The 71,078-nt window shown below is 45.3% G+C and overlaps 2 protein-coding genes and 1 long non-coding RNA gene across 3 annotated transcripts in view; 2 read left to right on the top strand and 1 right to left on the bottom strand.

Annotated features, from left to right (window-relative positions):
• Nucleotides 1-22,769, top strand: part of LOC117721636 (cytochrome P450 4F3) — a 26,244-nt gene extending 3,475 nt beyond the window's left edge. The window contains exons 3-13 of the mRNA XM_034520443.2: nt 1,262-1,406; nt 2,639-2,692; nt 2,779-2,906; nt 5,799-5,920; nt 7,911-8,181; nt 17,047-17,113; nt 17,318-17,447; nt 21,034-21,167; nt 21,501-21,565; nt 22,112-22,194; nt 22,514-22,769. Of these exons, the coding sequence (XP_034376334.1) occupies nt 1,262-1,406; nt 2,639-2,692; nt 2,779-2,906; nt 5,799-5,920; nt 7,911-8,181; nt 17,047-17,113; nt 17,318-17,447; nt 21,034-21,167; nt 21,501-21,565; nt 22,112-22,194; nt 22,514-22,691 (1,377 nt within the window). The 3' untranslated portion in view covers nt 22,692-22,769. The remainder of the gene's footprint in view (nt 1-1,261; nt 1,407-2,638; nt 2,693-2,778; nt 2,907-5,798; nt 5,921-7,910; nt 8,182-17,046; nt 17,114-17,317; nt 17,448-21,033; nt 21,168-21,500; nt 21,566-22,111; nt 22,195-22,513) is intronic.
• Nucleotides 22,770-33,655: 10,886 nt separating this feature from the next.
• Nucleotides 33,656-49,227, bottom strand: LOC117721616 (uncharacterized). The gene is made up of 4 exons (XM_034520412.2): nt 49,124-49,227; nt 37,987-38,113; nt 37,738-37,798; nt 33,656-35,942 (listed from the first exon to the last, which is right to left on the bottom strand). The coding sequence occupies exons 1-4, from the start codon at nt 49,184-49,186 to the stop codon at nt 34,862-34,864; spliced, it is 1,332 nt and encodes a 443-aa protein (XP_034376303.2). The 5' UTR covers nt 49,187-49,227; the 3' UTR covers nt 33,656-34,861.
• A 116-nt stretch (nt 49,228-49,343) lies between these two features.
• Nucleotides 49,344-64,398, top strand: LOC143434725 (uncharacterized). Its single transcript, XR_013104453.1, has 2 exons — nt 49,344-49,430; nt 57,530-64,398. It is a non-coding gene; the product is annotated as an uncharacterized LOC143434725 (long non-coding RNA).
• The last annotated feature ends 6,680 nt before the right edge of the window (nt 64,399-71,078 follow it).

The raw sequence follows: 71,078 nt of genomic DNA, 5'->3' as shown, positions 1-71,078 counted from the left end.
AAACTAGAACAAGGGAGGAAGATTCAGGTAGATCTCTATGAGTTTGAGGCCAGCCTGGTCTACAAATGTAGTCCAAGACAGCCAGAGATACACAGAGACATCTTGTCTCAAGAAACCAAAAGGAGGAGGAAGAAGAGGAAGAGGAAGAAGAAAAAAAGAAAGAAAGAAAGAAAGAAAGAAAGAAAGAAAGAAAGAAAGAAAGAAGGAAAGAAAACATAGAACAAGGGTCAGTATGAAATGGTGCTGCCCCAAAAGTCTGAGTCTTTATACTTCAGTTAACAACAACCAAAACGTTCCCCTCAGGCATGCCCACAATAATGAGTCTGAGAGTCAGTTCCATGAGAGAGCTCACTGTCCTCTGGCGGTCCTGTAAGTGACTTCCACAAGGCATGCATTAAGTATGACTCTGGGGATGCACAATCCTAGGCTCAGGCCCCAGACATGCCACTTGCTATGTGGGAAACCAGGTCCATCATGGGCAACTGTTTCTATATGGAAAGCGGGATGAAGGAGAACAGGTTAATACGATATTCAGCAGGCTGGGGAAGTGCTTGGTCCACAAGCGTGATTCCAGCACTGGGGAGGTTCAGACTAGCTGCGGTCCCAGGAGCTCGCCGGCTCACCAGTCTAGTTTAATCACTGATCCAGCCTAGTGAAAGAGACTCCACAAATACCAAGTTGGAGCTGGTGAGATGGTTCATCTCACCAGTAAAGTAAAGGTGCATTCCCTTAAGCCTGGTGATCTGAGTTCAGTTCCTGGGACTCACATAGTGGAAGGAGAGAGCCAATTCCTTCCTGCAAGTTGTCCTCTGACCTCCACAATGTATACCATAGAACATCACCTGCCACAAAATAAGTAAAATGTAATAAAAATATTTTTAGAAAACAAATTGAACGGCATCTGAGGTTACCTGGAGTTGGACTCTGTTCATGTACTCACACACATGATCATGTGCACATGTGCACACACATAAATATGCACACACAGCAAAACAAGAGACTACAATGAAATAAAATATAGTGTTTAGGAGCTGGAATGAGGATGTGTCTTCTGTCTCAGGACTGAGATGTGTGTGTGTGTGTGTGTGTGTGTGTGTGTGTGCGCGCGCGCGCGCGCGCGCGCGGTTGGGGGTGTGGGGACAGGCAGGGCTCAGCACTGTGGATGAAGTCCTGAATGGAATTCCTGGAACTCCCTGTGGCTTTCTACCTGATTGTTCTCTCTGCCAGCCCAGAGAGGCAAACACTGGGTCCTCTTCTACAGATCCAGAGCTCAGAGGAAGGGCTCCTGTACATCCAGAGTCTGGCGCGAACCTTCAGGGATGTGTGCTGCTGGTGGGTGGGGCCGTGGCACCCTGTCATCCGCATATTCCACCCGGCCTTCATCAAGCCTGTGGTCTTGGCTCCAGGTAGACACCATGTTGGTTCCAGCTTGCACAACCTTGACCCTCAAGTGCACTCTACTCCAGAAGAACTGTGGTAGAAATATCCCCACTGTGCCTCATCTAGAATCACCTGACTCATCCGTGGCTATGGGCTCCTGTTTGGAGCATGCCATGTGATGTTTTCTGGGTGGCCTCCATCTTTCTGGTGTGTGCTGTTATCTGGCTGGGCCAGGTTCCCACCTGGGCTCATATACCAGTGGTTCTCTGTGGCGCCATATAAACAATTGGGACATGCTGGGTTCTGACTGACTCCTATATGAGGTATTTTTAGAAATAGTCTTTTCCTCCTGGTTATGTCTAGATTCTGTTTGGAGTGTCTGAAGTCTGGGACAAAGGACTTTCTAAGATATGACTGAGGCCTTATTTGAGAAAAATCTGAGTAGCGTTAAAATCTATGTAGGTTACACCAGGGAAGTTAATTTTAATAGTTTTATTATTTTTACTTTTATTTAGCGTGTGTATGTGTGTGTGCTATAGAACAAGGTAGAGGCCAGAGGACAACTTGCAAGAGCTAGTTCCACTGTGTAGGTCCCAGGAATCAAACTCAGGTTACGAGGCTTGGTGGCAAGTACCTTTACCTACTGAGCCATCTTGCTGTCCCCCTCTAAAACTCTATTTTCCTAAACACTATGTTTTATCTTCACAGTGTAGCTCTGACTAGCCTAAAGTGAACAGAAACCCACCTGCCTTTCTCTCCAGAGTGCTTGGATTAGAGGCATTCTCCATGCCTGGCCCAGAAATGAACTTTCAAATCACATCTGACACGTGTCAGTTGGGTGTGCTGAGGTGTGTTTAGCCATCTGTGTCACAGTTAGGTCAGGTCATGTGTGTTTCAGTCTTGTTAGCCTATGCATGTCCATGTCATGTGACTGTGTCAGGAGATGTCAACACATGCTGGGGTGGACAGGAACACTGGGTCTCTGAAAAGGTCTGCAGAGTGTGATGCTGTGCAGAGTAAACAGGTTAGACCATGCAGTAGCCATGTGAAGGTGTGCTGCAGGGTGTGTCATGTTAGGCTACGCCTTCTCTCTATCTAGTGCTGTCTGGTCTGACCCCCCTTGTCTCCCTCTATCCCTGCCCCCAAACCTACCATATGGACTTGGAGGGAGGGGAGTGTGCAGATACCAGGCTGAGGGCCCCATCTCTCCCATGCTCTCCCTCCTGCCATGGCTCCCGATGGTCTTTGTTCACATCAGCTTCAGTTGCCCCGAAGGACACAGTCTTCTACCGTTTCCTGAAGCCGTGGCTGGGTGAGTACCTACAGGTGAGGGGCTGGAAATGCCCCTGGGGTGCTGGGAAGATGCTGTCCTTACCTACTGCCATGCTGTTCCATCAGGGGATGGCCTTTTGGTGAGTACTGGTGAGAAGTGGAGCCGCCACCGTCGCATGCTGACACCTGCCTTCCACTTCAACATCCTGAAGCCCTATGTGAAGATTTTTAATGACAGCACCAACATCATGCATGTGAGTCCCTGGGACCCAAGTCCCTAGCTGGAGTCTGGGGGATGAAGGGGCTGTAACAGATCTGGTCTCCAGCCCTTGCTCAGATGGAGGCTGTGATAAAATACCCCGAGAGAAGCAACTTCAGGGAGGGAAGGTTTAGTTCCTCACAGTTTAAGGTCACAATACATCTGTTTGGGGAGTCAGAGAGGCAGAAGTGGGAGGCAGCTGCTCCCGCTGCCTCAGGAAGCAAAGAGGGACAGATGCTGGCGCTTGGCTCACTTTCTCTTCCTTCAACTCAGGATCCCAGCCCAGGGAAGAGGCATCCTGTTAAGATGGATCATTGCAATTTGTCAACCCAACTAAGTTTAGTCCTGGTTTCATGTTTGTTGCTGTGACAAAAAGCAGCTTAGGGGAGGATGGGTTTGCTTGGCTCAAGTCTCATTTCAAGGAAGTAGAAGTGGGACTGAATGTGTCAAGAGCCGAATGAGCAAACACGTGGATCTGTGCCCACTCTGCCTAGGGGATGGTGCTACTCACAGTAGGATGGGCTTTCCTGCACCAATTAACAGTTAAGACAATTCCACATCTTCATGCCCACAGGCCACCCTGGTCTAGAAAACTCATGGAGAGACTCTCTTCCCAGGTGATTCTAACTTGGGACAAGTTTGTAGTCAAAACTAGCCATCACTTTAACCAATGTGAGAATTAGTGGAGCCATTAAGATTTCTAAATTCAGATGATTTGAGAGTGAGTACTTAACTCCAAGATGGAGGTTGTAAATAGTTTCTGAAGTATTTATGGAAGCTGCCTTTTGTATGTGCGCCTATTTTTCATTTTTAAGTGAAAATCAAGTGGAAGTCAATAAAATAGACAGTGATATCTACTTCAAAAACAAAAACAAAAAACTAGTCATCACATTTAGATGATCCTTCAGGCATGCCCAGAGGGTAACCTAGTACAGAGAATCCCTCACAAGCATGCCTGGAAGCTTGTCTCCTAGGTAATTCCATATTCTGTGAGGTTGGTAGTCAACATTAATCATCATGGAACATTTGTGTGAGTCATTGCCAATTCTCTCCAACCCTCAGTTTCCACAACTGCAAAATGAGGTTAAAATCTCTCCTTTGTGCCTGTGATGATATCATGGACTCAGGTCCCCAAACACAGTGGGCACTTAGGAGTTAGTTTCCCACGTGGTCACTCTGAAAACTGAACAGTCATGGTGAAGGCTGTATAGAAAATACAGATGAGGAGCAAATCATTCTAAACTCCTTGGTTGGAAGCAATAAAGGCTGAGGATGCTGACAGTGATGTAGGCCAGGGGGTTGGTTTTCATGTTAATCATGGCATATGGCTGTCAGATGGGCAGGAGGAATGAATGCCCCTTGATTCTGGCTCAGATCTTTCGTGTTGAGGACTTGTTCAACTCCAGGCTGATTTAGATAGAGTAGCCTCAAGACTGGAGTTGCCTTCTTATCCTATCAGGTGGTTTACAACCAGCTCAGCTCTAAGATATCTGATGCCCTCTTCTGGCCCTCATAAGCACTGCATCCATGTGTACATGCACATGCATAGACACAGATGTTCACACACAAATAAAAAATTCTTTACAAGGTTTTGGAGTGGCTCCAGAAGGGACTCTTGAAATTTTGTCCCTGTGGTTCTTTCCCTCCAGAAGGCATCTGAGGATGTTCCCATGACACAGGGTTCCATTTGAATGAAAGAAGACAGAAGTCACTAAGGGCTTACATCTTTTCCTTCTCTTCACATGTATGAGTGGAATATGTGCATGTGTGTATATATGTTCACAAGTATGTGTAGGGAGGCCCAGATTTGATGTTGGGAATCTTCCATCTCTCTCTCATCTCTTTCAGCCTTACTCACTGAGGCAGGGTTTCTTAACCAAACCCTGAGTTCACCGATAGTTAGTTTCCATAGCCACCTTGCATTGGGGATCCTGTCTCTTCATCTTGCATGCTGGGATTAAAGGCATGAGTGGTCATGCCAGGCTGGGATCTTCTGTGATAGGAAACTTAAGGAAGCCTGGGATTTTTCTAAGGAAGTAACTGCTGTTCTCTGAGTTGTCCCCTGCAAACACATCTGAGAAGTTACCCCAGTACGGAACAATAGGATAGTAAAGTACTGGAATTCCTAGAAAGAATTCTCGTGACCAGGAGCAACCACCTCTCACAACAAGTGTGTGTGTGTGTGTGTGTGTGTGTGTGTGTGTGTGTGTGTGCATGCGTGTGCACACATGTGGAGACCAGGGGTTAACTTTGGGTGTCCTCCTCAGTCACAATCCACTGTGCTTTTTTAACACAGGGTCTTTCATTGCCTGAAGCTTATCAATTAAGTTAGGCTAGCTAGCCCCAGGGACCCTCCTCCTGTCCCCACCTCTCTGGGGCTAGGATTACAAATCCTTGTCATCATACTACTTATAAACAAAAAAACAACAGAAACACCCCTCCCCCAAGGGTTCTAGGAATTGAACTCAGATCCTCATGATTGGATGGTCAATACTTTCCTGCCTGAGCTGTCTCACCAGTAATCAGGGATATTTTTTGAAATAAATTTATAACAGGGATGATAACACTGACTGAACATCTTGTGTGTCAAGCATGGTCTCATATGCTGATTCTGTAATAGCCACTGTCTGCTTTCACTTTCACGAGCTTGTGAAGTAGAGGGCGTTTCTGCCCAGCAAGAGTGAATCTAAAGGTTTGACATATCTGGGAGCTTGTTCAAGTCCACCCAGCTAAAGAAGCAATCTGAGGATGGTGGAGCACTGGCTCTATGTTGGTTTGGCACACATCAAATCAGAGGCTGCTTCAGGGCTTCTTTCTGGTTACTGGAGTTGGGAAGAGGCTCTGAGTGCCAAGACCAAGCCTTGTTCCTGTCCCCTTCTCTGGCCAGGCCAAGTGGCAGCGCCTGACCTCCAAGGGCAGTGCCTGTTTGGACATGTTTGAACACATCAGCCTGATGACCCTGGACAGTCTGCAGAAGTGTGTTTTCAGCTTTGACAGCAATTGCCAGGAGTAAGTACCTGTCCTAGCCTGGGAACCTGGCCCATAGACACAAGCGAGGGAGGAGGATAGAGAAAGGAGAAGAGTTTTCCTGGAGGAGGAGGAGGCTCAGAACTAGTATTAAAGAACCCTGGAGGGAAGAGGGTGAGTGGTCCCTCCAGGAGGTGCAATTGTTCATATGACAGCACGGAGACGCTATCTGCGTTAAACAGTGAAGTGCTATGCCTTGCAGATGAGGGTATGGAGGAGACTGGGATGGTGGCTCAATATTAAGGATCCTGAAAAGCTAGGCCAAGGGATATGAACTTCATTACAAGATTTAAAGGAAAACACTGAAGGTATGTTTGTTTGGGTTTACAATAGTCAGATTTCTCTTACCGTAACAACATATCTGAGACAGTCAACATCAAGAGAAGAAAGGTTTGTTGGAGCACAAGGTCTCAGAGGCTTCAGCCAATCATCTGTCTCCTGTGATGAGGTAGCACCTCAAAGTTGAAGCATGGAAAAGAGGGGTCTTAAAAGTAGAGATGTGGGGGAGGAGGTCATTAGTCCCCACCTGGGACTATAGTACCTGGGGCTCTGTAGGCAGGCTCTGTGACATTATTCCTGGAAATATATATATAAAACACTGCCAAGGCCCAACTCAGCAAACTTATCAGTTTTATTGGGTTTCACCCATTTCTAAGGAGCAGAAATGACAGCTGTATCACCAAAATTCACCCCAGCATGGGCGACAGCTCACAAAGCTGAAACTCCATAACTGTAGCTCTACAGGTCAGAGAATCTCCTCTCCCAGCAGTCCTTACCACTTATGCAACTCTGGGGAAGGAGGGACCTTGTGATTCTGGTGAGTTTCAGGGATTTCCCGAGACTTGAAAGTTGTTTACTTCCTGAGTCTTAATGAATCTTGTTCCAGGATGGAATGCTTCAGTTCAAAGGAAATTCCTATATGATAAGGCAGTTAATAGTTGCTGGTGACAGAAACATTTTCTTTAGTGGTGTATCCACTGGTAAGGTGTCCATATTTCCTGTAAATAAACCCTCGCTAAACTCATTGAGTCTCCAGTAATAATAATTAATAGTCATAAACATGGAAATGGAAAGAAGAGAAGTTGGGAAGAACTCAATTAGCAGGAGTGTGAGGGGAAAAAGAGAGTGTACTGGGGTGGAGATGGTTAAAGTAGATAATATACAGGAGTGAGCGAAAGTGTGATAATGAAACCAGTCATTGTGTGCAACAGATGCCAAGAAAAAGATTTTTAAAAAGAGAGAGAAGAAACAGCCAGAATCCCAATGTCCTCTTCAATGACCTAACTTCCTCCCACAAGGCTCCCAAGGCTGACTACCACATACAGAACAGAGCTATGGGGACAGAAGATGGGCAGGGTCTGAGCTGAGCTCTGTTCTAAAGGCACAAATGATTTTCCACTGAATGTGAGGACACTGGGGATAGAACTGAGCTCCAGGACTGTTGGAAGATAATTGTGCACTATGGGCACAGAGTTTGAGGAAGGAGGTGGGACAGTTTGGATGCTGGGTGGAGCAGGAAGGGGAGGAGCCTGGTGTTCACACTGTATCCTGAGCCGCAAAAGAGGCAGCTCACAGAAATGCAATGAACAACTGAAGACCAGAGAGCACTTCCCTGTGGCTGACAAACTAGCTTTTTTCCCTGGGAGATTCAACCAAATACTTATTCCCTAAAGATGGGCACTCAGGACAGAACAAAGTGTGAACCCATCGAAGTTCACCTCTGTGAGACCAATGAGGCAAAATGATCATGGCCTGGTTCAGGTTTCCCCAAACTCTATGTTTCAGCATGAAACAATTTGATGAAGTTCTTATAATAACAGAACAAAAAAAGTAATAACTTGTGGGTGATGGAGAGACTGCTCAGTGGTTAAGAGCATTTGCTGGTTTTGTGCAGGACCCAGGTTCAGTTCCCAGCACCCCTACGGTAGCTCACAACATATGTTAAAGTATCACTTCTGCTCACACCCTCCAGGAAACCTAGTGAATACATCGCTGCCATCTTAGAACTTAGTGCCTTAGTGGCCAGAAGGCACCAGAATCTGCTTCTGCATGTGGACCTGTTTTATCACCTCACCTGTGATGGGAGGCGCTTCCGGAAGGCCTGCCGCCTAGTACATGACTTCACTGATGCTGTCATCCGGGAGCGGCGCAGCACCCTCCCCGATGAGGGTGGTGATGATGTCCTCAAGGCCAAGGCCAGGGCCAAGACTTTGGACTTCATTGATGTGCTCCTGCTGAGCAAGGTGGGCTCCTAAAGGAGAACAGCCTGGGGTTGGGGCATCCTGGGGCTGGGATGACAACGGGACACGACAAAGCCAAGCTTTGCCCTTTCTATGTCCTATACTCTATGTAGGCTCCTCTCATTGGAACCAGGCCCCAAGTCCTTTATCGCCTGGCAAGCTAAGGTGTCTGGAACTCTGCATTGGTATCTATACTGCTTGAGCCAACTCAGACTAGTGAGGGTCTCTAAGCCAGGGGTGCTGTTCTTTTTTTTTTTCTTTTTCTTTCTTTTATTTTTTTAAATTATTTTTATCCAATGTTTTATTTATTTACATTTCAGATGCCATCCCCCTTCCCCATTCCCCCCACCCATTAATCCCCTATCCAATCTCTCCTCCTCCTTTTTTGCCTTTATACTGTTTAAATTACATGCAACTATTAAGGTCAGTTCTAGGTTGAGGAACTAGCAATACAATAGATGCAAATAGTCCAGGAACAAGGAAGACAATAAACCCAGATAATCAAAGAACATGCACGACAATAAACAGAGTGCTGTGATCACTCCTGTGATCACTATTTCTAAGGGCTCATCAGGATGACCAAAATATTTGAGCCTACTTCCCTGTCCTAGCCCAAAGTCATCTTCATGCTAGAAGCCTACTTCTTTGTTCTAGCTTAAGATTTAGATTTCTGCCTATAATTATTTCTCTGTTCTAGCCTAATGTCAGATTTCTGCCTGCAGTCCATTTCCTTGTCCTTGGCCAATGACAGATGCCTGCCAGGCAGCCCCAAAAGCTCTCCACATCTCCCTCTTTTTATTGCATAAACCAGACTGAGTCTGTCTTAGGTTGTTCTGACAAGAAAGCTTTCCTTACCCATTGTGGAATATACATTATCATAAGCAATGCACTTATGTTTTAGGTTGGTAAGGCTCTGTGCAGAATCTCACCCATTCTTGGCTTGCCAGCTTGTTAAATTAATAACTCTGTCTGGGGGTCCATTTTCAGTTTCAAGTCATATACTTTGGCTGCCAGCCTGTTGATGTAGTTAGAGACAAGCTTTAACACAATGGGCAGGAATAAAAGTATTCCCAGGACAAGAAGGGCTAGCGTGATCAAGCTATATATGCCATTTCTGAGGTTTGACCAAAATGGAAATACTGACCTCAGGCCATGGATAATTTTATCAGCATTATCTGCAGCATCAAAGCTCAACAGAGCAGCATTCTTTAAATTCATAATCTCACTATGCAAAGTTAACACACCCAGAGAGGTGTTAGGATTGTGCCAAATACCCTACAGGTGTCTTTAAACTTTTTTCTAATTATAATGACGATCATTGTAAATTTTAGAAGTAACACTACTCCAATGATATTTGTCATGACACTTTGGATGGCTCTTAACTCTTGAACCCTGAACCTCCTTCAAATAATTTGAATAGGTTATAGAGCATCATCCATTGTTCCAGGTACCTATATAGATTCTTTTGTATACTCAATACACTAGTAACATTTTTTTGCTAGATGGTTAACAAAAACAGTTGTCTTAACTCCTTGTGTCAATGCTATTTCAGAAGCAGTGGTGCTAGCAATTAATGAAATTAATGCCGTTATACTAGCAGTAATCAAGCCCGTCACCCTTCTTACTTACTTCTTACCCTTCTTACTTCTGCTTAAAGCCTAACTTACTTCTTCCAGCACTTCAAGCTTTTTTCAGAGAATCAAGGTTTTCTAATACTCAGGGCAGTAAGACAGAAGCTGGTTGATAGACCCCTGTAATAGACATGCCAGGTTCCAACAAACTAACACAATTAGAAAGTGTACAATCAATGCAACTTACATTAAATACTGTAAAAGAGACAAAACTAATTTTAGCTTGACAATTAAAACAGCTTTAAAACATGCACTAACCCTTGTTTGAAATCCAGATCCTGTCTCAACTTTATCTCTTGCTGTCATAACATCATAGTGAACTACAGCTAACTTCCAAATGTGTCTATGAAAATGTCCAGATCCAGCCTTCCAAATGTAGACTGTTATTTCCCATATTGGTTTGATTTCTAGACCAGTACATGATTGAGTCCTAATAGCTGGTCATCTTTAAGAAAAATACAAGAGACATTATAATTTCTCTTTTTGATTCTCTGTCCCACAAGGTCTAAAAACTTGATGCAAGGCAGCTTGTCCCATCTGGGATATAGTCAAGCAAAGGTGGGTCAGGAACACATGTCCAATACAGCTCCCCAGTCACCCTTGTCAGGGCACTCAGCAAGCTCTTAGGTCGGCATCATTTTTTGTCTCAGCAATAGTATGTCTCACCAATCTTTTTAAAGTTCCATGGGCCTCTTCCACAATACCTTGTCCTTGAGGATTATACAGAATCCCTATAATAGACTATTGATAAAAAGTCTCAATTGCTCGACTACAATTGCCAAATCCATTATCTGTTTTTTATTGGATATTTTATGTATGTACCTTTCAATGTTATCCCCTCTCCCATTCCCCCCAAAACCCCTTACCCCATCCCCCTCCTCCTACTTCTATGAGAATGCATCCCCACCCATCCACCCATTCCCATCTCCCTGCTCTCAAATTCCCCAACATTAGGGTATCCAAACTTTCAGGGACCAAGGCCCTCCTCTTCCACTGATGCCCGACAAGGCCATCCTCAACTACCTATACAGTTGGAGCCATGAGTCCCTTCCTTTGTGTTCCCAGGCTGGAGGTTTAGACCCTGGGAGCTCTGGTCGAGTATTTTGATACTCTTTTTAAGAAGGACCAAAGCACCCATGCTTTGGTCTTCCTTCTTCTTGAGCTTTATGTGGTCTATGCATTGTATTTTAGGTATTGTGAGCTTTTGGGCTAATATCCACTTATCAGTGAGTGCATACCATGTGTGTTCTTTTGTGATTGGTTTACCTCACTCAGGATGATATTTTCCAGTTCCATCCATTTGCTTAAGAATTTCATGAACTCATTGTTTTTAATAGCTGAGACATACTCTGTTGTGTCAATGTACCACATTTTCTGTATCCATTCCTCTGTTGAAGGACATAAGGCTGCTATGAACATAATGGGGAATGTGTCCCTGTTGTATGTTGGGGCATCTTTTGGGTATATGCCCAGGAGTGGTATAGCTGGGTCCTCAGGTAATACTATGTTCAATTTTCTGAGGACTCGCCAGACTGCTTTCCATAGTGGTTGTACCAGTTTACAATCCCACCAACAATGGAGGAGTGTTCCTCTTTCTCCACATCCTCACCAGCATCTGCTGTCACCTGAGTTTTTGATCTTGGCCATTCTGATTGGTGAGAGGTAGAATCTCAGGGTTGTTTTGATTTGCATTTCCCTGATGACTAAGGATGTTGAACACTTCTTTAGGTGCTTCTCAGCCATTCGAGTTTCCTCACTTGAGAATTCTTTGTTTAGTTCTGTACCCCATTTTAAAAATCAGGTTATTTGTCTAGAGTCTACTTTCTTCAGTTCTTTGTATACCTTGGATATCAGCCCTCCATGTGATGTAGGATTGGTAAAGATCTTTTCCCAATCTGTTGGTTGCCGCTTTGTCCTATTGACGGTGTCCTTTGCTTTTCAGAAGCTTTGCAGTTTTATGAGGTCTCATTTGTCAATTCTTGATCTTAGAGCCTACACCATTGGTAGACTGTTCAGGAACTTTTCCCCTGTGCCAGTGTGTTTGAGACTTTTCACCATTTTTCTCTTCTATTAGTTTCAGTGTATGTGGTTTTATGTGGAGGTCCTTTATCCACTTGGACTTGAGTTTGTACAAGGAGATAAGAATGGATCAATTTGCATTCTTCTACATGCTGACCACCAGTTGAACCAGCACCATTTGTTGAAAATGCTGTCTTTTTTTCCCACTGGATGGTTTTAGCTTCTTTGTCAAAGATCAAGTGACCATAGGTATGGGGGTTTATTTCTAGGTCTTCAATTCTATTCCACTGATCTTCCTGCCTGTCTCTGTACCAATACCATGCAGTTTTTAATTACTATTGCTCTGTAGTACAGTTTGAAGTCAAGGATGGTGATTCCCCCAGAAGTTCTTTTATTGTTGAGAATAATTTTCCCTATCCTGGTTTTTTTGTTATTCCAAATGAATTTGTAAATTGCTCTTTCTATCTCTGTGAAGAATTGAGTTCGAATTTTGATGGGGATTGCATTAAATCTGTAGATTGCTCTCGGCAAGATGGCCATTTTTACTATATTAATCCTGCCTATCCATGAGCATGGAGGATCTTTCCATCTTCTGAGATCTTCTTCAATTTCTTTCTTTGGGGCCTTGAAGTTCTTGTCATACAGATCTTTCACTTGCTTGGTTAGATTCACACCAAGGTATTTTATATTATTTGTGACTATTGTGAAGGGTGTCATTTCTATAATTTCTTTCTCAGCCTGTTTATCTTTTGAGTGAAGGAAGGCTATTGATTTGTTTGAATTAATTTTATATCCAGTCACTTTGCTAAAGTTGTTTATCAGGTTTAGGAGTTCTCTGGTGGAAGTTTTAGGGTCACTTAAGTATATTATCATATCATCTGCAAATAGTGATATTTTTTACTTCTTCCTTTCCTATTTGTATCCCTTTGATCTCCTTTTGTTGCCTAATTGCTCTGGCTAGGACTTCCAGTACTATAGTGATAGTACTATAGTGATAGTACTGGAAGTCCTAGCCAGAGAGTAGGTAGGGAGAGAGTTGGCAGCCTTGTCTATTCCCTGATCTTAGTGGGATTGCTTCAAGTTTCTCTCCATTTAGATTGATGTTGGCTACTGGTTTGCTGTATATTGCTTTTACTATGGGCCTTGGATTCCTGATCTTTATAAGACTTTTATCATGAAGGGATGTTGAATTTTGTCAAAGGCTTTTCAGCATCTAAGAAGATGATCATGTGGTTTTTTTTTCTTTGAGTCTGTTTATACAGTAGATTACATTGATGGATTTCCATATATTGAACCATTCCTGCATTCCTGGGATAAAGCCTACTTGATCATGATGGATAATTGTCTTGATGTATCCATTCTTATCTTTCTTAATAACTTCTGGTTGAAAGTAGATTTTATTCTATATTAGAATGACTACTCTAGCTTGTTTCTTGGAACCATTTGCTTGTAAAATTGTTTTCCAGCCTTTTACTCTGAGGTAGTGTCTCTCTTTGTCACTGAGATGGGTTTCCTCAAAATGCTGGGTCCTGTTTACATATTCAGTCCATTAGTCTATGTCTTTTTACAGGGAAATTGAGTCCATTGATGTTAAGAGATATTAAGGAAAGGAGATTGTTGTTTCCTGTTATTTTTGTTATTAGTGGTGGCATTGTTTGTGTGGCTATCTTCTTTTGAATTTGTTGGAAGAAGATTACTCTCTTGCTCTTTCTAGGGTATAATTTCCCTCCTTGTATTGGAGTTTTCCCTCTATTAACCCTTGTAGTGCTGGGTTTGTGGAAAAATATAGTGTAAATTTGGTTTTGTCATGGAATATCTTGGAGTATCCATCTATGGTAATTGAGGCTTTTGCTGGGTACAGTAGCCTGGGCAGGTATTTGTGTTCTTTTAGGGTCTGTATGACATCTGTAAAGGATATTCTGGCTATTATAGTATCTGGTGAGAAGTCTGGTGTAATTCTGGTAGGTCTGCCTTTATGTGTTTCTTGGCCTTTTTCCCTTACTGCTTTTAATATTCTTTTTTTTTTGTTTGTTTTGTGCATTTGGTGTTTTAATTATTATGTGACGGGAGGTATTTCTTTCCTGGTCTAGTCTATTTGGCATTCTGTAGGCTTCTAGTATGTTTATGGACATCTTGTTCTTTATGTTAGGGAAGTTTTCTTCTATAATGCTGTTGAAGATATTTACTGGCCTCTATACCTATTATCCTTAGGTTTGGTCTTTTCATTGTGTCCTGGATTTCCTGGATGTTTTGGGTTAGGAGCTTTTTGCATTTTGCATTTTCTTTGACAGTTGTGTCAATGTTTTCCGTGGTATATTCTGCATCTGAGATTCTCTCTTCCATCTCTTGTATTCTGTTGGTGATGCTTGCATCTATGACTCTTGATTTCTTTCCTAGATTTTCTATCTCCAGGGTAGTCTCCCTTTGGGATTTCTTTATTGTTTCTACCTCCATTTTAAAGTCCTGGATGGTTTTGTTCAATTCCTTCACTTGTTTCATTGTGTTTCCTTGTAAGTCTTTAAGGGATTTTTGTGTTTCTTCTTCAAGGGCTTCTACCTGTTTACATGTGTTCTCAATTTCTTTGAGACTGTTATGTCTTTCTTAAAGTCCTGTATCACCATCATTAGAAGTGATTTTAAATTTGAATCTTGCTTTCCTGGTCAGATGGGGAATTCAGAACTTTCTATTGTGGGAGAACTAGGTTCTGATGATGCCAAGTATCCTGGGTTGCTGATGCTTATGTTCTTGCACTTGCCTTTCGCCATCTGGATCTTAGTGTTACTTGTGTTATCTGTGACTGGAACCTGTCTTTCCTATTATCTTGGTTGTGTCAGAACTGTTTGGGGTGCATGTTGCTGTTGGGGTTAGAGCTGCCACCCAGGATCTGTTCAGTGCTCAGGCACAGACCTGAAGGAACCAGTGCTCCTGGCCAGGAGTGAATTCCTGTGTCTCAGTGGGTCCCAGTTACTCCTTGTTTGGGGCGAGTGTTGCTGTCTCCTTACCTAAGATTTTGCTGAGGTTAGAGCTCCTGGGAGCCCTGCCTCCTCTGGGTTTTGTGGTATTAGATGCAGAGCTTAAGCCCAAGATCTGCTCAGTGCTCAGGCACAGACCAGAAGGCAGGGATGCTATCTATTCGTACAATTTCAACTATAAGTCTAAACCTTTGCACATACCCTGCACAAAGAGCAGGATGGAGACCCTGAATACCAACCATGCCATCCCCATTTGTCAGGCCCAGACCCTAGCAACCACCCCAGGTCCCTGGACTCAGTTGGGCCTAGCTGAGAAGGGAATAAAGTCTGTGGTGACCTGCCTTTCATGTTGTTAGTTTAAAAAGGAGAAAGGGTCACACATCTCCAGGGGAGATGCATCATGGTGGGTGAGTATCATTTCCCACCAGCCAGGGACAGAGTCTTGCACATACCAGGGGACAGTGAGAGTGGATTCCTTACTCCTCTGGGGTTGAGAATAGGATTCAGATAATATAGTGCTCACTTAGCATGCACAAGGCCTTGGCTTCCATCCCAGCACTTTATAAACAGGGCCTGGTGGCCCCTGCTTGTCATCCCAGTATTCATGTATTGGTGGCAGGGGATCAGAAGGTCATGGCTATCCTTGGCTACAGAATGAGTTTGATATCAGTCTGGGTTACATGAGACTCTTTCTAAAAAAAAAAAAAAAAGAGTTGAGGGAAAGAAAAGAGGTAGATCTTGGGCTGTGGGAAGCCTCGGAAGGTATTTGAGGACAGGGGCTCTGGGGACAGCATGCATCCCTGGCTTTAGCAATGATAAAATAGGAACCTCATGGCTGAAGCTCTGGAGAACATTGGGTTTTAGAAATTAGTGTCATTGTGCAGTATGTACCTCTTCTTATGGCACTGTGGCAGTAGCCTCAGTGCCCAGGGGCATAATAGCTCTGTCTGCAGTAACAGCAGTCAGGATGATAGCAAAGTTCCCATTCCAGGGTTCTCTTACTGGGCATACAATACTTTCAGCTGTGCATGTAGCATTTTAAAAAGCGTGAATGTATTTGCATGTATGTGCTGGAGGGTCTGTGATCATATGTGCCTGTTCATACAGAGAACAGAGGCTGGCCCTGCCCATGTGTGCATGTTCACACAGAGAACAGAGGTTGGTCCTGGGTGTCTTCCTTCATTATTCTCCATCTTGCTTTAAAAAATGGTTTTAGATTTATTCATTTATGTTATGAATGTTTTGTCTGCATGTATGTAAGTCAGAAAATGGCTTCAGATCTCCTGTTACTGGAATTTGAGCCAGTAACTGGGTGCTGGGAATTGAACCCTGGTCTTCTGCAAGAATAGCAAGTGAACCATGGCACCATCTTTCCTGCCCTTCTGCCTTGCCTTTTGATTACATTTTATTTGATTGATGGATTGGTTGGTTGGTAGAGTGTGCACGTGCACACACTTGTGTGCAAGTGTATGTGTGTGCTCACGGGTCAGAGACCACTTGAAGGAATTGGTTTTCTCCTTCCATTATGTGAGTCCCTGGTATCTAACTAAGGTCTTTTGGCTCGGTGGTGCCTGCTGAGCTCTCACCAGTTTTTTTGAGGCACAGTCTGTCACTGAACCTGGAGCTCACAGACCATCTACACTGGATAGCTAATGAGCTCCAGGAACCCACTTATGTCCACCTGTTCAGTGCCAGGTTCACAGGCAGTGGCTGCCATGTCTGGCTTTTATGTGGGTGCTGGGTATCTGAACTCAGGTTCTCTGGCTTGAGTGGCAAATGCATTACCAACTGAATCACTTTCCTGGCCCTGGATAACAGCGACTATTTCAAGCAGCAAGGCTCAGATGCTAAGATACATAAGCTTGGGGCTTAGGTACAATAGTTGTCACATCTGTTTCTTCTTCCCTGTAAAGAGGGAAGGAGTGGGGGATGGTTGCAGGATTAAGGAAGAAGGAAGGGAGAGAGGAAACTACACTATGAAGTAAGGTTAGGTGTCCTTAGTGCCACGCATTGGCATGCAAGCTAAAGGGCTCCCAGGAGAGAAGACTCTTGGTTTCAATTTTATTAGCATTTAAAAATCACACCAATTAATTAATTATTGACTGATTAATTAATTATGGTGTCTATTTGTGTGGGTGCCTGTGCCATAGTGCACATAGCAGGGTCAGAGGACATTGTGAGGGAATAGACTTTCTCCTTCTATGTAGATCCCAGGGGTTAAACTCAAGTTCTTGCCTTGTCTTCAGGATGAAGATGGAAAGGCTCTGTCTGATGAGGACATCCGAGCAGAGGCTAACACCTTCATGTTTGGAGGTGAATGAGTGTCCCTGTGAACTGTTACAGAGAGGGCTGAGGAATAGGCATCCTGGCCACAGGTTGTAGGCCCTGGATCCTTCTACTTTTTCCCCTTCTATGTCCTTACTGGTGGGGTGTGGGGTGGGGCGAGCCACCTTAGTGCTGTCCACTTGGTGGTGCTGAAGCAGCCCAGAGACCCCAGGCAACTTGTCTGCCTTTCAGGCCATGACACCACAGCCAGTGGGCTCTCCTGGATCCTGTATAACCTGGCAAGGCACCCGGAATACCAGGAGCACTGCCGGCAGGAGGTTCGGGAGCTCCTGAGGGACCGTGAGCCTGAGGAGATTGAGTGGTAAGTCAGGTGCCGGAGTGCTTCTGAGCTCCTTTCCTGGCTCTTTTCTCTAGAGAAGAGAAGAGATGGCAGAGGAAGGAAGAGAAGAGCAGGTCTGCATTTGCACAGGGTACAAAGACTTTGAGAGATGGAGGTGAAGAGGGAGGAGTGGAAATGAAGGCGTGGGAGACAAGAAAAAAGGTGTGCATGTGCACATGTGTGTGTATGTACTTGTACATGTGTGTGTGCATACATGTGTTTGCACACGCTTGTGTGCCTGTGTGTGTGCCTGCATGTGCATCTCTCTGTGTGTGCATGCAGGTGTGTGTATTCGAGTTCCTGTGGTGGAGCTGTGATGAATCAAGATGGCAGCAACTGAGGCCAGTGTCAATCGACTGGAAAAGCGATGTTAGTGACTTTGATTTTAACCCAGGGCTAATCGGGAGTCAGGGGAAGTGTTTGAGCAAAGGAGAGGCAGGCCAGCTGTGTGTATCTTAAAGGTCCTTGTAGGATTCTTCAAGGTTCTCCTTAATCTTTCATTTTCAGATTGACCTAACTGTACAAGTCTTTAGTCCTCCAGAAAATCTTTAACTTAGTTTATTGGAGTTTCTTAGAAACATCAGGTGAACTGTGTGTCTTGGGGAGCACCTTTAGTCCCTTTAGTCTAGAAGTTGAGGCAAAAGGATCCCTTGAAGCAAGAGTTGAAGATATAAAAAAATTAATATATATTATATTAATTATATATTAATATATAACATATAACATATAATATATTATAATAATATATAATATATTAATAATAATATATATATATGAGATATATGAGTTGAAGATAAGTTTGGGTAGGATAGCAAGACCCCGTTCATCTCAAAACACAAAAAAACAAAAATGGAGAAATGGCTCTGTGCCTAAGAATGTACAGTGTTCTTGCAGAGGACCCTAGTTTAGTTCCCAGAACCCATATTGGGTTGCTCACAATTGCCTATAACTCTAGCTCCAGATGATTCAATGCTACCTGCTTCCTTGGGCACCTGCATAAAAATGTGTGTACACATGTATACACTCACACACAGCCACAATACACAATTTAAAACTTGTAAAAAATCAAAACAAAGAGGCATCCTTAGAGGGTGTCTCAAAGGACTTTACTTCTATGAACAGATATGACCAAGGCAACTCTTATAACATTAAAACAACATTTAATTGGGGCTGGCTTACATGTTCAGAGGTTCAGTTCATTATCACCAAGGTAGGCATGGTGTAAGAGGGGCTGAGACTTCTACATCTTCATCTGAAGGCTGCTAGCAGAATACTAACTTCCAGGCAGCTAAAATGAGGGTCTTAAAGCCCACACCTACAGTGACACACCTCCAATAGGGACACACCTTCTAATAGTGCCACTCCCTGGATCGAGCATATACAAACCATCACAGAGGGATACATAAACAAAGAAAAAGCTAGCTGATGTGTTTATAAAAAGATAAAGAGATATGGAATATGTTCTGTGGGTGGGTGTGGTGAGGTGTGGGTAAAGAGGATGTCTCAGTGGGCTCATGCTGAGGCATCCCTTCCCCCTGAGGGACCAGCTACACGATGGTATAGTGTAGAATAATTTATTCAGGGCATGGGGAGGGGAGATAAGACAGTGGTAGAGGCAGAGAAAGGAAGAGAGAGGGGGGAGGGAGAGAAAAAGAGAGGGAGAGGGAGAGGGAGAGGGAGAGGGAGAGAGAGAGAGAGAGAGAGAGAGAGAGAGAGAGAGAGAGAGAGAGAGAGAGAAGAGTAGAGGCCAGACATGACCACGTGGAGGGGGGGAAGGGAATGAAGAAGGGGAGAGGGGAAGGGAGGAGCAAGAGGCAAGAGAGCAGGAGATCAAGGGGGTGGGGCAAGTTGGGCCAGGCCTACCTGGCTGTTGCCAGGTAACTGTGGGGTGGAGTTAGACAGAATGCTAACACTAGCAACCAGGCAGCCTTTAGGACGATGTGGTGCTGGGCCACAGGAGTGAGTGGTGTGCTCTGGAGTTCATATTTTCAGGTGCAGATTTAGCAGCATCAGGTCCTAAAATTTTAAATAATCACAACATACCAAAAGAAGACAGATTCAAGATTTCAGCTATATCACTGGCTCATTAGTTGTTGATGTTTTCCCATGGATTCTGCCTGGGGCTGTGGCTGCGGCTTGGTGGTAGAGCACTCACCTAGAATGTGCAAGCCCACAGGCTAGATCCTTAGCACCACAAAACCAAAACTAAACAAACTGTGGTGGTTTGAATATGCTTCGCCTAGGGAGTGGCACTCTTAGGAGGCGTGGCCTTGTTGGAGGAAGTATGTCACCATGGGCATGGGCTTTAAGACCCTTGTCTCAGCTTCCTGGAAGCCAGTCTCCTACCAGCTGCCTTCAGAATGAGAGGTAGAACTCTCAGCAACTTCAGTGCCATCGTGTCTGGATGCTGCTATGCTTTCTGCCATAATGATAACAGACTGAACCTATGAAGCTATAAGCATGCCCCAGTGAATTGTTGTCATTATAAGAGTTGCCTTGGTCATGGTGTCTCTTCATAGTAGTAAAACCCTAACTAAGGCACAAACCAAACCCAAAACAACCACCTGCAATGTCTCTCTCTGCTGAAAGGACACAGTCACCCTTACACGACAAGCTGCATCCCTTCCTTCCTTTTCCCCACCTTGGCTAGCTGCATTTCTGGTGTCTCTAGTGCAACGATGACAAAAGCAAAGCTTTAGACCCATTTGTCTTCTTTCTACTGTTTTGTATTTTGACTTTTCTCTCTTTTTTTTCCAGAACGAATAATTTTTATGCAACTTGTTAAATTAAAATTATTTTTATTTTAAAATTATATACGTGTATGTATGTGCGTATTTGCATGTGAGTGCAGTGTCTGCAGAGGTCGGAAGCGTGCGACAGAGCCTCTGGAGTTGGAGTGTATGGGGCAGTCGTGAGCTGCCTGTAGTGCTGAGACTTGAACTCAGGTCCTTGTAAACACTAAGCCAGCTGTCCTGTCCATTTGTAAACCTTTATACCCTTGGCATTACACTTTTGTTCTCTCAGAAAAAGATTGTAAAGCCACCTGGCTAACCTTTCTTTGGTACTCTTAATTATCTGATTTAAAATGCTTTTGATTAATTAATAAGTTAATCACTAAGAATGACACAATTAAACTAAGTAGTCAGAAAGCTAACCAACTGTTAATTAATAAGGAATGTTTTTTTGGGACAGAGTGCCATTGTGTGCCAAAGGCTGGACTGGAACTCTCAATCCTCCTGTCTCAGCCTTTCTATTGTTGGGATTCTGTTTTTATTTTTTGTTTTTTTTTTTTTTTGTTTTTGCATTAGTTAATTAGTTAATTAAGTAATGTCTCTCTTGGAGATTGAAGTCGTCTTCAGACTTCCTGGCAGCTGCTTTTCTTCTCTGAGCCATGCAGTTAGCCTGTGTTTTCCCAATTCTCAAGCACTCCATCCATCTTAGCACTCAAAACAGGGGAAAGGTTTCACTGAGTCACAGAGGGGTTGAAGTTCTCTGAGGTTCTCTCATTTTTGGTCTGGTTAGCTCTATTATTTGTTTTGTTTTGTTTTTGTTTTTGTTTTTTCCTCAGGGACGACCTGGCCCAGCTGCCATTTCTCACCAAGTGCATTAAGGAGAGCCTCCGGCTGCATCCTCCTGTCACTGCAGTCTCCCGCTGCTGCACTCAGGACATTATGCTCCCAGATGGCCGGATCATCCCTAAAGGTGCCTGCAGCACCAGGGATCTGGGCAGACAGTGGATCCAGGCAGCACCAGGGAGGAGGGGTCTGGGCAGACAGTGGATCCAGGCAGCACCAGGGAGGAGGGGTCTGGGCAGACAGTGGATCCAGGCAGCACCAGGGAGGAGGGGTCTGGGCAGACAGTGGATCCAGGCAGCACCAGGGAGGAGGGGTCTGGGCAGACAGTGGATCCAGGCAGCACCAGGGAGGAGGGGTCTGGGCAGACAGTGGATCCAGGCAGCACCAGGGAGGAGGGGTCTGGGCAGACAGTGGATCCAGGCTGCAGCCGTTTGTCTTCATTGCTTCATTTCCCCCACAGGTGTCATCTGCCGAATAAGTATTTTTGGGACACATCACAATCCAGCTGTGTGGCCAGACCCAGAGGTGCTGTCCCTCTTAATTCTATATTATGGGCTGGGGTTCTCAAGAGGACAGTCTCTTTGTTTGTTTGTTGGATAAGGTCTCATGTAGCTCAGGCTGGCTTCAACTTAACCCGTAGCCCAGGATAACCATAAACTTCTGATCCTCCAGCTTCCACCCGCTCAGTGTTAGGATGACAGGTATGCAGAACCACGCCTGGTTTATGTGGCGCTTGGGATGGGATCCAGGGCTTTGTGCCTGCTAGGTTTGCTTTTTCAACTCAGCTACCTCCCTAGCCCCAGTCATGGGTTTTATAAAGCAGGGTGTCAGGAAGTCCTTATACAGGATTTGACCCTGAACCCTTGATCCTCCTGCCTCCTGATGGGATGACAGGTTTGCAGCCATCAGTTTTATGCTTGTGCTGGGATGGAATCCAGGGTTCCCAACTATTCCTCGCTGCATCCCAGGAGGTAGATAAATCAACTCCGACCTTCTACTGCACACTGAGGACTTTGATCCTGGCTACACTGGCAATGGCCCTCACCCTCCGTGGCTCCATGTCTCCTGCAGGTCTACGACCCCTTCCGCTTTGATGCAGACAAAGTCAAGGGCAGGTCATCCCTGGCTTTTATTCCCTTCTCGGCTGGGCCCAGGTGAGGCCAGGACTGAGGGAGAGGGGCCTAGGGCTGAGGACAGAGGGAGTTGGGGTATTTGGAGGTTAAAGTCTCCTTTCTGCCTCCCTGCACAGAATTGTGCAAAGGTTTGGGGAACCAGGGAGGAGAAAGTGAAGAGTCCTTTTCTGTGCTCAGAATCCCGCACTGGCCTGTTCTGTTATTGATCTGGCCTAGGCTCTGAGGATGTCTACGCCCATGTAGGTCCCAGATGCCTCAGCCTCGGACCAGGTTCTAGTGCTGTGTTGGTCCCGGGTAGAGTCTAGGGCACAGTCAGAGTCCCCACCCCGCCTTCCTGCAGGAACTGCATAGGACAGGCTTTCGCCATGAGCGAGATTAAAGTGGCCTTGGCGCTGACTCTGCTGCGCTTCCGCGTTCTGCCGGATGACAAGGAGCCCCGCAGGAAGCCAGAGCTGATCCTGCGCGCAGAGGGCGGGCTGTGGCTGCAGGTGGAGCCGCTCAGCGCAGGCGCGCAGTGACCCTACAGCTGGCCTGGGACCACCCCATCCACCCACCCGCCTGCGCATTTCCAGGAATAAAAATCTCTTGTCACCTTGTCTGAGCCTCACCAAACATCCGGGGTACACGCCTCATGTGAGCCACAGGGAGCCATAGAAGGTGTTTGAACGGTAGAGGGATTTAAGGGACATGAAGATTAATATTGCCACCCAGGAGGCAAGGTACTCCTGTGAGGGTTTATCTGGATAAATTAACTGAAATGGAGTGATTCATCCTAATCCTAACTGTAGTTGACGGTTTTGGTTCTGGGTTGAATTAAAAAAAGAAGTGTGGCCCAGATTAGAGGTGGTTCATCCCTCAAATGATCTACTCAAGAAAAATCCCTTAGAGGTGTGCCAAACAGCTTGGGTTTTAATTAATTACAGATGTAGTCAAATTGAAAACCAAGAATGGCCACCATAGCCAGGCTACCTAACCCTTCCCAAATATTTCCACCAATGTGGGACCAAGCACAGGAACACATGAGCTTAGGGGTTACCCTCATCCAAATCACCACAGTCCCTTACCTTTTGAGGGTGTGACATAGCAGCCGGGCATGTGTAATAGTCAGGGTTCCCTAGTCACAGAATGTATGGAATGTCTTTATATATTAAGGGGATTTGTTGGAATGACTTTCAGTCTGTAGTCTTGAGAGGCCAAATCTTTTAAGTTCAGACTCCATTTTAGAGAACCTGACCTAGGTTTGAACTCAGGTAAACTAACAGGCTGGTACCTAGCATTAGTTTCCAAGTTGCCGCCAACAAAACGCAAGCCTAGCTCTAGTCTCTAGGCTAATCCCCAACAAGACCAGCGTCTCCAGGTTATTCCCCCAACAAACCTACAGCCCAGCTTACAAGCCCACCCCCTGCCTAATGACCACCAACGCAGAGGAGAGCAGAAGTTAAGCAAACCTACAGCCCAGCTTACAAGCCCACCCCCTGCCTAATGACCACCAATGCAGAGGAGAGCAGAAATTGTTTATGATGGTTTCCAACACCAGCCAATTGTGTTAAAGGCCACAGTAGCTTTCCAATTAGATGCTTGCACACTCACCCCACCCCGATTCCTATAAAGCCTTGCCTCGATAGATACTCAAGGCTCTCCCACCACAAAAACTGTCCTGCGTGACAGCAGTGCATTGGAGGGACCCCAGCCAGCTCGAATAGGATAAAGACCCTGCTGTGAGTTGCATCAGATCGGCTCCTGTCTGTGTTTTGGGGGTTCAAACCTTCCCTGGAACTACAGTTCAACTAACCCAACAATGGGCAGCTGTGAATGGGAAGTCCAAGAGTCTAGTAGTTGCTCAGTCTCGTAAGGCTAGTTGTTTCAGTGGGCCTTCTGTATACGCTGGAATCACGAAGTACACTCCAACAGATGTGCTGGCAAGTAAGTGCAGGCAGGCAAAGAAGGAATGTAGGCACACATGTTTTGCAACTTTGCTTTTAATAAGGATTCAACGTCTCCTTTAGCCACCACCCAGCAGAGGCAGTGGAGGAGAAAAGTTATTAGGATATGGGGGAAGTGGACCTGTTCAGCAATGGTTCTTTGGGGGAGAGCTCGATCTTCTTGGGTAGCAGTTCAGTCCTGTAGCAAACACTAAATACAACTCAGCAGCTGCAGACCAGTCCTCTAGGCAGGAAGACACCAGGCGTGAGCCCACAGCTACAGTCCAGTCCTTTCAGCAAGCAGATGCCAGGCAGCTGTAGTTCAATCCTGAAGAAACCGCCAGGCTTGCCAACTGGCCTAAGGTGAGGCCACAGAAGCAGCAAGCTGCCGCAGGCATCTCAAGAGCACTGCTTTGGTGAGTTTCTCTCAATGGCAGTGCTACAAGCTGAGCTCAACAACGCTATGTAAGGTGAACCGATACATACATGTCTTTAGTGAAGAATAGTGAGGCAGGGAAAACCAAGGCTCAGTGCTCATCTCCCGCTGTCTGTGGAGTAATATTTATACTCCTTCATCAAGTGTCCTTTCATGTGACTGCTATATCCAAACATCCTTTCATGTGTGTCTGCTTCAGGAAAACAGTGTTTCATGTGTCTGCTTTAGCAAGACAACCTTTCACCTGTGTGCTCCAGCAAAACATCATTTGGCATAACTGACTTTTCAAAGAACTAGAAGTTTCCACTTCAAAGGAATCCTTACTTTTTCCCATTGTCCTCAATTAGGTCTCCAGCAGAAAGTAAAACCCAGATTAAAGGTGTGTACCATCATGCTGGATCTGGAACATGCTTTACCCTAGGATAGCCTTGGACTCAGAGATCTGCTTGTCTCAGTCTCCTGGGATTAAAGGTGTGCACCACCACGCCTGGACTAAGCTGTTCTTTACTTGGAATTTGAGCTGTCCCAGGCTGGCCTTGAACTCAGAGATCTGCTTGCCTCTGTCCCCTGGGATTAAAGGCATGTGCCACCTTGCCTGAGCCTAAACTTTCCATGGCCTCAAGATTCAGATCAAAAGCCTCTGTTTTCCAGCCTCAAGGTCTGGATCCCATTTCTGGATTGTAGTTCATTCCAGACATTGTCAAGTTGACAACCAGGAACAGCCAGCACAGAATGTAACCAAGGAAAAGGGCTGACAAAGCCTCTGCATTAGAGGAAGGCTCACACAGCGCCCATCTGGGGTCCATTTGTCCCCAGGACAGAGGTCTTTGGCCAGTCCAGAGTACAGAGGACCGATGGCAGCTCAGCAGCCAGGTTGAATCACTGGCTCCTTCCCAGCTCTTGCTGTCCCTTTGTTGGCTCCCCCCAGTTCTAGCTGTGATTCCTTCTGCCCTCAGAGACCTGCCCGTTTCCTCCCTGGGCCTCTGATACTACATGCTGGCCAGGAGTGGCTGGCAGCTGTCACTGTATGCCCAGGGCCTTCATGAATGTCAGGAGGTATGCCCTCTCCTCCCTCCTCTTAGCTTCAGGATTCTCTGTCTTCATCTCTACACAGAGCACCAGGAAAATCCTGGGGTAGAATTTGGGGGAGGGGGGAACAGTGTCAGAGCCATTCCATTTGACTCCTGAGATTTAAAACTAGACCACTGGGAAGAAAAATATCACCTCTGAAGAGCCAGGGACCTGGAAGATGCTGGCTGCAAGTATAAACTCTGCTGTGTGACCAGGGCAGGTTAAGCCCCCTCTCCATTCTTCAGGTTCCTCATCACATAACAGGGAGTAATAGAACATAATCCTGATGAGCACTTGGAGCTGTGTCTGATACACAAGTGCTCAACAAACAGAGCTGTTGTTACCTCCTCTCTTGGGAAGCCTAGCTGGGCATCACAAACCTGACTCTTTGCACTTAAACAAAAAAACCTTCAAAGGCAGGCTGTCTAGTATTTGTGTTTGCTGACTCAGCTCTACCTTGGTGGTTCTGCATATAGGACACAGTTTGTAAATGAATTTATTGCTATTAGTATTTTTATATGATTATTGTTCATTTTATTTCATTTTGGGGATAGCCATTTAATTCCTTGGTATTTTGTAATATAAAAGATTTTTTTACATGGATTCTCAATATATTTATGAGTAGGGATAATCTTTTGTGCACTGGGTAAATGTTGTCTTTGCAGTATTCAAATGCTGAAATCTATAGCTGCAAAGAGTTGACTACCGTCCGGACTTAGGTACTGTTATTTTATGAAGCATCACCTGTGTTTCATAAACGTTCTTTTCCATCACCTTCTGATTGGTCAATAGAGAGCTGATCACCCAATTAGATGGTCAGAAGAGAATAGGGAGGGACTTCTGATTCTAGTGGAGGGGGGGGGGTCCGCAAGGGACCAGAGAGGAGGAGGTAGAGCAGGACCACGAGGGAGAAGGGAGAGGTGGCCATGAGGCAGAGTCCAGGAGGAGTCGTGATGAACAGGTCGCCAAGGCATTCACCATGAGGACACACATGGAGCACAGGAAGCCAGGGCGAGACTCAGATTGCAAGTAACACGGGGCCCGTGGCGGGACATAAATAACTTAGAGGGTTACAGTAGCTCGGATCCTGCCCAGCTTAGGTCTGCAGCTTGTTAATACAAATACCACAGCCAAACAGTAAATGGAGCGTGGGGACTCTTACGGAAGAGTAGGAGGAGGGATTGAGGCCCTAAGGCGTTAGGAACTCCACAGGAAGACCAACAGAATCAACTAAGCTGGATCCTTAGGGCTTTCAGAGACTGAACCATCAACCAAAGAACACACACGGGTTGGCCTAAGCGTCCCCACACATATGTAACACGGTTCCCGAAGAACTGGAATGGGGGTTGGGGGAGTATCCCAGAAGCTGTTCCCTGCATGTGGAATGTTTTTCTAAGTGGGCTGCCTTGTTTGGCCTCAGTGGGAGAGGAAGCACCTAGCCTCGCAGACACTTGGTGTGCCAGAGTGGGGGGATACCCAGGGGCCCCCACCCTCTCGGAGGAGAAGGGGAGATGTATTTAGTGGGAAGTGCTGACCGGGAAGTGGACAGTGAGTGGGATGTCAAGTGAATGAGGGAAACAAAACAAAACAAAACAAACAGGTCTCCGTGTTAGTTATCCAGCACCTAAAACAGGCATAGAAAACCTCCAAGGAATTGCAGTTACATTTATGTATTATAAATACATAATAAGGTATTATATATTAGTATATGTCATATAGGACTAGAATAACAAAAAGCCCTATTACTAAAATTTCACAAAAATAAGATAGTATATTAAAGTAATAATATTTATGAGTCATTCCCCAAATAATAGTTAACTTACATCTCCAAACATCTTACTGCAGGCAGTTTCTTCTGCAGAAAATGTATTTTTCTCACACAATACATCCTGATTACCGTTTCTCCTACCCCAGCTCCTACTGGCTTCTCTCTACCTCCTCTCCCATCCAGATCCACCCCATTTCTACCTCTCATTAGAAAACAAATGGGCTTCTAAGGGGTAATAATAAAATAAAATAAAATAAAATAAAATAAAATAAAATAAAATACAAACCCAGCACCTTGGAATAGGACAAAACACATAAACAGAAGGAAAAGAGCCCAGGAAAAAGCAAAGAAACAGATATAGACTCAGAGACCCACTTGTTCACACATTTAGGAATCCTGTAGATAGGCGGTGGTGGCGCACGCCTTTAATCCCAGCACTTGGGAGGCAGAGGCAGGTGGATTTCTGAGTTTGAGGCCAGCCTGGTCTACAGAGTGAGTTCCAGGACAGCCAGGGCTACACAGAGAAACCCTTTCTCTAAAAACCAAAAAAAAAAAAAAAAAAAAAAAAAAAAGCCCTGATATGACCTCATGAGACAAAGAACCTCTGAAGACGCCATTGAGCTTGCTTTCTGTTGGCCGTCTACTGCTGGGCCCGCAGCTTGTCCTTAAGAGTCGCTCGTTTCCCCAGTGAGATGCCCTTGGAGAAAACTAAGTTTCCATTTGCAAGTGACTATCAATTGGAGAACAGCTTCTGGGGTAGGGATGGGGGCATGTGTCCACTTCTCCTCTCAGCTCTCGGACCCCATCTGGTGCAGAGCCCTGCAGGCTGTGCATGCTGCCCCAGTCTCTGTGAGTCCATATGTCTGTCAGTTCTGCTGTGCTTAGAGGGCCTGATTTCCTTGCTGTCCTCCATTCCCTCTGGTTCTTATACTCTTCCTGTCTCCTCTTCTGCAGGGTCCTCTGAGCTCTGAGGGGAGGGATTTGTTGGGAAACACCCTATTTAGAGCTGAGTACTCCAAGGGGTAGGAGCCCAGGTTTTCCAAGGAAACTCCGTATGTCTGGTTGTGGGTCTTTGTACTTTTTTCCATCTGCTGCAGGGGGAAACGTCTCTCAGAATGTCATTAGGAGTCATTTTTTACTACATTCCTTTTGCAGAATGGTAGTATTTGTTTTTACCCTAGGTGCCTGGGCTGTCTGGCTGTTGGTCATTCAAGCAATGTTGGGATGGGTTCAGTCTTATATCGTGGGCCTTAAATCAAATCGGATATTGGTTGGTTATTCCCCCAGACTTTTTGTCACCATTTCCCTAAACTATCTTGCGGGCAGGACACCATTGTAGATCAAAGGGTTTGCAGCTGACCTGGTGTTTACGTTTCTCCCTTGGTAGCCTGAAGAGCACCTTCTGGTACCAAGGACATCAGCCAGCAGGGGTGAACACTCTAGGCAGGCACCAGGTTAACTTCATTTTCAATGAGTTACATAGGTGTTAATTTCAGTAATAGGGCCTTTCTGTCAAGTTGCTGCTGTTATTATCATCATTATTATTAGTGTGTAAGTGTATGGTGTGTTTGCACGTGTGTGTGTGTGTGTGTATACAGTGTCCATGTGCCACGTATTGAATGTGATAATTAGAGGATAACTTTCAGGAGTCAATTCTTTCCTTCCACTGGGACTGGGGACTTGAATGCAGGTCCTCAGACTTGAGCAGCATGCTGCAATCACTTCTGACCAGTGAGCCATCTCACTGGTCCCAGGCAGCAGTTTTTTTCTGAGAGTGGTAGGTGTATCTGTAAGAGCAAGATGGCAAGAGAGTGACAGAAACCTCAGTTGAGTTGTCGACTTCTTTCTTTTCCTTCTCAGTGCCCCACTTTCCAGGGGCTCTGCAGTGCTTAGCCCTGGCTGACCTTCTCACCTGTCTTTAGCCTGTCCCCTTCCTCTTTCCATTTGGCTATCCTAGTTTTGCTGCTGCTGCTGGTGGTGGGTATCTCCTCCTCCTTCTCTCTCCTTTCTCTCCCCTTCTTCCTTCCCCCCACCCCCCGTGTTTATGTGTGTGCATGTGTATGTTTGTGTGTGTACCTGTGTGTATGTTTGTATGTGTGTATGTTTGCGTTTGCGTGTGTGCTCGCGCGTGCGTGCGTGCGTGCGTGTGTACGTGTGTGTGTGTGTGTGTGTGTGTGTGTGTGTGTGTGTGTGTGTGTGTGCAGGCACCGGACTGCCTTGGGCTGGAGTTACAGATGGCTGTGAACTGCAATGAGTGCTGGGAGCCAAACTCAGGTTGTCTGGAAGAGGAGTAAGTGCTCTTAACCATCCAGCTACTTCTCCAGCACTCTAGCATCCTTGTTTGCTAAGAGAAAATTTCTCACTGAACCTGGACCCTAGCAGTATGACAGGTCTCCTGGCAGTGTGTAATCAGCTTGGCAGAAATGAATATATTCTAGACTTTTTGACTACAACTACTAAAATGGACCCCAAGAAATTGGAATTTTCTCACAATGGAGGAAGGCCAGCCTGGGACAGCCAGAGGAGTGCTCTTCTCTCCTCCCAGGAAGACTTTAACCTTCCAAAGATAAACGTAGGGCAATGATGGGTGGGACCTCACCTTGTCCAGGACTGCTTAACTGCACACTTATCTGTCCCGTCTACTCCACTCCAGAATGGACTTGGGGAAGTCGCTGGATCTCTGCTCCTCTCCCAATGCAGCCACATTGACCACATCTCCCTTCCTATTTTTACAGTTGATTTAACTTTTCTGATTGGCTGAGGACAGGTGGCTGAGCTTGGCCTCTTGGGACATAAGTTGTAGCCCCAAGTTCCATATTAACTGAGCCCTAGGGATCTGTTAGTTTTTCCTGTCCAGGGATGGATGTAGCTGGATGACAGGTGTGTCTGAGCAAGCCCGGCTTGTTTCTCAAGAGTCCTGGGTGCATCTCGATGCTCTCTCCCCAGACCTGCCTCTTTCTTGCCTTCCAACAGACTCATTTTCATCTTGCCTCAGGATCGAAAGATCCTGTTTCCAGTTCATGGCATTTTGTACCCTCAGCTCTTTGAAGGCAGTCTCATATATCCTAGGCTAGCCCAATCTTATAGCCTAGGATGACCTTGAAGTCCCAATACCCCTGTCTCTACCTCCCTATGGCTGGGGTGACAAGTATGATTCATCATGCGGTACTGGAGATTGAACCGAGGGCTTTCTGCATGCTAGGTGAGCACTCTACCAACCGAGCTACAAGCACTCTACCAACTGAGCTACAAGCACTCTACCAACTGAGCTACAAGCACTCTACCAACTGAGCTACAAGTACTCTACCAACTGAGCCACAAGCACTCTACCCACTGAGCTACAAGCACTCTACCAACTGAGCTACAAGTACTCTACCAACTGAGCTACAGGCACTCTACCAACTGAGCTACAAGCACTCTACCAACTGAGCTACAAGCACTCTACCAACTGAGCCACAAGCACTCTACCCACTGAGCTACAAGCACTCTACCAACCGAGCTACAAGCACTCTACCAACCGAGCTACAAGCACTCTACCAACTGAGCCACAAGTACTCTACCAACTGAGCCACAAGCACTCTACCCACTGAGCTACAAGCACTCTACCAACCGAGCTACAAGCACTCTACCAACTGAGCTACAAGCACTCTACCAACTGAGCTACAAGTACTCTACCAACTGAGCTACAAGTACTCTACCAACTGAGCCACAAGCACTCTACCCACTGAGCTACAAGCACTCTACCAACTGAGCTACAAGCACTCTACCAACTGAGCTACAAGCACTCTACCAAATGAGCTCTAGCCCCAGTCACTAAAATCCATTTTGCTCATTGCATGTTGGTGTTCAGCTGATGTTTATTTCCTAGTTGGCCTCCTCTAATCAAGACACAAGCGCCATGAGACAGGGGCCTGCCTGCTTCCTTCATTTTTGTTCTGTCCCTAGTTGTAGCCAGATCTACAATGATGTCCATGTGCCTGCACCCGCCCCTCCAGCCATGATGGCTGCTGTGTGGCTTGCTGCTCAGCCCATGCTGTCTGGGATGCTCTCAATCTTCGACCTAGAAGCCACTTTTTTTGCAACAAGTAGTCAGTTAATAAAGAGATGGGTAACTGGTCTGAGTGCTGAGCCTAAGACTGAGTGCTCTCCCTAAACAGGACATCTGGAGTCAGCCTCCCACTTCCAGGGCTCACGGCACATTTCAGAAGAGGATACAGAAAGAATGAAAGGGCCAGAGGGTGGAGAAGAGAGCTATGGAATGCTGCCTTTTAGACAGGCCATGGCCACCGTGACTATGAATGCACAGTAGCTGTTCTCATGACCCAGTGCATGTCAGCATATGCAGGGAGCACTAACTGAACTTGGTGGGCTACTGATAGAAAGAGATAACGCTGGGATGGGAGGGGTTCCAGGAATATGGGGAGAGTGGAAGGGAGGAAATGGGAGATAGGGGTCGAGTCCATCATTTCACTGTGTACATGTAGGAATTGATCAGAAATAAAGGAAACATTTAAAAAGTGTATGTTACCCTGCCACCAGAAAAACAGAGACATGTTGGAAGAATGAAATCTTTCTGGTTCTACTGAGCAGTAATGATGACAATGACAGAGGCCGGTCTGTCCATCTCTCCACAGCTTCAGGGAATCCACTCAGTGTGATTCCAACACTGACCACTAGAGTGTTAACCTAAAGGTGTCTGGATATTCAGTACTCCATTGTGGATGAACATATTTTCTTTTGTTTATAATTTTCCTTAAATTAACTGTATGTGTGCACGTGCGTGCATGCATGCTCACATGGTCTTGTCCATATCCACTTCTTGTCTTTCATTATGAGTTCAGATACTGAACTCTCTTGGCAGCAAGCACCTTTACCAGTGAGCCATCTTGCTGGCTCCTGAATAAAGTTGTCTCCTACTTGGGTTCTAGCTCTTGTCCTAAGGGAGGGCATTTTTGCCCCCCTTTTCTGGAACTTTTTTCCTCATCTGAAAAATGGGTGGGGTATCTTAGAGCCTTTACAGAGTGCCTTCTCCTGGTGCAGAAGGTCACATCCCAGGTCAGGAAGTGGGGACAAAGAACCTTGGGCTATTCTGGAAGGTTCAAAAATATGCTGCTTATCTCACTGTTTGAACGATGGTGCTGGAGGACTTCATTCAGCGGAAGAACAAGGCTGCACCTCCTAAGTGCTGCTGCCTATGGGGCAAATACTCAAACACATGAATCTATGGAGGCCATACCTATTCAAACCACACCAGAAAGAAGGATGCCTCCCACCAAGTCCTCTCTTCTACCCACTGACCCTTTCTCTCTGGGTGTCCCAGTGATGCAGGGACTGGCACATGCCCAACATGACTCAGTTTTTATTCCCACACCTCCTGCAAAAATCATACCACAAAATAGACCTTGAGATTTATTGGGGAGTATTGGGGGGTTGTACAAAAGGCTGCTTCCAAGTGAGGATGGGAGGGAGGGAATTCTGGGGAACTAAAGCCAGGGTCACTAAACTGTTGAATAACTCCCCAGGGAAAGTCAATTTTCAAAGCAACATCCATAGCAAACAGAGCTCTACACAGTGGCAGTGTTGGAGCCAGGCATTCGCATCTGAGGCACCATTATAGCTAAGTGAAAGCATTCCCCAGACATGGAGGCCAATGGGGCTGGAGGGAGGGCCCAGCACTAGCTCTTACAGTGTACCCATCTTTGGTTTCCAGCACCCATGCCAGGCGGCATACAGCCACCTGTAAGCTCAGCTTGAGGGGATCCTATGCTCTCTTCTGGCACATACACACACCCTTCCCCATTATAACAAACATACCAGGCATACAGAACAATACTATTTTAGTATGAATGAGTAAACTTTGTGCTGAAAAAGTATAATTTATTTTAGAAAACAAATGTGGAATATATTAAAATCATAAAGTACAGCCATAACCAGTCAGTGACAAATCTAGTGCAACTTCAGGCTTTCCCACCCATGCCCAGGTTCCCACACGACGACTTTGGTGAGTGCTTGCCTAGGCTATAAGTTTGGGTTGTTCCCGACTAGCTGTGGCTTAATTAACCTGTTTATTTTATTCTAAGTCCTGCCACATGGCTAGTTCTCGCTCCTCAGTTCACGTGACTGTGGCCACCAGCTCCTCCTGCACCTGACTCTATCCCAGAATCTATTCTCCATGCTAGAACTCCCACCTATTTATTTTTTGCCTAAGCTAATCGGACAACAGCTTTTTTTTTTTTTGGACAGGTGATGCTTCCATACAATACAGAAGAGTCTCTACAAACTGGACAGTTTTCAAAGTCATTTTTTTATTGGTCCATTAACTACAAAAGTATTTAAAATTATGATTAAATGTATGCATATTTGAACTATATTTTCATTTTACACTTATTGTATACACATGTGCCATGGCATGTGTGGAGGTCAGAAGGCAACTTAAAGGAGTCGGTCTTTTTCACCTTTTCTAGGACTTGAACTCAAGTCATCAGGGTAGGCAGCAAGCACCTTAATCTACTAAGCCATCTTGCCAGCCCTTGAAATACATTTCAATTTACTTATAGGATCTAACTTTGTTAAGACGCAATAAATAAAATTTTGTTGACAAGGAAAAAATATTCCCATTGAATACACACACAGCCTGGGAATCTTGGCGACAACTAAGGTCCCACTTAGATTGGAGACTGAACTGGAACCTGGTAGGTTCAGATGAACATGGAACATGGGTATTTCAGCACGACTCACTCTGCTCCCAATAAACAGATACTAAAACTACCAGGAAGTGATTGCTTAAAACCCACAAAGGGGTTGAAAGATGTAGGATCCAAGGATTGGGAGTGTGATGTCCCTGGACAGGGTACAGCTGTTTCATTCTTCAACACACGGAAGCTTTGGCTACATGCACCAGAGAATGAGTTACAGAAAAAGAAGAAGGGACGGGGTAGGGAACGGACACGAAGGTGGAAGGGAGACATGTTGAGAGGTGTCGGGGTGACTTGGGGTAGATATAATCAAGACAGCATACACATTTGAAATTGTAGAATAAACAAAGCTAAACCCAAAAATACCAACAGAACTATGACTAAGAATCAGAAATCCACAATATCCCGACACATTTAGCAGTGAGCAACTGAGAGAAACCACAGGACAGTCATGTTTCCCATGGTGGCATCTAGGCAGCACAGGCATCAGGAGGCTTTCTACTTCTTAGGTTCATGAGATTTGGGGACTCACTTCATGGGTTTGAAAACATCTGTTACCTTGGGAAAAGCCCAGTTATTTCCTGTTTAGAGCTTGGGTCTGTGGTGGTTTGCACACATAATACTTCCCGAGGCACATCGAACTGTGGCATGTACTGAGACTTCAGCACACATGCTGCATTCACAGGCTCGTTTTCCACTGTCTTTTTTTTTTTTTTTTTTTTTTAATGAGGCGCTGGAATGTTTGGATCTCTTCTATATATGTATTTAAGTTATACTTAAAACTATCCCTCTCCAATTAACTGTGTGTAGTCATGTGTCTCCGAAGACTTTTGGAATACGAGAACACCTTACCACACTCCTTACACTCATAGGACTGCCTTTTGTGTGTTCTCATGTGATTCTGAATGTAACTGGAACAACTAAAGGCTTTCCCACATTCTTTACATTCATAAGGCTTCTCTCCAGTGTGAGTGGTCTCATGGTTGCGTAAGGAAGAAATGTATTTAAAGGCTTTCCCACATTGTTTACATTCATAAAGTTTTTCTTCGTTGTGGCTTTTTATGTGGTTTCGAAGGGAATACACATAGGGATAAGCTTTCCCACACACCTCACATTTGTAAGGCCAGGCTCCACTGTGCGTCCCTAGGTGTCTTCTTGCACAGTGGCCAGAAGTGAATGTCTTCCCGCACTGTATACATTCATAAGGTTTCTCTCCAGTGTGAATTCTCTTATGTGCTTGAACATGGCTGGAATGTCTGAAGGTTTTCCCACACTGCTTACACTCATAAGGCTTCTCCCCAGTGTGCGTCCTTTTATGCAGTTGAAAAGAACAGTACCTTATGAAGGCTTTCCCGCAGTGTTTACATTCATAAAGCTTTTCTGTTGTATGAAGCCTTTTATGCATGTCTAGGGAACTGGAAGTCCAGAACATTCTTCCACATTGCTTACATTCAGGTATCTCTCCGGAGTGAATTGTTTTATGCTCCCTAAGGGCGACAGCAGTAGGGAATGCTTCTCTGCATAGCTTGCATTTGTGCCTGTCTGCACTGTGAGTTAGCATGTGCCTTTCCGCACAGTAGTGGTAACTGAAGGCTTTCTCACAATACTTACACTTATATGGTTTCTCTCCAGCGTGGGTCTTTTTATGTATTTTAAGGGAGCTGAGGCACGTAAAGGCTTTATCACATATTTTACATTCATAGTATTTCTTTACAAATTTCTGATAGTCACAAGGTCTGTATTTAGAGTTGGATGTAGTATATCTCTTCAGGGATGACTGACTGATGGTGTGACATTCAGAAAGCTTTGGCTGGGCAGCTATTTCTCCACATGGGCCATTGTTTGTAACTTCACAGTCTGTCTTTACCACCTGGACTCTGTAAAAATTGAGAAATACAATCTTAAGAGTTTGCTTATTAATGATGTTATATCTGTGAGTAGATATTAGATTTACACTGGGATCATTCACAAGGCAATGTAGGCTTTTATGCTCTGAAGGGAGGGCAGACGAGGAAGCCCGGAGTGAATATGTAAGGAGGGGATCCTGAGTGAATGTATGTTGACATGGGCACGTCCATGTCTGACTAATGAGAATAGCCCAGCCTTGCTCTGTCTGAATGCGGATATTGACTGTCTCTACAAGTGAGTCCAAGTGTTTATGCATGACTGACCAGTGTGTGTGTAAAGACTAGCCATGGCAGCCTGGACTGCCACCTCCACAGACTAGCTCTGTAGTGGACACAGCAGAAGCGCTCTGGTTCTGGTTGTTGCAGAGTTGGTGGCACTCCATCTGAGTGCACTCTGCCTGCCCACCTCCAGCTTTCCTTTGCACATTTACCCTTTCTTCACTTCCCCGTAGCCCAGCCAGGGTTCCTGGGCCGAGCCAGGTAGGGCATGCTACTGAGGAGAAGTTTTAACTTAAGTGGATTTAAGGGTCTGAAAGACAACTAGACCACAGCTACTATGATTACTTTTTAAGATTTTTTTTTTTTTTAAATGATGTACATGTGGTAGTTTGAGTGAGAATGGGCTCCAGAGGCTCACACAGCTGAATGATTGGTCACTAGTTGGTGCACTGTTTAGGAAGGATTAGGTGTGGCTTTGTTGGTGGCAGGTTACTTCAGGTGGGGTGGGTGCTTTGAAGTTTCAAAGGCAGTGCCAGACCCAGTCTCCCTCTCTCCACTATATACCTGTGGATCAGATGTAAGCTTTCCACTTCTGCTTTCTGCACCATGCCTATCTGACAGCTGCCAAGCCCCCCACAGTGAGGTCATGGACTCACTCTGTAAAACTGAAGCAGGCCTCAAGTAGATTTTCTTTTCTTTTCTTTCTTTCTTTTTTTTTTTTTAAATCAGCTGCTTTGATTATGGTGTCTTCACAGCCATAAAATACAACTAAGGCAGCAGTTGGTACCAGGGACTGGCATTGCTGTGACAAGCCTGACTGCTGTTTTTTGGGATTCTGGATTTGGAACGGAAAGTGGTTGAATGCTGTAAGTGGGGCTTATGACCATCCTAGTAGGAGGTTGAAAGACAGCTGAGAAAAAGTGGACTATAGACATCCATCTCAAGAGGTTTCAGACAAAACAGAGACTAAGCCAGAGACCATTTTATGATATTTTGGCAAAGAATGTGTCTCTTTACAGTAACTGAAAAGTAAGTCAGTGTATGTGTGTCTGTGCATGTGAATGCACATGCAACAAAGGCCACAAGAGGGTGCTGTGAGCCTTGAAACTGAAGGCCATTGTGAGCTGCCTGATGTGGGTGCTAGGGTTCAAACTTGGGTACTCTTTAAAAGCAGCAAGAACCAATGAGCTATGTCTAGGTACCTTGGCTAGCATTGAAGCAGTATTTATCTGAATTATCTTAAGAAATCTTTTATACTTAAAGGCTTCAGGGATCAAAATTAGGTTGCCAGGTTTGCATGGTATCATGTCCCCAGCTGGAATGTTGTTCCTACATAAAGTATTCTGCAGACCTCAAATATCCACAGCACATATAAGCATTCATTTTCAGAGCTGAGAAAGAGAGAGAGAGAGAGAGAGAGAGAGAGAGAGAGAGAGAGAGAGAGAGAGAGAGAATCAATAGTCTGAATTTGTGTTGTTTTAAATATTTTCCTGACATCAATGATTCTCTTGAGGGACATAGCTACCTCTTTTTGGGTATTCATTACCTCAGATTTCTCTCTAGACTTCTGAAATAAGCTTCCAAATCCCAGCATTCCCAGTTTATGCCTAAAATACAGATACAGAACAATTAAAAAAATTCAATGAACAAACAAACAAAAAGTATAACAAGATCAATAGATGTTTAGTGCAAGCATTAGATGTTTAGAGGCCAGCCCTGACTGACCATGGTGCACCCATCTTCATTCCAAATTAGCACTTAGCAACAGTGAGCAAAGCCAGGGTATCAGGCTCACCTATAGAAGTCAGATTCCTATAGGTCTCCAGCATCACATCTCCATAGAGAATCTTCTGGGAAGGATCCAGCAAAGCCCACTCTTCTTGGGTGAAGCACACAGCCACGTCCTCAAAGGTCACCAAGGCCTGAAACATCCCATTCATTATTACAGACGAGACTGGCAGTAGCTGGTATTTCTTCTCCATTGATATCAGGCTTAGAGGATAATGCTGACTTCAATCAGTTACAGGACTAGGTAATCAGACATACTGTCTACACTTTCTCCCATACTGCAACTGTGATTTTAAGCAACAAAGAGTGTTCTAGTTTGATTTCTGTTCTGTGATAACTCTGACCAAAAGCAAATTGGGTGAGGAAAGAATGTGCAGTGGTTTGAATGAAAATGGGGGGGGGGGGTGTCACTAGGAGAGCATTTTCAGGAGAGTCATCCATGGCCATCACTTGGAAAGCCTGTGCCAGTCCCAGTGTGCTCTGCTTCATGCTGTGGATAAAGGTAAGCTCTCAGCTACTACTCCAGTGTCGTGCCTGCCCGTCTGCCTGCCTGCCATGTTTCCAGAAACCATGGCCATGGACTCACTCTCTGAAACCATAAGCACACTCCCAATTAACCTCTGTAAGTTGCCTTGGTCACGGTATCTCTTCACAGCAATAGAAAAGTAACTAAGATGGCTTACTTGGTTTACACTTCCAGGGCATAATCCATCAGTGAGGGAAACCTGCACATGGACGGAAGCGGGAATTTGGAGCAGAAACCAAGGAGTAACAGTTGGCTCACTTGAAGGCTCGTATTCAGCCTGGTTTTTAATATAGTAGCCCAGGACTATTTCTCCAGGGAATGTTACTGCCCACAATGAGTTGGGGCCTCCTATATCAATTACCAACCAAGACAATTGCTCACAGACATGACCACATGCCAGTCTGATCTGGGCAATCCTTTAATTGAGACTCCCTCTCAGATGACTCCAGGCTGTATCAAGTTGACAGTCAAAGCAGAGAACAGGCACACAGAAGGCAATAATGTATATATACAGTGTGTACTGGTAACACCACAGTGAAGGTCAGAGGGTGCAGGGAGCCATGGAGTTGGCCTGGTCTAGTTGCACTAAGAGGCACGTGTTACAAGTTTTTCATGTGGTTCCAGTCCACGGTTCCTGGGGTATAATGTGCCTTCCAGTTTCTGAGAGAGAGAGACACACTCCCTCAGGCACTGAAACACTCAGGTCAGTTTGTGTTTCTTTGTATGTTCCCTTGGAAGTCAAGGTATAAAAAGTCTAAGGGTCTCAATAAAATTGACACAGCCTCAATCTTGTGATCCCTCCAATCATCGTGGCTTAATTCCTCAAGACCGTATCATGTGACTTTCGCCCCTTCCCTTAAAAAAATGTAAGGGGATACATGTACTTCTCACACTAACTGAAAGGAGAATGGACTACATGAATTAACTGCAGACTAAGCATGTAGAAGCTGGAGGAAAACTACACAAGATGAAACAATGCTAAGGCAGTTAGTTAGCTGTCCATGAAATAGCAACGAACTCTAAACAGGGTTATCTCAATAACACAGCTGTGGGGTGGATAACAGTGGGTGGGGATGGCTCTGCTCCTGAGAGCACTTGCTGTTTTTCCAGAGGATGCAAGCCAGTGTTCAGACTGGGTGGATCACAGCCTCTTATAATTCCACCTCCAAGGTATCCAAGCACACCATTCTGGTGCGCGCGCGCGCGAGCACACACACACACACACACACACACACACACACACACACACACACACACGGAGGGATTAAAATGTATCTTTAAAAAAGACTCTCAGACTCTACAAACTAAAGAGACCATGCCAGATGCAAAACCAGGACAGGAGAAATAAAACTCAAGAAAATAAGAAAAGGAAAATCCTGTTCTCAACTAGTTAAACTAAAAAAGGAGAGAAGGTGGATGAGAAGGCTCATCAGGTAAAAGTGCTTGCAGCTAAGCCTGATGACCTGAGTTCAATTCCTGGGACCCACAGTGGAAAATAAGAACTGATTTCTAAATGTTCTCTGACCTCCTCATGCACTCCATGGCATATATGCACACGCACAGACGCACACACAAAAATAAGACAATCTAGAAATAACCAATATCCATGATAAAAGACAACCCAGTGAACATGATCTCAGAAATTAAAGGGACCACAAAGGAATATTATGAACAATTCCAGGCACACATATTTAATAACCTGACTGTAATTAACCAATCCTCAGAAAGAAACAATATACTAACATTGAGACCTGTAGAGGTAATATTAATGGGATGGATAAACGCTCAAGGCTGGCCCAAGCTGTAAGAGGCCCCTGTTGGCTCCAGTCCTTACTATTCTTCCCACCAAAGAGCCAACCAATAAAACCAAAAATTTACTTCATACCATGAAATAGAATTGTCTTAATTTTAGAGGCAAGGTTTCATTATGTAATCCAAGCAGTCTTAGAACTTACTATGTAGCCCAGGCTGGCCTTAAACCACCATCTCACCCTTCTGAATGCTGGGATTATTGGCATGTTCTGTAAGGCCTGACAAAAATAACAAATTCTCACCTGCTTGACGAAAACAGAATTTCTACAGAGGAAATCCACCCAGGAAAGCAGCTGGTGTCACTACCAGTTTACAGGGGAGCCCATATTCTGAAGGTTAAGATGCATTTCTTGTCCGGCCCCAGTGGTACTTGAAATCCCACTGAAAGGGTCATGAGAGTAAGCCAGGGGACTGGAGTATCACAGATGAATGGGAGGCTGGTGAGAGGCTCAGCAGGTAAAGCTCCTTACCACTGTCCCCCTCCCCCTTCCCCCAGCCCGGCAGAAAACTAAAGGTGTACAATGAGTAGAGAGATAGCCCAGCAGTTAAGAGCACTTGTTCTTTTAGGTAACCTGGGTTCGGTTCCCAGGACACATGTGGTAGCTCACCACTACCTGTAATTCCAGCTGTTGACCTCTGTGGCAATCAGGCATGCACCTGGTGTCTATCCATGAATACAGACCAAACAGAAAATAGAGATAAGTCTTAAAGAAAGAGAAAAGAAGAAGGAAAGAAGGAAGGAAGGAGGAAACAGTGGGGGGAGAAGGGCTGGTTAGATGCTCAGCAGTTAGCATTCAGACTGTTCTTGCAAAGGACCTAGGTTTCTGGCACCCACATGGCAGCTCACAACTAACTGTAAGTGCAATTCCAGAGACCTGATGTGCTATCCTGGCCTTGGGAGACACCAGGCATGTACGTGATGCCCATACATACATGCAGGCAAACATTCATACACACAAGAAGGGCTGGAGAGATGGCTCAGCAGTTGAGAGCACTCTTCTAGAGGACCCCAGTCAGTTCCCCGCACTCACACCAGATCTTGCCACTGCCTGTAACTTTAGCTCTAAGGGCTCCAATACCATTTCTAGATTCTGTGGGCACTGCATGTAATCATGTATACATCCCCCCACATATACATGTCATTAAAATTTTTCAGGGGAGGACTGGAGAGATGGCTCAGCAGTTAAGAGCACTGACTATTCTTCCAGAGGTCCTGAGTTCAATTCCCAGCAACCACATGGTGGCTCACAACCATCTGTAATGGGATCTGATGCTCTCTTCTGGTGTGTCTGAAGACATCAACAGTGTACTCACATATATGAAATATTTAAATAAATCTTTAAAAAATATTTTCAGGGGGTTGGAGGGATGGCTCAGTGGTCACTTGCTGCTCTTGCAGAGGGCTCAGGTTTGCAGCTACACGTTGGCTCACAACTGTTGAGGCCTGCTCTTTTAACATAACTGTGGCCATTTTGTATTGAGCCTCCATTTTGCTTAAAAGGAGAAATTAGATTCAGGTTCTCAGATTCCACTTCCCAGAAGTAATTATCCATAGCTTACACTGAAAAATTCTAAAAGGCCATGACACTATGGTTGTACTTCTTACACTGTTAACTCAAGGCTCTGAAACTCCCCTGCTCATTCGTCCACCATCCCTCTTACCTCACCTAGGACCAATCAGCTTAAAGGTCAGCTGGTAATACTTTGTCTAGTTAGCCAAGTATAGTACTGCCTCCACTCTTGCCTTCTGAACCTCTGAACTTGGTTTTTCCTATAAGAAGCCTTCCGTAAGAACAGACTGGTACCACAATTAGGCTCCGGAGTCCTTTTCTGTGGACCTGATTGATCAGGGTGTGTGTTCAATAAACTATTGCTTCACTGAGATCAGTGTGTGTATGGTTTGCATGCTGATTCCTGAACCCCAAGAACAACCATCAATAACTCCAATTCCAGGGGATCCAATGTCCTCTTTGGCCTGTTGAAGCCAGCATGCAAGCATGCACACAAGCAGTCAGTATGTGTGTAGCTGACGTACTTCGGTGCAGGCTTCCCTTACTACACTCCTTCCCAGTGTAAGGCCACAACCTCCACTCATCACTTTATTTTCTTATTTATTGCTGCTGTTTTGAGACAGGGTGTCTCTGTGTAGCCTCGAACTCTGTCCTCAAATTTGGAGACTCACCCTCTGAACCTGACTTCCCTCCTTGCCCAGCAAGGAGGATTAAAGGCTCGTACCACCACTGCCCCACTTATTTATTTATTTAGTTGTTATTGAGACAATTTCCATGTAACTCTGGCTGGTCTCACGTTTCCTAAGCGAAGGGTGGCCTTGGACTCCTGACCCTCGTGCTTCTACTTCCTAGTAGTGAGATCACATTCACAGGCCAAGCCTTTCCCCTGTGTTTTGGGGGCCAAGGTTCATGTAACCCAGGGTGCCCTTGAACTTCATCTGCTGGCCTCTGCTTCCCAAATGCTTGGGACTCAGGGACACACCACCACTCCTGGCTTACTGGAAATAAATTTGCTTTCTTCAACGTGCCCCTTTTACTTTAACAAACTTTACGTGTGTAGGTTTTGCCTGTATATGTGTCTATGTACATGCTCGGTACCTGCAGAGGCCAGAGTTACAGACAGCTATGAGCCACCATGTGTCAATGTGTATTTTGAAGATGGGGCCTTATGTAGCTGACGCCGAGTCTAGCCTTGAATTCTTGATCTTTCTGCCTTTACTTCCCAAAGTGTTGGGACCATAGGCCTAAGCTACCATGCCTGGCACTCACATACAAAGGAAGATAAGGAGAGTCTGGAGAGAAGAGCTGGCTCATCAGTTAAGAGCATTTACACCTCTTACAGATCCCAGTTCCCACAAGGAGTAGCTTAAAACTGTCTCTAATGCCAGATCCAGGGGAATCTGACACCCTTGGCCTCTGCAGGCACCTGTAACTCATGTGCACACAGAGACATACAAACTCACACATATATACATAATTACACATATACACAATTACAATAAAATAATGACAGCATGCAAGTGCGAGGGGATTTCTTGGGGAGAAGAGGGAGGGGTGGAGGAGGGTGACTGTAACTATGGAGTGGGAAAGATGCCTCAGAAGGTAGGAGCACTTCTGCTGCTTAATTATGAGAACAGGAGTTTAGACCCAACAAAAGCTGGATCCTAAAAACTGAACAAGAAAATGTTTCTTAAATTCTGGTCTGCACCTCCACTGCAACCCCCCTGGCCTCCACAGACTACCTGTCTCCCAGGTCTGCCATAACTAGGAACACAAGGACACAGGGATGCCCTAATTAAAGACAGCACTGCCTACCTCTCAGGAGGCCTGCTCCAGTCTGAACCACCCAGGCCAATTAACACCAGAGATAACCAGATGTCAAAAGGCAAGTCCAAGAGACTGTAATTTGGCACCATTAGAACCCAGTTCTCCTACCACAGCAAGCCCTGGACATCCCAACACACTAGAAGAGCGTAATTCTGACCTAATATCTCTAAATAACTCTTAACACAGGCAAACAGATAGAAGCCCTTAAAGAGGAAACAAATAAATCCCTTAAAGAAATACAGGAAAATATAATCAAACAGGTGAAGGAATTGAACAAAAAACTGTCCCATACCTTAAAAATGGAAATAGAAACAATAAAGAAATTACAAATGAAGGCAACCCTGGAGATGGAAAACCTAGAAAGAGATCAGGAGTGTAGCATCACAACAAAATACAAGAGATAGAAGAGAGAATCTCGGGCACAGAAAATACTCTAGAAGATATTGACACAATTGTCAAAGAAAATACAAAATTCAAAAAGCTCGTAACCCAAAACATCCAGGAAATTCAGGACACGATGAAAAGATCAAACCTAAGAATAACAGGAACAGAAGAGGGTGAAGATTCCCAGCTCAAAGGGCCAGAAAACATCTTCAACAAAACCATAGAAGAAAACTTCCCTAACCTAAAGAGAGGGCCATAAACACATACAAGAAATCTACATAACACCAAACAGGCTGGACCAGAAAAGAAATTCCTCCTGCCATATAATAGAACTACTAAACATACAGAAGAAAGAAAGAATATTAAAATCTGTAAGGGAAAAAGTCCAAGTAACATAAAAAGGCAGACTTATCAGAATTACACCAGACTTCTGGGTTTTTATTGGATATTTTATATATTTACATTTCAAGTGTTATCTACTTTCTCAGTTTTCCCTCCAAAACCCCCGTCCCATCCCCCTTCCCTCTGCTTCTATGAGAGTGTTCCCCTACCCACCCACCCCCACCTTACTGCTCTGGCATTCTCCTATACTGGGGAATCGAGCTTTCACCAAGGGCCTCTCCTCCCATTTATGCCTGACAAGTCCATCCTCTGCTACATATGCAGCTGGAGCCATTGGTCTCTCTATGTGCACTCTTTGGTTAGTGTTTTAGTCCCTGGGAGCTCTGGGGGGGGGGGGGTCTGATTAGTTGATATTGTTGTTCTTCCTATGGGGTTGCAAACCCCTTCAGTCTTTTCTCTAACTCCACCACTGGGGACCCCGTGCTCAGTGCAATGGTTGGCTGCGAGCATCTGCCTCTGTATCTGTCAGACTCTGGAGCCTCTCAGGAGACAGCTATATCAGGCTCCTGTCAGCAAGCACTTCTTGGCATCCACAATAGTGTCTGCGTTTGGTAACTGTACATGGGATACATTCCCAGGTGGGGCAGTCTCTGGATGGCCTTTCCTTCGGTCTCTGCTCCACACTTTGTCCCTGTATTTCCTTTAGACAGGAGTCATTCTGGGTTAAAAATTTAGAGATGAGTGTGTGGCCCCATCCTCCAACTGGGGGCTTTGCCTAACCTCTGGATATGGCCTCTACAGGTTTTCCCTCACCAGACTTCTAAAGAGAAATGCTAAAAGCCAGAAGATCTGGGACAGATGTAATACAAACCCTAAGAGATGACATATGCCTGCCCAGGCTACTATACCCAGCAAAACTCTCAATCACCATAGATGGAGAAACCAAGATATTCCATGACAAAACTAAATTTACACAATATCTTTCTACTAATCCAGCCATACAGAGGATACTATAAGGAAAACTCCAATATAAGGAGGGTAATTACACCTAAGAAAACACAAGAAATTAATCATCACACAACAAACGAAAAAGAGAATCACACACACACACACACACACACACACTCACCTCCATCAACAAAAATAAGAGGAACTATCATGGGTCTTTAATATTTCTCAACACCAATGGACTCAGTTCCCCAATAAAGAGACACAGGATAGCAAACTGGATATGCACACATATGCTGCATAAAGAAACACATTTCAGCCACACAGACAGACACTACCTCAGAGTAAAGGGCTAGAAAAAAGTTTTCCAAGCAAATGTTCCCAAGAAACATGCTGGAGTTATTATTCTTTTTTTTAATTGATAAAATATATATATAACTTTTCACTGAGTCATATTAATTCAACTAGTTCACCACTGTTACAATGCAGTTGCAAAGCTGTCAAATTAAAGTCACAACAAAATCGATATCTATTAGTGGGGTTTTCTCTCTCTCTTTTTTTTAATTGGGTATTTTATTTATTTACAATACAGATGTCCCATTTCCCCATTTCCCCTCCCTAGAACCCCCTATCCTATTGGAGTTGCCATTCTAATATGCAATAAAATAGTCCTTGAACCAAAAGAGATAAGAAAGGACATTTCATATTCAAAAGAAAAATTCACCAAGATGAAGTCTCAATTCTGAACATGTATGCCCCAAATGCAAGGGCACCCGCATTTGTAAAAGAAACTTTACTAAAGCTCATAATACAATTTGGACCTCACACAATAATAGTGGGGGACTTCAACATCCCACTCTCATCAATGGAGAGATCATTGAAACAGAAACTAAACAGAGGCACAGTGAAACTAACAGAAGCCAAACGGATTTAACAGATATCTACAGAACATTTCACCCCAAAACAAAATAATATACCTGCTTTTCTGCACCTCATGGAACCTTTTCAAAACTGACGATATAATCGGACACAAAACAAGCCTCAACAGATACAAGAAGACTGAAATAATCCCATGCAGTCTATCAGATCACCACGGACTAAGGCTGGACTTCAATTACAACAGAAACAACAGAAAGCCCACATACCCATGGAAACTGAACAACTCTCTACTCAATGATCTCTGGGTCAGGGAAGAAATAAAGAAAAAAATAAAAGACTTTCTGGAATTTAATGAAAATGAAGGCACAGCATACCCAAACTTATGGGACACAATGAAAGCAGTGCTGAGAGGAAAATTCATAGCACTAAGCACCTACATAAAGAAATTGGAAAGATCCTAACTAGCAACTTAAAGGCCCACCTGAAAGTCTTAGAACAAAATAGCAACTTAAAGGCCCATCTGAAAGTCTTAGAACAAAATAGCAACTTAAAGACCCACCTGAAAGTCTTAGAACAAAATAGCAACTTAAAGGCCCACCTGAAAGTCTTAGAACAAAATAGCAACTTAAAAGGCCCACCTGAAAGTCTTAGAACAAAAAGAAGCAAACACATCTAAGAGTAGAAGGCAGGAAATAGCCAAACTCAGGGCTGAAATTAACAAATTAGAAACAAAGAAAACAATACAAAGAATCAACAAAACTGGTTGTTCTTTGAAATGGATGTTTTTCTATATAGAGGTCACGCACCAAGGTTAAATCAAGACCAGGAAAACTATCTAAACAGTCCCACTAAAGAAACAGAAGTCATTAAAAACCTTCTGACAAAAAAAAAAAAAAAAAAAAAAAAAAAAAAAAAAAAAAAAAAAAAAGCAAGCCCAGGACCAAATAGTTTTAGTACAGAATTCTACCAGACCTTCAAAGAGCTAATATTAAAATAAGAAAAGAAGAAAATGTTTCATATCGAAGGTTCTGAGAACTTTAACCCACGCCGAGGCCGAGACCACACACAGCATTTCCTTTACAGCTACCCTAAGATCAGGGAATGAGGTGACTGGGGCCAGCAGCTTTCAGCCTACCAGACAAAGTGTGAGCCCCAGATACTGCCTGTTGCCAAGTGCTAGAGTAGATGCCCTAGTGCCGGGCATCTGGGGGGGGGGGGGGGGGTGTCTAAGGAGGCCTGGAACGTTCTAGGGTTCAGGTATCAGCTTCCTGGTAACTCCAGAGAACTAAAGTTCCCAAGAGGGAGAGGAGAGGAAGAGAGAGGGGGAAAGAGATAGAGGGAGATAGAGGGATAGGAAGACGGGAGAGGGAGAAGGGAGGGGGAGGGACACAGGAACCTATGTTAAAGATTATGAGGCCAAAATGACTGGAGAGAGGTGACCACACCTTTAACCCTGGCACCTGAGAGGAAGGAGGATCTCTGAGGTTCCAAGCCAGTCTGCTGCAAAGTTCCAGGGCCACATAGTGAGACCATCTTAAGGGGCTAGAGAGATGGCTACGTGGTTGTACTTTTCTAAAGGACCTAGGTTCAGTTCCCATGCACCCACATGGGTCCACTCAAAAGATTATGGAGAGTTTAAATTTTATTGAGGACTTTTTTTTTTTGGCTCTTTGAAATTATTAAAAATCCTTAATTCTTAGCCATGAGCTTCCATCAAACCCAGAGTATCTGAGAATGTTAGACACAGCATCAGAAAAATCCAGCATTGAGTTCCCATTTGCTGCAAACCTGTGGCCCACTGTCAGCTTTGATAAACACTTTCTGACTCTTTGTTCCTTTTTTTTTTTTTTTTTTTTTTTTTTTAAAGTATTTTCAAGGTGGGGTTTCTCTGTGTAGCCCTGGCTGTTCTGGAACTCACTCTGTAGACTACGCTGACCTCGAACTCAGATATCTGTGTTTTTTTCTGCCAATATGCCCTGTGTTTATTCTTCGATTGCTCTCAAGGTGTCATTTCTGTTGTGGGACTGGGTCCTTGTTTCTGTCCATAAGTAGGACAGCTGCTACAGGGTCCAGACACAAGTTATGAAGTAGTACTGGTCAGTAGGGGTTACAGTGGGCCTCTCAACCCACTCCTTTTTGTTTGTGATGTACCAAGAAAAGGAGAAACCTACAGTAGCTGAAGAGAATTTTTCTAAGATGATGTGATTTTTCTGTTGGGGACAAAAGTTCATATATATGTTCCTTTTCTCTCATCCTAGGAACACAGGGTCCCACGAGTTGTGTGAATATGCACATTGGAAATGCATCTTTATAAAAAGTAATAAAAGGCCGGGCGGTGGTGGCGCACGCCTTTAATCCCAGCACTTGGGAGGCAGAGGCTGGCAGATTTCTGAGTTCGAGGCCAGCCTGGTCTACAAGAGTGAGTTCCAGGACAGCTAGGGCTACACAGAGAAACCCTGTCTCAAAAAAACAAAACAAAACAACAACAACAAAAAAGTAATAAAAGGAAATGAAATAAGAGGCTGGTGCGATGGTTCAGCTTAAAAGGCGCTTGCTGCCAAGCCTTATGACTTGCGTTCGATCCCCGGGTCCCACAAAATGGGAGACTGGACTCAGATTACTTTCTCATGGGTCCCACCTCGACAAATAAGTGTAAATTTAAAACATCAAAAAGAACACAAAACCAGCCCAAAGAGCAAATGAACTCAGTGAGGACCCTACGTAATCCTTTCCATTTTACTCCTGAACACACGCATACATGATGATCCCCTTTTACATTGCGGTTCGGCGGCGGGTTCCGGAAAGGGGCACCAGAGTCGGTTTGCAAACTCTTGGCAAGTTCCGTGCTTCCGACTGCGCAGAGCCCGCGTCTTCTCTGCCCTCCGCTCCCATCCGCGTCTCCGCGCTGCACTCACCATGGTGCGCTCTCGTCCAGCCTGCACTGCTCCGTGCCGGGTGTCACCGCCGACCGCGCGCATAGCGAAGCAGCCAAGGAGCGCGCCGAATATGGCGGCGCCCGGCCGAGCCTCTGCCCGCTGCTGATTGGACGGCTCCACTGTGCGCGATCACTATTGGCTCCTGGACCCCTGATGGACAGGACCAGCGACCCATCGCCTTCAGCATAGTCCGGAAACTGCTGCTTAGGCCTGGGGTTCGCAGAGGCACTGGCACAGAGGCACAGGGCTGGCTCAGGTCTTACTGGGCTTGTGCTCCTGGCTGAAGGTAAAGGAATGATTTGGAGTTGCGGGCTAATTAATCTTAGGCTGTGTAGTGAGAGGTTAACCTGAGCTGCAGGAGACCCTGTCTCAAAAAAGGACACAAGAAAAACCAGATTTATTCGCGGAAAATTGAGTGTGATGACACACACAACCTGACATCCCGGCACTAGGGAGATGGAGGCAGGAGGGTTAGAAGTTCAAGACCAGTGACTATGAAACCTGTTGTGGGGACAGCCAATCTAAAGCTTTCTTAATCTAAGGTTAGATGAAAGGACAAGGGCAGGGTCAGACTTGACAAGGTCTGGGCCAGAGCAACGAGGGAGTCAAGTCCCCTCCGTCGCTTCTTGCTTCTTGTGCCGTTGTGTCACGCCCACCCCACCCCACTACCACCCAGGGCTGTGGTTATGGTTCCCAAGGCTTGGTCTGTGAAATGCTTTAGATATCCTGTGTTCCTTTGGTGCCGCATTACTGATAAGGCTCTCTGTTCAATAGGGACCGGTAGAGGTGACTTGGAAATAATTAGAAAGTAGACAGGCAACTCCAGAAGCGGAATTGTTCTTTAATCAGAATGCTCCGACGTAGGTTTAACCCAATAGAATGTCTTTATTAACTGGTTGGCGACTACACTGGGTGTTTAAGATCCCAGTTATGTCCTGAGGCCTTTCTCAGGGTGAGCTTTTAAACACAAAAACAATATCCTCGGCCAGCATGCTCCAGTTAGCAAGATCAATGAGCCAGAAGCGAAACTATAGAAGCCAGAACCCAAAGGTTTGTACATTTAGAGACTTGGCTAGCACTCTAGGCTTTGATGAATTAGGGTTTTTAGTTTTGGCAGGTAGTGCTGTCTATGTGCTGAGTTTTACAGTTTGAATGTCCACTCCATCGTGGAGTAAGTGGTCTCCACGTAAGGTCTGGGCCTGTTCTAAGCACATCAGCAGTCTCTCTCTGTGAGGAGTGGAGACTGCAGAAACACCACTGGGCACAGTCTTTGTGGCTAAGGTTGGCCCTTTTCTCCACCCTTGTCCTGTGGGTGAGACCTCATTCCTGAGCCTGGTTTTTCCCTCTTTGGCTTCACTTGAAAGCCCTAGTATCAGGTACTGAGTCTCCTTGGGCCATCAGGTGTGGTGATGACCTACTTATCAGTTGGTCTTCTCTTGGTCCTCTCTGAGTCTTGGGGATGGCCTCTGTCCAGGGCAGCTGGACAATCAAGTGGGACCCTTAGACCCTGTAGAAAGGACTGAGATGCGAGAAAAAATAAGGAGGCACAGCAAGTCAAGAGGTCTGATCAAGCTGGCAAAAATTTTATTGTTCACACCAGTTATATACTCTAAAAACAGGATATGGGGAGGGGTAGGAAAGGAAAGAGGGTTTTGCAGGTGGAGGAAGCTAGCTGCAGCTGTGGGGTCTAACTAAGTTATTCTTACAAAGCCTTTCCATTACCAGAGGTTCTAAAAACATCTATCTAGCAGGATGTTGTCTAAATCTAGAGATTAGGAGGAAGGGTTACTAAGGTGGGTTGCTATGAGGCCTTGTTTGAAGTTCTGAGAACTGACAAGTGAATCATGGAAGGTAAGCAGAAAGAAGAATAGTAGATAGGAGAGCCAAGGGTGAGTGTTTGCCAAGAGTAAGGCCTTGCCATGGCTTCCCACATCTCCCCCTACCCTGTATAGTAGAGCAATGGAAGCATGGAGAGGGAAGTAGAAGCCTGATCCCCTCTGAGTTTCGGGTGTTGTGCTGAAAGGCTAAGCACTCCTTGGTTGGGGAGGCCGAGCCCTAGCCTCTCAGGCGCTTTTTCAAGGGGACGGGAAGACTTATGCCAACCTGTATGCAATCAGGCATGCTTCTCAGGATCCCGTCTTTGAGAGCAAAGAAAGAGGTATCCCTGCAGTACTTTGTCTCGCACCCTCCAGTGTCTCCCTTTACAGAGGAGGATCAATGGTAGGACGACTCACAAAGGCAGCTGCTCTAGGGAATTTTGGGAGGTTTGAACTTTGAAGCACTGCATTGGGGCTGGCCCTTGACAAGTTCTGGAATGGGTTCATCATCAGAGTCCAATTTTAGGTAATGGACCTGGAGTGGCTTGGCTGCCAGGTTGTCTCCCTGGATCTTTATGAGAGTAGTAAGGCGAGAGAAGGCCCAGGGGTGTTGAGGCCCGAGCTGCCACTCCTGTCTGCATATCAGGGTCGAGAGAGAGAGAGAGAGAGAGAGAGAGAGAGAGAGAGAGGACAGACTCGAAGAATGGAGACCAGACAGAGTGTGATTCAATCCCGTTTATTCTTCAGTCTCTCTTCCTAGTCCAAGTCCCAAGTCTTGAGTTCCTAGTTCCTAGTTGTACTCCCCTTGTTCTCTTCCGAGTGTCTAATGTCTACTCCTACTCCTAGTGTCTGAATCTCTGTTACTCCAAATTGTTCTCTAAGTTGTCTGATTCTCTCCTCTCTTTTCTGTCTGCCTCTGGCCTTTATATGTCTCACTTCTGAGCCATGCCTTTTGGTCACACCTTTAATCATGCCCTTAGGTCTTGCCTCTAAATCTGATCTTTAAATCACACTCTTAAGTTACACACCTTTAATCTCAAACACCTTTAATCTCACACACCCAAGGTATCTAAACCAAGCTTATCAGAGTGTGCTCAGCTGTTGTAGGCTATTGTAATACAAGTTTCCTGTCAGTGTATATGGCTCAAGATGGCTGCAAAGCTGATAGCCGCTTTCTGCTAAAAGTTGGCTCCCAACAGGGGCCAAAAGAAATGAGCAAGAGAAGGCCAACGAGAGGTCCAAGGATAGAAGGGAGCGAGGTAGAAAGCCAAGGCGAGGCAGAGAACCAGTTCTTATACCAGCTCTTGCTTTGTTTTTTCTAAGCCCTCTCGAACTCTGTGAATGCTATCTTTTACTGCCCCTGATTTATCTGCAAAGAAGCATCACTCTTCCTTTAAAGTGGCTCAGAGTCCTTTCTGTTGAAGGAGCAAGAGATCCAGGCCTCATCTATTCTGGAGGACAACTTTAGCTGAAGAGGAAAGTGACTCACTAAGGGCTTCGCTGCTCTGCTGTCGCTCTCTAACATCTTGGTCAATGGTGGCACTAAGCTCAGAGTAGTAGTGGTTGGAGAGGACAAGGGAAGAAATTCCAGTCCCAGTGCCCACCGCCCCCAGCCCCAAGATGACTGCAATGGTCACTGCAATGATGGGCTCTCACTTTTGTCAGAGGAGAACTTCATCGTGTCTTGAGGGTGAGGTCCAGGAAAGGCACTCCTCTTGGTTCCATCTGAGGAGTGATAGGCTAGCCACAGGAGAACCTGTACAAAAGATCTTTTGAAGCCTTAAAGGTAGTAAGGTGTATGCATGGAGTGAGTCCAGAGAAGCAGGGCTGCCACGTAGTCTCAAGAGGGATAAGGTAAAAGTCGCCTGTAAGGTTAAAAGAGGTTTGAGTCTGATTATAGTACAAGCAAAGGTAGGAGGCAGCTTGTTCCCAGGAGAGGTGACGCAGGTACCAGATCCCGAGACCATCTCCAAAGAAAATCTTTTAAAGGAGGAATGTTGCCAACGGCAGGAACTATGTTCTGTGAAGAGAGTAAAATTATTATGGGGGATAGCAATTCCTTCATAGAAAGAAGGGGAAGAATGATAACAAAGCCAGTGCTCCTGCGTGAGCTTTGTGCGAGAATCATTGATGGCAGCAAACGTCTGTTCTATCAGGGAAAAGACAAGGCGTGAAGAAAAGCGATGAGAAACTGTTGTTAATGAGGGAGTTGACTCTGGAGCGGAATGATCCTGTGAAGGAGAAGCGGGAGTAGGAGGTTGAGAGTTGGAAGGTAGGGCAGGTTGGTGAGGGACCAAAGCTGGATTAGGTCCTCTGGTGACAGAGGAAGTTTTATGTGGGATTTCTCTGATGAGTTTACTGCGAAGAGATGATGGATGTTAGTCAATGGCCGTAAATCCGCAAACTGGTGGCCTATCTGGATTGAACCCGGGATGGCGGGCTCCGGAGGCTCTGGAGGCCCCACTGGGCCTGGGACCTTGACAGGAGGGGTGGTCTCCAAGGTGGCTCTGAGCATGGGCTTTGAGGGTCTGATGGGCTCTTTCCACAATACCTTGACCTTGTGGGTTATAGGGGATACCAGTGATGTGTTTAATGCCAAGTGTGGCACAGAAGGTTTTAAAGCTAGATCCTGTGTAGCCAGGGCCATTATCTGTTTTTATGATCTTAGGTCGACCCATGACTGCTAAACAATTTATAACATGAGAAATAGCATGTTTGGAAGCCTCTCCAGCGAGGGGGGAGGCATAAATGAAGCCACTGTAGGTGTCAATAGACACATGAACATACTTTAGCTTACCAAAACTAGGTACGTGTGTCACATCCATCTGCCATAAGTCATTTGGGAGCAGGCCTCTGGGATTAACCCCCAAATGTGCGACTGGGTGAAAAGGAATACAAGCCTGGCAGGTCTTAACAGTAGCTCGAGCCTGTTCACGTGTGATCTTAAAGAGTAGCTGAAGAGAATGTGCATTGAGGTGATGGAGGAAGTGAGCCTGTCTTGCAAGCTCAAAAGGATCAGGGCGAAAGGTGAGGTAAATATGGTGTCTGGTAGCCAGATCAACAAGTGGTCCAGGGAGGCTAGAATGAGCACGGAGGTGGCCAACAAAGAAGAGAAGCATGCAAGAATGAATCAGGGTCTGTATTTGTAGAAATAGGGGAGAAGCCCCTGAGGAAACTTTAATATAGGGGACAGTCTCAAGGAGAGGTAAGGAGTGGGCAACATAAGAACTATCTGTGTAAATGTTGAGAGCCTTATGGGGAAAAGCAAGAAAAACTTGTAATATGGCATTTAACTCAACTAGTTGGGCAGAAAAATAAGGGGTCTGGAAGGTATGAGGGTCATTATCTACAAAATAAGCAGCAATACCATTGGCAGAACCATCAGTAAAGACAAGATGTGCCTGTTTTAGTGACTCTAATGAGGTCTTCTTTGGAAAATCAAAGGGATGGATACAAGAGAACTGGAGTAAGGGATCTTCAGAGGGGAGTGAGGAGTAGCACAAACAACAAAAAACGGGGAGCTTATCATGAATTTGGGCAGAAGTCTGGGAGTTTATGGCATTTTCTATTTTTTTGAAGTGAGGAACGGGCCTCGAGGGTGATCTCTAGAGGGGATAAAGATGTGAATCTCCTTTGAGTAGATCATAAAGAGGCAGCATTGTATCAGGGGAATCTTAAGACAGGGACTTAAAAAAAATTGAAGACTACTTAGAAGCCTTTGGAAATCATGTAAGGTCTTGGAGGATGAGGTTTGGAGCTCCAGTCTAGGCAGGAATATCCCGCCGGACCGGAGCTCAGATCCCAGATAACTAAAGGGTTCAGAAAGCTGTATTTTTTTCTGGAGCCACTTTAAGATTTGCTGTTGAAAGGGCACACTGAAATTGTTGGAAGCAAGGTAAAAGATGAGTTTGGCAGTCAGCTGCCAGGAGGATAGTGGAGGATATATACATCTGGCCGAGCATCTCTGACAGGTTGTATAACTTGTCCCACAAACTTTTGGGCCAATGTGGGGCTATTGGCCATCCCCTGGGGGAGGACATGCCAATGGTAGCAGGGTGTGGGAGCCTAAAAATTAGGCTGTAGTAGGCTGAAAGCAAAATGAGCACAGTTATCGGGGTGTAAAGGAATGGTGAAAAAGCAGTCTTTAAGGTCAATAATAACTTTGTAAAAACCCTGGGGGATGGCTGAAGGATTGGGGAGGTCTGGTTGCAGGAGCTCCATAATCTCCATGACTTTATTAACAGCCTGAAGATCTTGCAGCAGTCCCTCAGGAGTTAATATTGTGTTGGTGGTGGAACAGAGATCCAATCTGAGGCTATTTTTTGTGGCTCGCCAGAGGTCTGAAATGGATTTTTGAATAGACGGGGCTGGGGGGGGGGGATGAGGGGTCGCTGTCCCCTGTGTGCTGTAATGTACCTGGTGGGTGGAGGCAGGGATGAACCCAATTGCCCCGGGGCTCATCTGATAGTTGGGGCCGGAGGCTGCCCCCTGATCCAGTTTTCCGGCTCACAGGAGGAAAGTGGATTGCCCTGCAGGTCAGTGTAAGAATGGCACTCATTAGCCCAATGGCGCCCATGCTTAAACCAGGGACAAACGATAGCAGGTTGTAGACGGTTAGTAAGAGGAGTGCCAGATGGAGGGGCAGACGGCAGGGGCCTAGGGGTTACAGCTGGTCTGGGGTGAGGACACTCCCAAGCAAAGTGGCCAGTCTGACCACAGTTGAAACATGTCCTATTAGGCTGCCCTTGTATGCCCACCCTCTGGAGGGCCAATCCTATCATATGGCTGGAGCCTATCCTGAGCAAAGGTGGATGTAATTGGAAAGGGTACCCTTGCGATGATGTCTCAGGGCATCCTGACAAGCTGGGTTAGCATTTTCAAAGGCAAGTTGTTTAATAAAAGAGCTATTGTCTTTCTGAGGCCCTAGGAGGTGGTGAGCTGTCTCCCCCAAGCAGCTAACAAAACTACTATAAGGTTCCTCAGGACCCTGTCTGATCTTAGTCAATGCTCCCAAAGCAGTATTCCTAGGCGGGAGTTTCCTCCAAGCTCCCACTGCCACTTGGCGAACCTGAGCCAAGAGACCAGGTGTATAATGTCTCTGGGCATTGGGTGTATTGTAAGGTGGTTTGCCCATAAGTTTGGCAGCTGTCCAATCATGGGTATCAGGGTTTTTGGTGTTACAAAGGGCCAGGTTACGAGCCGCTTCTTGAAATTTAGCTTTCCATAATACATAATCTCCCTCTAGCGCACCATGAGCCAGCTGAAAAAATTTATTTGGAGTTAACCAAGCCTCAGTAGAGGCCTCCAGTAAGGCTAAGGTATAGGGGGCTGTTGGACCATACTTACAGGTGGCTGATCTAAGTTTTTCTAGAATTGACAAATTAAGAAGAGTATACACAAGGGTATCTCGGTCTAGGGTCGGCCTCTCTGGAGCAGCTGCAGCCACAGAATCCCCATCATCTTCATCCTCACTAATAGTCCCATCGGGGTTAGGATTACGAGGGTGAGCCTCACTAGAAGATGGCTTGTCACCTGTGTCTCGGGGAATAGACACACCACTGCGAAGTGAAAGTGGAAAAGTGAGCACATGTGAGGGGCCTTTCCAGTTTTCTTCTTAAGGGACTGGGGCTCATCATGGAAGGAATGTTGTTCCCAGCACTTGGGAGGCAGAGACAGGTGGATTTCTGAGTTTGAGGCCAGCCTGGTCTACAGAGTGAGTTCCAGGACAGCCAAGGCTATAAAGAGAAACCCTGTCTCTAAAAACAAAAAACAAACAAGAAAGAAAGAAAGAAAGAAAGAAAGAAAGAAAGAAAGAAAGAAAGGAAAGACTGTTGTAGCTTGCATCAAGATCAGTCTCTTGTGAGCTCTTGGGTGGCTATGATATCTCAAGACTTGAGTGAGGGTCTCCCTCTTTGGGGGGGTCTTTTATTTGGGGGCTCGTCTGGGATTTGTGACCACCCTAATCTCCAAGAACCCACTTGGAGGTAGGGGGCTCTGTTATTTTGTCTTGAGTTGCTTGTCTATCTGTCTGTCTGTCTGAGCAGTCTTTGTGAAGTTACTTTCAGTTTTACAGCCATGTCCATCTCAAGAGGAGATGACAAGAGTGATTGGCAGACATGCTGAGGGATCACTGGCTGTAGCTCTGGGAGATGTCCCAGGAGGATGGGGACCCCAGGGACACATGGGTGACTCCCATCTGGAGGCCGGGGAGGACACGGTAATTCTCTTTGAGTGGAGAGTCTTGGATGCCTCCTGGCTGGCTGTTTTTCTGGAGTGGTAAGGGCACTTGAGGTTGAGATGGATTTTCCTTAACTTCTTTGTGTGTCTTTTGTGTTTGAGTTTCGTGTTATTTGTGACAATGGGACAGACTGTGATGACTCCCTTAAGTTTGACTCTGGACCATTGGACTGAAGTAAGAACTAGAGCACATAATTTGTCAGTTGAGGTCAGGAAAGGACTGTGGCAAACTTTCTGTGCCTCTGAGTGGCCAACATTTGATGCAGGATGGCCACCAGAAGGTACTTTTGACCTAATCATAATTTTTGCAGTAAAAGCTATTGTCTTTCAGGAAGGACCAGGGTCTCATCCCGATCAACAGCCTTATATCACCGTGTGGCAAGACCTTGTCCAGGACCCCCCACCGTGGGTTAAACCATGGGTGCGGGGAAGGAAACCAGGCTCCCAAGTCCTGGCCCTCCTATCGGAACACAAACCAAAACCAAAAATGTCATCTGAGAAAAAGCCCTTGGCCCCTCCCCAGATCTATCCTGAGATTGAGGGACCCCGAATGGCCGAGCCCTTTACCCCCTCTCTATCCTCAGCTTCCTCAGCCAGAAAACAATGGGCCACAGGCTCTGGCGCAACAAGAAGCCGAAGGAGGAGGGCCAGCTGCAGGGACACGGAGCCGGAGAGGACAGAGTCTGGGCAGACCGGACTCAACAACAGCTCTGCCACTGCACACCTTCCAGCCTCCGGAGGCCCCTCTGGCTCTCCAGCCACTACAGTATTGGCCATTTTCCTCTGCTGATCTATATAACTGGAAGACTAATCACCCTTCTTTTTCTGATAACCCTGCTAGCTTGACGGGCCTGGTGGAATCTTTAATGTTTTCCTACCAGCCCACCTGGGATGATTGTCAGCAACTTTTGAAGGTCCTTTTCACAACAGAAGCAAGGGAAAGGATCCTGTTGGAGGCTTGAAAGAATGTCCCTGGAACTAACAGGCAGCCATCCCACCTCCCCAATGAAATAGATGCTGGATTCCCTCTTAATCGACCAGATTGGGACTTCAACACGGCTGAAGGTAGGGAGAGGTTGACAGTCTACCGCTGGGCTCTAGTAGCAGGTCTCTGAGGGGCTGCCAGATGCCCCACCAATTTGGCCAAGGTAAGAGAGGTGTTACAAGGGCCCATTGAGCCACTGTCCATGTTCCTTGAATGGTTAATGGAAGCTTATAGGTGCTATACACCTTTTGACCCGAGGTCACTGAGGGTCAGTGAGCCGCGGTGGCTGTGGCCTTTATAGGGTAGTCACAACCTGATATCAGGAAGAAATTACAATGATTAGAAGGATTTCAGGATCATTCCTTGCAGGATCTGGTTAAGGAGGCAGAGAAGGTGTATCATAAAAGGGAGACAGAGGAAGAGAAACAGGAAAGAGAAAAAAAGGAGAGAGAAGAGAGGGAGGATAGGTGAGACTGTAGGCAAGAAAGGAATCTGACTAGGATTTTGGCCACAGTAGTAGGAAAGAAAGACAAAGAAAAAACAGGACTTAGACAGACAGGGAACCTGGGCAACAGAGGATTCAGACCAAATGGGAGAGGAGAATCCCGCGACGCCAGTTGGACAAAGATCAATGTGCTTATTGTAAAGAAAAAGGTCATTGGGCTTGGGATTGCCACAAGAAAAAGGGAAGAACCCCTAAGGTGCTGGCCCTTGAAGATGATGACTAGAGGGCTCGGGGCTCGGATCCCCTCCTCGAGCCTAGGGTAACCTTAAGCATGGAGGGGACCCCTACAGACTTTCTGATCGATACTGGAGCAGAATATTCTGTGCTGAAACAGCCACTGGGAAAATTGAAGAATAAAAATACTATGGTTGTAGGGGCAACTGGTCAGAAACAGTATCCTTGGATAACATCACGTCACGGACTGAAGACCCTGGAAAAGGCCAAGTAACTCACTCCTTTCTAGTCATGCCTGAATGCCCCATGCCTTTGCTAGGAAGAGATTTATTGACAAAATTGAAGGCTCAGGTCAAGTTTACTCCGGCGGGACCAGAAGTAACATGGGGGACCCTCTCATCCATGATACTGGCCTTGAAACTAGAGGAAGTGTACCGGCTCCATGAGCCTCAGAGGCAGAAGGGAGCCCCAGATCTCAACAAATGGCTGACGGAGTTTCCAAAAGCCTGGGCTGAGACTCGGGGCTTGGGGATGGCGGAAAGAGTCCCTTCCATAGTGGTGGGACTGAAGACCAGTGCCTCCCCTATTGGGGTATGACAGTACCCAATGATCTGAGAGGCCATAGAAGGGATTAGGCCTCACATCCAGAGACTGTTACAACAGGGCATCCTGACCCCCTGCCAGTCATCCCGGAACACTCCTTTACTGCCAGTGAAAAAGCCTGGCACTAATGATTATAGGTCAGTACAGGACTTGAGAGAAGTCAACAAGAGGGTCCAGGATATTCACCCGACTGTGCCCAATCCCTATAACCTTCTCAGTTCGCTTCCACCAGAAAGAAATTGGTATACTGTCTTAGATTTGAAGAATGCCTTCTTCTGTCTGAGGCTACACCCCAACAACCAACCCATTTTTGCCTTCAAATGGAGAGATCCCGATACTGGATTAGTGGGTCAATTGACTTGGACGAGGTTGCCTCAGGGACTTATGAAGCTCTTCATCAGGACCTAGCTTCCTTCAGAGCTGAGAATCCTCAAGTGACCTTGTTGCAGTATGTAACTACCTACTCTTGGCAGCCTCCACAGAACTAGAGTGCCTATAAGAGACCAGGAGGCTACTCACAGAACTGGGTGAGTTGGGATACTGGGCTTCCACTAAGAAAGCCCAGTTGTGTAAGACTGAGGTTACTTATCTGGGATACATACTGTGAGATACTGTGGCTGATGGAGGCCAGGAAGAAGACTGTAACCCAGATCCCTGTCCCAACCACCCCACGTCAGGTGAGGGAATTCCTTGGCACTGCTGGCTTTTGCAGACTTTGGATTCTGGGGTTTGCTATGATGGCAGCCACCCTGTTTCCCCTGACAAAAGAGGAAGGAGTGTTTACATGGACTCCAGACCATCAGAAAGCCTTTGAAGAGATCAAAAAGCCCTACTAACAGCTCCAGCATTAGCTTTGCCAGACCTAACAAAGCCTTTCACTCTCTATGTAGATGAGAGGGCGGAGGTTGCCAGAGGGGTCCTCACTTAAGCCTTAGGACCTTGGAAGAGGCCAGTGACCTACCTATCTAAGAAATTAGACCCTGTCGCCAGCGGGTGGCCTATCTGCCTAAAAGCTATCGCTGCTGTGGCTATGCTGGTTAAAGATGCTGACAAATTAACTCTAGGACAACCAATGACTGTGGTGGCACCTCACACCCTTGAGAGCATCATTCAACAACCCCCTGATCGATGGATGACCAATGCTCGCATGACTCGTTATCATAGCCTGCTATTGACTGATAGAATAATCTTTGCCCCTCTGGCTGTTTTAAACCCTGCTACACTGCTGCCTGAGTACAAGGACTCCTCCCCTGTCCATCGTTGCATCGATGTCTTGGCAGAAGAAATCGGTGTCTGGAGTGACCTGACAGATCAGCCTTGGCCAGGAAGCCCTAACTGGTATACTGATGGCAGAGCTTTGTGGTAGAGGGTAAGCAAATGGCAGGGTCAGCCGTGGTAGATGGAAAGCAGGTAATTTGGTCCAGCAGTCTGCCAGAAGGAATGTTTGCTCAGAAAGCAAAACTTATCACACTGACACAGCCCTGAGACTGGCAGAAGAGAAGGCTGTCAACATCTACACAGACAGCAGGTACGCGTTTGCCACCGGCCATATACATGGAGCAATTTATAGACAGAGGGGACTTTTGACATCTGCAGGAAAGGACATTAAAAACAAAGAAGAAATATTGAGCCTACTTGAGGCTATTCATCTGACTCGTAAGGTGGTCATCATTCATTGTCCTGAACACCAGAGAGCCCAAAATGTGATTGCAAAAGGAAACCAAATGGCAGACTTGACTGCCAAAAAGGCGGCCCAGGGAGCAATGATCTTGATAGCTAAGAATTCCAAAGACTATTTAAGAACTCGGGATACCAGCTTTAGGTATACCCCGAATGACTATCAGGCCATGGATAAACTGGGATTTCAATCAGAAACCCCCTGTGGAGTGGTTGAGTCCAAGGATGGCAAACTGATCATCCCACAAGAAGAAGGAAAAAATATGTGATGAACCTGCACTGCCTGACCCACCTAGGAGCCAAGCATCTAAAAACTCTGGTAAAAGCTTCAGAGTTTTATGTTTTAGAACTATCTGACCTGGCTGAAGCAGTGGTCAAGAACTGTGTACCTTGTGCCATGACTAATGCTGGTTACTCAAAGTGTCCCCCAGGGAGAAGGCTTTGAGGAGATTGGCCTGGGGCTTACTGGGAAGTAAACTTTACAGAAATCAAGCTGGCCAAATATGGTAACAAATACCTGCTAGTTTTTATAGATACTTTTTCAGGATGGGTAGAGGCCTTCCCCACCAGAACTGAAACGGCCAACTCAGTGGCCAAGAAGATCCTGGAAGAGATCTTCCCAAGTTTTGGGATACCCAAGGTAATGGGATCTGACAATGGACCTGCCTTTGTTGCCCAGGTAAGTCAGGGACTGGCCACTCAACTGGGGATTAATTGGAAATTACATTGTGCTTATAGACCCCAGAGTTCAGGACAGGTAGAAAGGATACATAGGACCATTAAGGAGACCTTGACTAAATTAGCTTTGGAGACCAGTGGGAATGATTGGACAGCCCTCCTTCCCTTTGTCTTGTTCCAAGTTCGGAATACCCCTGGGTGATTTAAGCTTATGCCCTATGAGATACTTTGTGGGGGACCACTGCAACTTACTGAAGCAAGCGGAGTACAAGACCCTGATGCTGTTCTTTCTAAATCTCTGTTTGCCCATCTAAAGGCCCTCAAAGTGGTCAGGTGCCAGATCTGGGAACAGCTTAAAGGAGCCTATGAAACTGGAGGCTCCAGCGTGCCACACCAGTTCCAAGTAGGGGACGCAGTTCTTGTCTGACACCATTGGGTCGGGAACCTTGAGCCTCATTGGAAAGGACCATATTTGGTGCTCCTGACGACCCCTACAGCAGTGAAGGTTGAAGGCATCTCTGCTTGGATCCACGCCTCTCACATGAAGCGGGCTCCCGAACTGTCTAAAGATGAATGGGAATTGGAAAAGGCTGTGGACCCTCTTAAGCTGTGCCTACGTTGCAGGCATGATTCTGGAGGCGGGTAAAAATCCCCATGCTCCTCAACAGCTTACTTGGCAAATTATAGACTTAAATACTGGCATCGCTGTAAACAGCACACAAGAGATTGCCCCCACCCCGGACATGGTGGCCTGCCCTACACTTCCGTTTCCGACAGGTCAACCCTTCAGCTAAGAGTACTCCCCCCAACCTGGTATGCAGCTATGGGTTTTATAGTTGTCCTGAGTCTAACAAAGATATATTTTGTGGGGGTCCCCAAGATTTCTTCTGTAGAAGATGGAGCTGTGTCACCTCAAATGATGGAGATTGGTGGTGGACTACATCATCCACTGGGGATAGGCTGACTTTTTCCTTCATCAACTCAGGACCAGGTAAACATGTGGTAATGGGATTATATAAAGACAAGCCCTGCTCCCCAACCAATTTAGACTACATAAGGATGCAATTTACTGAGAAGGGAAAAGCAACAGACTTTTCTAGATGGCAAAATGGTATGACCTGGGGCATAGTCTTTTATAAATATGGAGGTGGGGTAGGATCTCACCTCTTTGTTCACCTAAAAATAGAGAGCCCTCCAACTCAATCATTAGGCCCCAACAAAGTGTTGTCTGAATAAGGTCCCCCATCCCTCCTAAAGAGACCTATGTCTCCTCAGGGGCTCTTACACCTAGCCCTTCTCCAGGGCCGACCACTACTTTCTTGTCCCTTCTGTCAATGGGACAAAGACTGCTGAAAGAGTCCTAAGACCTCTGACACCAGGTACTTGTTTCCCAGTATAGATAAGTGGTGGGCTTGTAGCTCAGGGTTGATACCTTGTATGTCAACATCAATCTTTAATGACACCAAAGATATTGTGTACTTGTACAGTTAGTCCCTAGAGTCTTTTATCATTCTGCCAACACTTTTGAGGATGAATTTGATATGTGCCCAAGACGCTTTTAGAGAGAGCCCATCTCCCTGACTCTGGCTGTGATCCTAGGTCTAGGAGTGGTTGTTGGTGTTGGGACAGGAACCACCGCCCTAGTATAAGCTCCTCAGTACTTCCATGAATCAAGATCAGCTATGGATGAAGACCTGAGGGCACTAGAGCAATCCATATCTAAGCTAAAAGAGTCCTTGACCTCCCTTTTAGAGGTGGTCTTACAGAATAGAAGTGGATTAGATTTGCTGTTTTTAAAAGACGAAGGACTCTGTGCTGCTCTCAGAGAGGAGTGTTGCTTTTATGTAGACCATTCAGGGGTAGTTAGGGACTCCATGAGTAAACTTAGAGAAAGATTAGATAAAAGACAGAAAGACAGAGAAGCACAACAAGGATGGTTTGAAAGTTGGTTTGGTAGATCCCCGTGGATGGCCACTCTGATATCTTCCCTTAAAGGATCCCTTTTGATTCTGCTTTTACTTTTGACTATAGGCCCCTGTGTGTTAAGTAAATTAATTACTTTCATCAGAGAAAGAGTGAGTGCTGTCCAGATTTTAATGCTTCACCAACAATATCGAGCTCTACAGGGTCAAGAAAATGAAAATTATGATGATACTGAAATTTAGTTCTATGATTAGAAGTATTCACAAGAAGAAGTGGGAAATGAAAAGCATGGAAAATTTTATGACCCCTAGCAGACTAAGAGTAGCCAACTAGCTAAGTCAGCTGGCCCCTGAACCCTGTGTTCCAAGAAGCTGGCTGACCACAGAACAGATGGTTGCATAAGATTAAGTTCTGAAGAAAAACATGTACAAGATGTTTCCCCTCTGACCGTTCCTTGAACCCTGTCATGCAGACAAAACAAAGGGCTGCTTCCTCCTTCCAGACCCCCCTCATGTTCCCCCTGGTTTGCGGTTTTCTTCTTTAAATACTCTACACTTTTTTCACTCAGGGTCGAACTTCTCTGCCCCTGTGTGGGTTAAGAGTCTTGGCCCCAACACACTGGTCCCAACAATAAACCTCTTGCTGCTTGCATCAAGATCGGTCTCTTGTGAGTTCTTCGGTGGCCATGATATCTTGAGACTTGAGTGAGGGTCTCCCTCTTTGGGGGTCTTTCAGAAGCAAATCATAGCTGCTGTGGATAGTCTGAAACAGCCCCATATCTCACACCTGGGATTAAAATAAAAACATATTCTTACAATATTTCTGTTTTTTAAAAGAAACCTGTTACTTCCCTCTACCCCCTTCACCTGGCACTCAATCTACAGGGCCCCAAACTTACTTTTGAAATAGAATCTGGTCTTAATATCCCTGGGATAACCAGTCCAAATAGCTGCCTCTAATGGCACTCTGGATTCCATTATTATTTGGAATGTTTACAATTACTATGAACTATCAGGGAAATGGAAAGAGATTCCCTATGTCCAAGCTGAGGCTCTAAGCCCTGCCCCTCTGTTTTCCTGTCCACCTACCTAACCCCTCCTAGCTATGAAGCCCAAACCAGGTGATTCCTCCACTACTTTCAATCCCACGGACACTCCACCCCTTGTCAGCCACAGCCCACAGCTCCTCTGCTTTCTCTGCCTCCTCCTGTCTCCCTTTCTCCCTTGGTGTTGACAGGCCACTCTAATGACCTCTCCCTTGCGCCCTCATTCAGCCACCAGCAACCTTCAGTTCTCCTGCTATTTGTTGTTGCTCTGCCACAGGAGCTCCTGTACTTTTCCTACCCAGCCTATCCCAACATCAGGTCTCCCTTTATGGGAGGTTTCCAGGGTGGATGGCTTGGTCAGGGTACATGTTTCTTTCTTATTAACTGGACTCTTGCAAATAGAAAAGAGACTGGGATGCTATACCACTAATTCCTCCACCTTCATAAAATGTTCCAATATACTACCCATATTAGGGTTCTCTAGAGTCACAGAATTCATGGAATGTCTCTCTATATTAAAGGAAATTATTCTACTGATCTGATCAAGGGTTTCCCAATGGAGAAGTCAGAAGACTGAAGGTGCAGAAAGGGTTTGTGGCCCCATGAGGAGAGCAACAATACCAACCAACCAGAGCCCCCCAGGGTCTAAACCACCAGCCTGGGAGCACATAGGGAGGGACCCATGACTCCATCTGTACATGTAGGGGAGGATGGCCTTGTTGGGCATAGGTGGGAGAGGAGATCCTTGGTCCCATGAAGGCTGAACACCGGGTGGGGGGGGAATTTGAGGGTGGGGAGGTGGGAGTTTGGGGGTAGTTGGGGGCACATCCTCATAGAAGCATGAGGAGGGGGGATAGGATAGGAGGTTCCTGGGTGGTGGGGTGAATAGGGGTAAGGGGATAAAATCTGAAATGTAAATATAATATCTAATAAAAATAAAGGAAATTATTGTAATGACTTACAGTCTGCAGTCTAACTAACCTAACAATGGGGAACTGTGAATGAGAAGTCCAAGAATCTAGTACTTTCTTAGTTATATGAAGCTCATTGTTTCAGCTGGTCTTCTTTATAAGCTGGAATCATGAAGAAGTGGGCTTCAACAGATGTACTGGCAAGTAAGTGCAAGCAGGTAGAGAAGAAGAAAGACTTCCTTCTTCCACTGTCCTTCTGTAGACCTCCAACAGGAGGTATGGTCCAGGTTAAAGGTGTGACCATCATGCCTGGACCTAAGCTGTTCTTTACTTGGAACTTGCAAGGCGTGTGCCAGAGTGGGAAGGAACTAGAATGCCATACATTAAAGGAGCCTTGTCATTAAATTTTTATCTAGTCCCTGCATCTTTGTGCTTCATCTTTAGCCAGTCAGGAATGGTAGGTGCAGCAGAAGCACCTTGCATGGAGAAGGGCACAAAGCTCATCGAAGTCAGATCTAGCTCTCTTTAATTCTAGAGCACTGCAGCAGCTGGAGAATGGAACTGGTCCTGAAGGGTGTTAAGCAGGCTCTGAAATTTATTTAAGGTTTTTCAAGAGCTGGTGAGACACATAGATTAACTGATACAAGGAAACTCTCAGTCTAACTGTTTTAGATCTGTGTCCTGAAACACTGCCCAGAACAGCTGGGTGCCCTAATGGTCTCTTTCTCAGAGGTTGCCTGAACAGCTTCTAGTAATTGGGATACAGATCTCTCTGAAACTGCATTGAGCTGATAAGAGGTGATACAGAAGGAGCAGCAGTTAGGGTGTATCATAGGAGTGTCCATCTAATGGGCCATGGTACAACTTAACAAATGTCAAAGATCCAAAATATTCAGCAGCTATGTGATGACACTGCATCCTTGGAGCATACTATACGAGTAAAGTAGCAACTAACATGCAGCCATGAGACTGTTAAGATGTTTCCTACTGAATGCATAGTTTTAAAAAATAGGACAGAGTTGTGTCCTTATTTCTTATTCAAGGGAGAAAACTGTCTAGAGGAACTTTGGCAGGTTCTGTCATAGGTGCTAGTGAGGCTGATGGTTTTTGTGGTCGATTACTGGATGTAAGGCATTACTTTGATGTAAGAACTAAAGACATTTTTCATTAAGTTCAGAACTGGCCAGTAAATCTCCTCTGTTACAACCTTGTGAAGAACATTAAGGGTCCCTGAGCATGGGTGGGAGGACACTGATAGGAATGAGGTACCCCAAAGCAATTACATTGAAAAGTTTTTCTCATTATGTATAAGTGAATTTCATAGTCACAAACCTTTCTTTTTTTCCGTGTATTTTGTTTGTAACATTGGTTGGGGGTGGCTTTTTTGGTGACATCTGTAAGGAATCATGGTAGGGCTGCAGAAATGAAGGTGTGGAGATGGCAGCCATTAACTTAGAAAATGGGACAGAAGACCTCTAAGAGATGCTAGATTTTAATTTAATATTATTATTATTTTATATTTATATATTTATATTATATTATTTATATTATATTATTATAGGCCTGACTAAAGATCTTGAAAACCCATTTATTTGCTTGTTTTTAAAGAGGATGAAGTGGTCAAAAATATCCTTAAAGTGTTTGTATTTATATATATTGTATATGTGTTTATATGTATATATATATATATATATATATATACATATACATATGCATTAATTTACATATAAAACATTTAAAATCATAGGTATCAGTTATTTTTATCTAAAGGAAGGGTAGTTGTCCAATGCAGGAAAATGCATCTGGGAGTAGGAGCAATCAGATCTTTTTGTTTGTTTGTTTGTTCATTTGTATCTTACCAAATGTTTTAACTACAACATTTGTCCATTCCATTTCCTCCCTACTAACACTTCCATAATACTCCTCCCCACTCTTCAAATTCATAGCCTCTTTTTTCCATCAATTTTTGTTGTATCCATAACGTATTGGGTCAATATAATTTTACTTGTATATGTATTTTCAGGGCTGACTTTGATTCTAGACAACAATTGATGTGTTCTTCCCTGGGGATGGCCACCTATCCTGCTCCCAACTTTACTCAGTTGCCTGTAGTTTTTGTATAGGCAGTTTGGTCATGTTGGTGAGATCTTACAGTAGTTTCTGATGTAACCAGGAGACACAATCTCAGAGCAAATCTCGGCTTATAATCATTCTGCCTCCTCATCCACAATATTCCCTGAGCTTCAGTTATGGGAGTGTTTAGTAGCTGCATTCATTAGGGCCAGGCTCCACAACTCTGCATTTTGATTGGTTGTGCTTTCTCTGTATGTTGTAATGATAATTTTCCTTGATTAGAGGTGAGGATTATACTTATCTGTGGGTATGAGGACAAAAGTTTATAAATTTACTGTTAAGGATTATGTTGGTTTTGTAACTTATTGGTTGTAGATTCTCCAATGACTTCACTAGCACTGAGTGGTTATATTTCTAGTACCAGGCATGGTATCCTTTTTGTCTTAAGCAGGTATTATGTTCCATTAGTGAACTGTTGGTTTCTGCTAAAGTATGTGTGCCACTACTGCATCCAGATATAGGGTTATTGTGCCATTATGTTCGTTGATATGCTTTCTGGGTGTCATAGCTGGTCAGGGCTGTTTGTAGCCTCTTTCCTTTGTAAGCGTTCAAAATGGGAACGGGAATTCCTGACTTTGGGTCCCAGAGAGCAGTCCCTGATCTCAGAGAAGACAGTGAATATCCACAGTCTGCTTCCAGTGACTTAGAAATACTGGACCTCACACAACCTCTCCAATTAGCACCATTTACTGGGGAATCAAAAGTTCAGATAGCTAATTCTATGGTAGGGGGGCACAGTCTCATTCAAACCACCACACTGGCCATCTTAGCGGGGCGAGAAGGAATATCAAAGTGATTTTAATTTTTATTTTTGATGGCTATGGATGTTGAACATTTCTTCTGAGAAATCTCTGTTCAGTACGTCTCCTAACCTCTTATACTGTGTCACAGCCATCATGCATTGCAGAGAAAGGTCTCACCTCTCCCTCTCCCTTCCAAGACAGGGTTTCTTTATGTAGCTCTGACTGTCCTGGAACTCATTCTATAGACCAGGCTAGCCTTGAACTCACAAAGATCCACCTGCCTCTGCCTCCCAAGTGCAGGGGTTAAAGGTGTGCATCCCCACGTTTTTTTTTTTTAAAGATGTGTTTATTTTATGTCTGAATGTTTTTGCCTGTGCATAGATGTGCTCCTAGTTTCCATGTGGTCATAAGAGGGTGTCAGTGCCCCTGGAACTGGAGTTATAGACAGCTGTGAACTGCTATATGGGTACTGGGAACTGAACTTTGGTACTCTGCAAGAGCAGCAACTGCTCTTAATCACTGAGCCATTTCTCAAGTCTTGTACACTTTTTTTTTTAAAGAACAAAAACCATTATGTGTGTATGTGTGTGCACATGTGAATAGGGGTGTCCTTTGAAGCCAGTAGGAGGTGTTGGATCCCATAGTGCTTCAGTTATAGGAAATTGTGAGCCATCCAACATAGTACTGGGAACCAATGTCTCATTCTCTTTGAGATGAATGTAAAATCCATCTTACACAGAAACAAACACAGAAAATAGGTCCCCACAGGGATAGAGACTGAAATGGCTGGTTGGTTCAAGGGGGACATAGGACACTATTGTCCCAGACAGATCAGTGAAATAAGTCTGTGTTAGGAAATGGCCAGTGGGTAAAGTACCTGCTACACCTCATAAGGACCGTAGCTTATAAGTCCAACACCCATGGGATGCTGTGTATGGGGCTCTCTGTAAGCCTGGGGGTCAGGAGGTAGAGAGGGGATTCTTGAAGCAATTTGGCTAATTAGACTAGCCATTGGCAACCTCTGAGTGAAAATGAGAGACCCTGACTCAATATATAAGTTGAAGAGAAATGGAAAAAGGCATCTAATATCAGTTTTTGATTTCCACATGCATATGAATGCAGGTGCACCCATACATGTGAGCATGCTCAGAGAGGTACACATGCTACAGAGGTTCAGCCACATATGTGAGCATGCTTGAATATATACACTATACATGTGCACCTACATATGTGAACATATTTATACACATGCACACATACTACACAGGTATAACATGTGATCATGTCATGCTTGTACACAGGCACACACTACACAGGTGCACTCACATATGTCAGCATGCTTATTCACAGGCACACATAGGCTGTTACTGTTTAGCTGGTTAGGTCTCAGATATTGAAGGCATGGCCCTATTACTCAAGACTCCGTGTATTTCAGACACAGGACTCAAAAGATACTAGTTTCACACCTGAAATGCTCCTTTTTTGGAGGACTAGTTTTTATAGTAGTATAAGGTGCTGTGCAGGGAAGATGCTGTGTAAACAGGAAAGCAATCAATAATTCTACCCAGCTATGTTAACTGTGAACCATAATGAGCAGCCCTGTAAGACACTCCTAATGGTGCAATAGTGACACTCATATATTGGCAGTAACCAACAGCTGTCTAACTGGACTGAAGGCCCTCTCCACAGGAGGGTAATCACTCTTGAGACTGGAAACCTAGCCTGCTAGCTGGGGATGGGGAAGTCATGTGCCTTAGAAGCACACTACCAGTTAGAGAACACATTTCTTTCTTTCTTTCTTTAAAGGTATTTTTTACATATGTGAGTACACTATCACTTTATGTATGTGAGTACACTGTCACTGTCCTCAGACACATCAGAAGAGGCGATCAAATCCCATTACAGATGTTGTGAACCACCGTGTAGTTGTTGGGAATTGAACTCAGGACCTCTGGAAGAACAGTTAGTGCTCTTAACCGCTGAGCCATCTCTCCAGCCCTGAGAACACACTTTTTTTTTAGAGCAATATAATTCCTTAAAAAAGAAAACCTTTTATTGATTTTTTTTGTGAGTTTTACATCATGCACCCCAATCTTGCTAATCTCCCCACCTCCCATATCTGCCCTTTGTTCTTGCAAACCCCACAAAATAACACACACACACACACACACACACACACACACACACACACACACACACACCAACAAACAAAAGAAGCATAGAAAAACATCTCATTATGGAAGCTGTAGTTTGTCACAGTGTGTCCCATAGTATATCCCTCTGTCCACACATCTTCACTTGAAAATGTTCATTGCAATGACTCATTGGTCTGGTTCAAGGTCACTGGCTCATGCAGGCCTTTGCCATCAGGGTCAGCTCCCCAGCATCCCAGGCAAGATGCGTGACCTACTCTCCCGAGTGCTATTGCCAGTGAGGGGGCAGAGCAAGCTTTCTCACTCTCATGCCCTTAGGATAACTCTCCTGACTACCACTGGTGGGGAGG

Source organism: Arvicanthis niloticus, chromosome 16, assembly GCF_011762505.2.
Source record: "Arvicanthis niloticus isolate mArvNil1 chromosome 16, mArvNil1.pat.X, whole genome shotgun sequence".
In the NCBI taxonomy this organism is placed as follows: Eukaryota; Metazoa; Chordata; class Mammalia; order Rodentia; family Muridae; genus Arvicanthis; species Arvicanthis niloticus.
Note: the sequence above shows the minus strand (reverse complement) of the source record. Positions and strands in the feature narration are given on the sequence as shown.

What these genes read in the sequence shown, in the direction of transcription:
- LOC117721616 (XM_034520412.2), bottom strand. Translation starts at nt 49,186, where the DNA reads ATGCGCGCGGTCGGCGGTGACACCCGGCACGGAGCAGTGCAGGCTGGA. An exon ending in CTGGACGAGAGCGCACCATG is followed by an intron (nt 38,114 to 49,123) that starts GTGAGTGCAGCG and finishes GGGATGTTTCAG; the next exon opens with GCCTTGGTGACCTTTGAGGA. An exon ending in TAGGAATCTGACTTCTATAG is followed by an intron (nt 37,799 to 37,986) that starts GTGAGCCTGATA and finishes TCTGTATTTTAG; the next exon opens with GCATAAACTGGGAATGCTGG.